The sequence below is a fragment of the Protopterus annectens genome, chromosome 2.part1 (genome assembly GCF_019279795.1).
Source record: "Protopterus annectens isolate FY-2018-M chromosome 2.part1, PAN1.0, whole genome shotgun sequence".
Lineage (NCBI taxonomy): Eukaryota > Metazoa > Chordata > Ceratodontiformes > Protopteridae > Protopterus > Protopterus annectens.
Window position 1 is genome coordinate 529,303,625 of NC_056729.1, and position 72,089 is coordinate 529,375,713.

Genomic DNA, 72,089 nt, shown 5'->3' on the forward strand with positions numbered 1-72,089 from the left:
CACAACTAAAAAGACACCTCCATCAAAAATCTGACTGCAGGTGTTATTCCACTGGAAATATCACCTAACTCCCTCCTCACTTGCATCAATTCTACTTCAAGCTCTGTTCTCAACTGTTGATTCCCTCTCATATTTACTACTAAAATTAATTCACATTTATTTTTTTAATCTCTTAACAATATTTATATATTGTTTCAATTGTCCATAGGATTATCTTCCTTCTGTGATTAATCCATGTTTGTGAATTTATTCTGTTTTATGTTTTTGGGAATTTCTTCACCTGTGCTGTGCCTTCAAATGGTGCATTATGATCATTGTTCTACCCTGGTAAACTAAGTAAGTAAAAATCCAAATTCCCCTTGTTATATAGGGAGGATTAGTTTATCCCACTTAACTCTTGCCTCTTCTACTCCTAAATAAATTCCTCCAACTCTTTATTAACTATCATCCACAACTTCTCCTCTGATTGACAAACATATGCCTGACCCATGTATAAAACTCTTTCTTTCGGCTTTTTCCGGTTAGGGGTCGCCACAGCGGAACTCTGATATGCTAATTATTGGCAGTGGAATTTTTACAGTGCCAAGTTGCCAGCCCTACACCCAACCTTCAAAGAAGGCACACTCATTCACACATGCACCTACCTGCATGTCTTTAAACACCACTCGATTGTGGGGTTGGACATGCAGACTCCACAAAGAAGGCGCTCCAGCCGAGAATCGAACGGGAGAACCTCTTGCTGTGAGGGGAAAATGCTAACCGCTGCACCACCGCGGCTTTGACCCATGTATAAAACTAATAGATATTGGTAATAAACTGCAAGCACTGAAAATGTTTTAGTCTCTTTAGTTTTGACCCGTGTATAAACCTAGAGACTAAAACATTTTCAGTGCTTGCAGTTTATTATTAATATCTATAATCAGTAGCTGTCAGTTTTTAATTTTTTTGATATTTTTTTCTTTTTCCACATATTCTTAGCTTTCCTTACATAATTATTTTTAATCAATACACCTAAATACTTAACCTTATCACACCCCAAAAACATTGGTATTACTTAACCAATTCATGTATGGGAACGTACTTGACCTCTACAGCCTTTGTTTTATCTTTATTAATTTTATAACCCCAAAAGACTTAAACCTGTCGTAAATTGTGCCATAACACTGAAGTGTCCTTTCCTGAATTTTTCAAGTACAAAATAACATCATCTGCAAGTATGCTAATTTTCTTGATTACCATACCGGTTATCCTTGCATTTGTGAGTCTTTAAAAATATGAATATAAATGTATGAATCTAAATCATATATATATATATATATATATATATATATATATATATATATATATATATATATATAGTCACTTCATAATCTCGAAATACTGAAACATTGAATTTCAGTATTTCGAAACTATGAAACTGAATCCACAAAACACCAAAACTACAAAACCCCGAACCCAAAACCATGAAATTCAAAACACCGAACAAACCGCATACACCACACCATACATACAGCACAACACCCACATCACAACATAAACAAACAAAAACTACACACATACACAACTCATACACACATAAGCAGGGGGGCAAGCCCCCCTGCACCCCCCCCCACTCTCACCTACTTAAATATACTAACTCTCAATATCGCACAAACAAGAAACAAAAGCAAACTCACACACACACATTCTCCAATCCCTCACACACACACAGCAAACATTTCAGCACACTCAAACACACTCTAACCCCCACTCAAATCCCTTATAAAACACTCACTTACTTGACAAAACACCTAGATCCACACACGGCACCACGCACCATAAACACACAATCCCCAACATCACGTAGTGTAAGGCCATAACTGCGAATTTGAGATATTCAAATTCACGATTATGAACTTTTACTATTTTAAACATTTGGGTTTATAGTCTTGAAATACTGAAATTCGACATTTCAGTATTTCGAGATTATAAACGACTCCTATATATATATATATATATATATATATATATATATATATATATATATATATACACACACACACACACACACACACACACACACACACACACACACACACTTGTATATTTTTGAATTATTACTATATGAAAGTTTTTATTAAATTCAAATGTGTTCAATCTTATTGAAAACAAAATATGAAATTTCATTTTTACCTCCCTCCCATGACCTTAACCTGACCCCACACAACCTTAAGCTATTCTCCCCAGTGTCTGTTGGTCCCAGAATCCCTGAAGTGTTTACATTCCGGTGCTCCTTCAATGGGTGTGCTCCTGACTTCTCAAGAAGCTAACCTAAATTATACACTTTTTTTAAGAACAGGGAGTATTAGATCTGACAGGGAACAGTGAGTGTGGAACCTGAGAGCTGTCATTCTTAAGGAAGCCAGCCAATTACACTAGTAGTAGTGGTAGCATTATAATGATCTCAGGATGCCATTGTCTATTAAATATGAAATGCCCAGTAAGGCCCTTCATCTTCACCAGACATGTGTTTTTCCTTCAGTCTCCCACATTATAGGAGAGCTGGCCATCTGCTGCTTCTTCCTATTCCTCTAGTCAGCCCATTATCAAACTTAGGTTGTCAGATGGACCACCTGTCTCTGCACTATTGTACCATCTATAAAATGTGAAATTTTAACCATAAAAACATCAATTTAGATACAAAACTTACTCCCTTTTTTGTGAGAGCTGAAGTCAGATAAATAGAATCTTTTCTATATTTTAATTTAATTAAGTGTTTTAGACTGGTGTATTTGCTTTTGCAGTTTTTTCAGTTGTTTGTACTTTTTTAAGGAGGACATTCTAAAGTTTAATTACTTTTGAGGCCATTAGAAATAGCACCTTTTCTATATTTTTTGGTTATTGAAGTATAGTTGGTGCATTTGTTTTGGTAGTTTTTGAATTCATTCCTGCTATTTCTTGTATTGGTGGTTAATAGAAACTGTTAACGATTTTAGATTTTTCTGAGTTCTTAGAAAACAGTAATAGCACATGTTCTTCATGTTTCACTGTTGCAGTCATCACATTTCGGCTATCTGCTTGCAGTAGCCCTCAGTCTGCCTGATTAACAAAGTCTTGTGTGCTGCATCAGTTGCTGTCCCTTCTTCCATGACATCAGGTCGTCAGGGGTATAAAACATGCAGCCGACGCCATTACATCAGTATTTCTTGCCATGTTGTGCCCGAAGCAGAAACAGTTCGCAAGTGCTGGTCGGCCGACTCCTGAAATTTTAATTTTCGAGTTTCAGAACCGAACTCTTTAACTAAAAGTTAAGTACCCCTTTGGGGAAACTTTTTCTTGCTCTAAACCGATGTCAGTAAAAGTAAATAATTGCATTACTTGTGGAAAGCAAATATTTCATAAAGATTTTCATTCGTACTGTATTCCTTGCCTAGGCCCTGACCACGACGTACTTCGCTGTTGGTTTTGTGCCTTATTTAAACCACAAACTATCTGTCTTCGGTATATTTTCACTTCTAAATATTTTGGTGATCAGTTCAATTATCCTGATATGTCTTCGGTAAGCCATCTGAATACCGAAATTCCAAAAAAAAAAGATAAAGACAAAGACAGGCCACCTAGGTCCAAAGCTGTCGACGACGCTTCTCCTAAGCCAGTCACTAGTTCGCCAGTACTCAGTGAGGCACTTTCACAGCCCTGATACCCACTACTTCATATTCGCAGGCCTCTACTGAGACCCATTCAGAGTCCGGTATGGTGCAAGATGCTTCAATTGTGGAACCCGCGGATGTCTCTACCTTAGATAGGTCCAGAGCCGCTGTGCAGGCACCGGCTTCTGAGGGTGTATTCAGGCCTACTGACTTGCGTATTAAACCGACGCCATCTTCTTCTTCAAGGCCTAAAACTCATACCATGCCTAGAAAACTGATGCCCAGACTGCATGGTCAGGCATCTATGCCTAAAAAGCTAATGATAAGAATGGCTGAAGACCTTATTACTTTAATCAGGGAAGCAGCCCTAAGAGACCTAGGACTGAGTTTGCTTATGATACTTCTGACCAGGATTCTGAATTTTCTGCTTCCTCTGATGACCAGGATTTACCCTTATCTACCTATGAGGATTCTGATGCTGAGGACTCTATTCCCTCTGCTTCTCCCCCAGAGGATTTCTCTTTTGGTGAAACCTTGCATACTCTCAGGGAGCATTTTCATTGGGAAGGTCAGGATTTCTCAGATTCTAAAAAGAGGCTTAGGGATTTCTTACTACTGTATCTTCTAAAACCAAGAAAGGAACTTTCCAAGCACTTTAAAATCAATTTATTTAGCGCTTTCATCAGCATCAATCTGCTGACTTCATCAGAATAGCAATACATTGTTACTAGAAGCCATTTTATATAAAAATTTCAAGTCACATGACAATCCAATTGAACAATAAACAAATCTTGAAATTACATCTAAAACAGTGCACCGCCAGTTATATAAACTGTTTTTGTAAACCAAAATACCCTTCCTAATACTAAATAAAATTAAAAACAAGTAACCACATTATATATATATATATATATATATATATATATATATATATATATATATATATATATATATATGTGTGTGTGTGTATAAATATGAGAATTATATAAAAATATAGCAGCAACCTCCTACAAGCCTAATATAACCACCAGAAATGTCAATAATAAAACTGCTTGTTACTAGTAAAAAAACACCCTCTATTTTATTCTCTCTCCTTAATCCATATCTAGTTCCAATAAGCTTTTACTTTCAAAAAACTACTGAGACTCAATGCATCATTTAGTCCCGGAAACTTGGTTGCATTTAACTTAATTTACCAAACCAATTCCCTGAACTCTAAGTAATCTTCCCAATGACCCCCAAGTATTTCTTGTGTAACTTTTTCAAGGACCAAAAATCTAAAAACATGTCCAGGAAACTGTTGAACATGTTTGAACAAGGCATTGTTGTTGTTACAATTTCTAATGTCTCTAACATGCTCATAAATCCTGTCTTTAAAACATCTTTTGGTTTTTCCAACATAAAATCCTTGACAGTTACTACACAGGGCTACATAAACTACTCCCCTACTGGTACAACTATGCTTGCCCAAAGGTCTAACATAAATGTTGTTGATTTTAATGTTAATGTCAGTACAAATCATACAACATTGTGCACAAAATCTGCACTTTTTGGTGCCACCGTGCTCCATAGATTTCACCAAGTTACCCTGTTCCAATAAATTCTTGATGGTAACACCTCTCCTAAATAATATGAGGTGTAGACCCTGCCTTGTCTACCACGTCCATCTGGGAAAAAATGTACCAGTTTTTCTTAAGAATATCATATATTTGTTGGTGATCTAGTGAAAACCTAGTTACATAGGAAAGATGGAAGGCATTAGGTGAGTCACCCTCTCTTTTACCTTGCTCATCCCTGTTGATGTTTGAGGAAACATCCCCAAATTCCCTACCTAAACTGTAGAGGGGTTTAAATATTCCTTCTCTTTTCCTCTTCACTTCTAAATAAATAGGGGCAATAAGACTTAAAGGGCAACCTCATGCTAAAAGCATCTGTTTCATTGTATTACTCTGCAATACAAAATCATCGTCCCTTGTCACCATACGGGAAATCCGGACATACTGTCCTTTTACTAACCCTCTTTTTACATGTTCATGATGACTACTTTGATAGTGCAATAAACTGTTTGAATAAGTTGGTTTTCTATAAAGGTCACAAATAAAACACTGCTTAACCACATATTTCTTATGTTGAACATCTAAGTAATTAATTTAATTCTCCTTGTACAAGTGTGTAAATCTAAGAAACGATGTGGTGTTGTCGATATAAAATAAAAATTCCTCAACACTTTTTGCATTGCCCTTCCAAATAAAAAACAAATATAACGAAAATAAAAAAGCCATTGTTCCTTAAAGATAGAATCCAACAAAAATGTCCACTCCCACATCAACATGATGATGTTGGCGAACTCAGGAGCACAGCATGCCCCCATGGCCACCCCAGATTTTTGTAAAAAAAATGTCCTTCAAAAAAAAAAAAGATTGTGTTTAAGAACTAACTCCATAAGACAAACTAATACAGAAACTTCATTATTGCTAAACAATTTTCTGTCAAACAAAAACTCTTCAAACCAATCTAAACCCGTTGAATATGGAATAACATTAAACAAATTAGTAACATCAACCGTAAGAAAACCTGCTTGAGAATCAAAGCATACTTGATTTAAACTTTTCAAAAAGTGCCAAGAGTCAACCCCTATGTTCTGCTCATCCTTCAGGAGATTTTTCAATATTAAATCAATGTATTTCCCAATGAAGAATGTTTTTGAACTATCCACACTCACAATGGGCCTCATAGGAGGGTCATACAAATCTTTGTGTATTTTCAGGATGCCAGAAATACTCGGCACCCTAGGATGTTTAACACTCAAAAATTCGTGTACATCATACTCTATTTGGCCCTGTTCAACCAAATCTTTCAAGGCCAAATCAATTCTGTAGTGAGAAATATTAACATAATTCAGTGAAACTTTCTCATAGGTAATACCGTCTAACAGTAGTACATTCATTCTGTTGTTGCAATCTGTCTTTGACATTATCACTACCCTCCCCCTTTGTCGGGTTTCATAACCCACACAGATTTATCAAGTGTTAACTTTTTTAACAATAATGCTTCACTTTGGTTTAAGTTGTGCATTACCAAGTTCTCCTTACCTTTTAACATATTTCTAAATTCAAATTCGCACAACGACTCAAAAAGCTCCAAAATGCTAGCTAAAGGGGGATTAAAGGTACTACACGTACGTACTAATCTGTTATTTTCAAGAGATAAACTGTTATCAAAAAGTAACTTGAAGTTCAATTTCCACACAAAATACTTCAAGTCCAAAATTAATTCTACCAACTTAGCTCACTGTGCTGGAACAAAATTAAAATCCTTGCTGAACAAGTCAGCTATACTAGGGTCAAAGTCGGTAGAAGAAAAATTGTGTACAACAAAGTCCCCTTGTCTGTTAATGTATGAGGTGTAAATCACATCACCTCCAATCCCATTAGTTGATACAGTCTCACCGCTAGAATTAAAGACGTCAATGAAAATGTTACCTGAGTTTGTATAAAGTTCGGATTGTGTGCCCGATACTAGTTCCATCTGGGTTGGTGTTGGCGCTCATTCCAGTGAGGGGAATTGACTTGTCTTCCCCTCGGTTGATTCCGATACTGTGGATGACTCGTTTGATTTCATATTCTTTCGGAGCACCTGGGAAGGTCCTGCCCTAAAGAGACATAATTGGTTGGCTGCTGTTCAGCTCTGCCTAATCTAATTTCCTGGTTGTTGTTAGTTGGACCAACAGATCTATTGGTGCCATTCCCTTGGGGTGGTTTTGGATACGCTTCACCCGCCTGATAGGCTTTGATATCTCGCTCTAATTTTTTAACTTTTCGCAACTGGTCATCACCAGCTAACTTATCAACCTTGTCCAAAACACTCTTATTGCCAAGACTAGAATGCTCAAACAAAAGATGCCTTTTTGGAATCTAGCTTGGCCTTTGACTCTTTACCTCCTGATCCCAGAAAACCTGACAGATATTACAGGGTCCCTGACTCTCACAAGTTCCTTTTTAAAAATCCTACTGTGGACCCTGAGACCATTTCACAGGCACACAAGGGTATTAAAGCTACTACTGCCAAAAATCCTACCCCCTCTGATAGAGGCTCCAGGGTGCTGGATAGATGAGATAAGAAGGTATACACTTCTGCAACTTTGGTCATTAGGGCTTTAAACTGCCAGTTTCATATGTTAAAGTATCAGCAGCATATTATTGGATTGCTTAAACAGAAAATGATGTTGATTCCTGATTGTGCTGAAAATAAGGATTTACAGGATTTACTGCACTCAGCTGAACAAGTTGGAAAACACACTTTGCAATGTCGTTTTGATTCACTAGAGGCATCTTGCAGGGCTGCTGTAACTGGGTCTGTACTTAGAAGGCATGCTTGGCTTAAGGAGCAGTCCTTGCCGGATCATGTTAAAGTGAAATTACTGGATGCTCCCTTAAACCAGAACCGCCTGTTTGGCAACAAGGCAGAAGAAGTTCTTAAAAAGATGGAGGAAAAAGTAAAATCTATGCAAACTGTTAGAGAATTTTTACAAATACAACCTCCAAGGTTTAGTAGGCATTGGCCTTCCAAGAATTAGTCTTTCCTGCCTCTTTCAGACCTTTTCAGTCCAAACCCAGATCCAGTAGAGCTCACGCACTTCAGTCCCAGGGTACGCACAGGACTAAGCAGTGGGGGGCCTCCACTTCCAAATCTGGGAGTAATAAAACTCCCCCCTATGGTAAACTGTCTCAATGATTTTTTTTTTCAAACTTCCAAGCACTTCTCAACTAACAGCCCCTTTGGTGGGAAAGATTGCTCTTCATGCAAAGAACTGGGAACTCATTACCCAGGACAAATGGGTTCTAAATATAGTGTCCCAGGGATACAGATTTCACTTCCACACATTACCAACACCAAGCAGATGGCCAGAGCTATCCCCAAATCAGTGGGTAGAGGCCCAAAAGCAAGTACTTTCTCTTTTAAGCATGGGGGCTATTCAATTGGTACCAGAAGAGGAAAAGGGACAAGGTTTCTACTCAAGACTTTTCCTGGTACCCAGAAAAGACAGTTCATGGCATCCTATCCTGGACCTGTCTACTCTAAACACCTTTTTGGTGATTCCAAAATTCAAGATGCTGACTCTTCACCAATTTCTCCCTATGTTAGGCAAAGAAGCCTGGTTGGCAACAATAGATTTAAAGGAAGCATACCTGCACATCCCAATCAGGGAATCTTGCAGAAGATACCTATGCTTCAAAGCATGTTACATGCACTATCAGTTCTCTGCACTGCCCTTTGGCTTATCTACTGCACCCAGGATATTCACAAAGTGCCTAGCTCCAGTCATTGCATTTTGCACGTAAAGAAATATTCAAATATACCCATACCTGGACAATTGTTTAATTCAGACAGAAAGCCAGGACATACTTTTGAATCATCTGGCATTTGTACAAAAGATGCTAACTTGTCTGGGGTACACCATAAATGAAAAGAAATCACACCTGATACCCTGTCAACAAATTATATTCCTAGGAGCAAGCTTGAATACAACTTCTCAGATGGCTTTCCTCACGCCAGAGAAACAAATTCATTTGACAACCTACTTCAAACAAGTGGCCCCAAAAACCCTGCTATCTGCAAGGCAAATACTACAAGCCTTGGGGTTCATGGCCTCCTGCATTCTTCTAATTCCATATGCAAGACTGCATATGAGGAAACTACAATGGTATCTAAAAAGCCTATCATGTCAACATTCTCAGGATCTAGAAGCAATGATTCCTATCATACCTTGCCTACGCCTAGAGTTTCTTTGGTGGGCAGAGGCCTGCCACCAAAACAAGGGACTACCATTCACACTACCCCCTGCAGCCCAAACCCTAACAACAGACGCATCAGACTATACATGGGGGTGGCTCACCTGGCAGAGAAGTGCATTCAGAGCAAATGGAACCCAAATCAAATGCACCTGCATATCAATCAAAAAGAAATGTTAGCTGTACAGAATGCTCTGACAGCCTTCAAGGGCCACATTCTTCCAGGACAATTGATGTTAAAGACGGACAACACCACTGTTATATGGTACATAAACAAGCAGGGAGGTACACATTCTTACCCCCTCTGCAGACTATCAACAAAATAAGGCAAGCCCGTGTAGCGTTGACTTGTTTAATATAATAACCTTCTTTCAAACAGAATGAAAAGTAAAGCAGACTCGAAGCAAATATGACATAACAACGATACTAAGCGCTTTCACCCCTACACACCTGGGGTATCATCAGAGTATCATATATAGACCTGCTTGCCTCCCCCCAGAACTATCAGTTGGACACATTTTGAACAAGGACTCCCCACAAACAATCTTGGAAAGTGGATGTTCTGTTCTTCAGCTGGAAAAACCTATCAGTTTATGCCTTTCCTTCTCTGCCTCTGCTCTCCAAAGTACTACTAAAGATCAAACAAGACAAACCAAGGATGATTTTGATTGCACCAGACTGGCCACACCAGCACTAGTACCCCCTCTTGCAAAGTGTGTCATTGTTGGCCCCATGGCACCTGCCCCAGACTCCTACCCTATTGTCTCAGCAGGAGAACCAGATCCTGCACCCCCAGCTTCAAACACTGAACCTAGCAACCTGGCTAATTACCTAATCTCTCCTTTACCATCCCTCAGTAAACTAGTGATGGATATCATTTTCGAGGCAAGGAGGCCTAGTACAAGAAAATCTTATGCTGAAAAATGGAAAAGATTCTGTGCCTGGAACCAATCTCAAGGATTGAGCACAGCAGTACCCAATTTACCTCAGATTTTACAATACTTAACTGAGATGCTTCACAAGGGCCTGTCTTTCTCCTCCATCAAAATTCACGCCTCAGCCATTTCAGCTCATTATAGCACAGAACCTCCCCTCTTCTCACATCCACTGCTCAAGCAGTTCCTCAGAGGGGCCAAAAATTTACGACCTCCCAGGAGAGCTCCAACTCCAGCATGGGACCTTAACTTTGTATTGGAAAAACTCACTCTTCCTCCTTTTGAGACAGCTGCTACTGCAGACTTAAAATTTGTTTCTTGGAAAACAACTTTCCTTTTAGCAATCACTTCAGCAAGAAGGGTACCTGAATTACAGGCCCTCATGGCAGTGGAGCCTTTCATCATCTTTCATGTGTACAGGGTGTTTCTCAGGATCAATCCCTCCTTCATGCCCAAGGTGGTATCCAGTGTGGCCCTCAATCAGTCCATTCATTTGCCAACCTTCTTTCCTAATCCACAGAACAAAGGGGAACGGATACTACACTCCTTAGATGTGCACAGACAACTTAGATTCTACTTGGACAGGACTAAACCTCAAAGGAAATATGACCAACTGCTGGTGGCATTTGCTGCAGGGGCAGAGGGGAAGACTATTTCAAAGCAAACCATTTCCAAATGGATAGGTCATTGCATTCATTTCTGCTACAAGCACCATGGAAACATATCCCATAGGGGATTAGACCCCACTCAACCAGGGCTGCATCTACCTCTACAGCCTTTCTCAGAGGCGTCCCTACCAGGGACATCCTAGAAGCTGCTACCTAGAGTTCTGTACATACTTTCACCAAGCATTATCATCTGCCAATTTTCTCTAAATCTAGAGCTGGCTTTGCCACTGCAGTCATGCAGGGTCTTATAGCTGGTCCTAATGCTATCTAAATTCCTCCTCCCATCCTTAGGTTTGGGAATCTACTGAAATGTGATGACTGCAACAGTGAAACACGAAGAACATAGTACAGTTGTGTACACTTACCATAAATGTAGATGTTCGAGTGTATTCACTGTTTCAGTCCTGGTTACCCTCCCTCCAGCCCCTTTACTTCTTTTGGCTATACCTGTACTCTCCTTTATTATGCGCAAAAGCTTTTTGGTGTATTTGCTTTTTTGTTGGAGGTATAACCTTGTATATTTATAGATTTAATTGCTTCCCATTAAGGGGGCACCTGACATCTAGGGTAAGAAAAACTGATGTAATGGCATCAGCTGCATGTTTTAAACCCCTGACGACCTGACGTCACGGAAGAAGGGACAGCAACCGATGCAAGACTTTGTTAATCAGGCTGACTGAGGGCTACTGCAAGCAGATAACCCAAATGTGATGACTGCAACAGTGAATACACTTGAACATCTACATTTATGGTAAGTGTACACAACTGTACTTTCCTGGTATGTATCACTATTATTTTTGCAGGTCACTGTTGCAATGAATGTTATACACTTTCATTCTTGCAGAGCAATGGTGTTTCTGCATTTTGTCTGTATTAATGCTTTATTATTATTGCTCCATGGGCATGCAGTTTTATGTAATTTCTATTTTTTATTGTTATAGTGTGTTGATGTTTTGTGTATGGCCTTTTGGCTAGCTCTGGTGTATTCAGTTATTGTTTTATATTACATTGCCATTTTCATAGCTTGTTAAATTAAAGCTCTGTTATTTCTTCATCACTGTTGGACTGTGTGTCTATAGTTTTATATAATTTCTGTTTTATTTTTAGTTTATTGACATCTTATTGAGTTGGGCAAGCTGTCTTGTGTGCTGGCTTCTTACTGCTTCATACTGCATTCAGGGTTCCAGAATTTTACATGTGCTGAAAAAGCTGAAAGAGTTTATTTTAGTAGGGTAACCACCTCACATTCTTTAACTGTCTCTTGTGAAGTGGGAATCCAGAAATTAATTTGGCACTTATGTTTTGGGAAATTGAGGATTGTTTCTTTGCAAGGTCTACTACAAGTGCTTGCATGCTAGTAGCTTACAACATACTTTCTCATTGACAATTGCTCTACATTGTAAGCATCCCATCACCAAATAACCTAATTGTAGTTAATTTCCTGGTCCTCCCACTAACCATCTCTGCTGAACTGCAAAACCCATCTGGAACCCTAACTCTAACCATAAAACTCCTACCTGGTCCCTAATCATAGCACTCACCTCTAACCATAAAGTGTCCAATTGCTCCCTAAACATGAAACTCCACTCCTCTAAACCTAGCATCTCTGATAGGTCATTAAACCTTAAACAACACTTCCACTCACCCCTAAACTGTTCTCAAAACCTAAATCTCCCTTCTTTTTCCCTAAACCTAAAATCCTTGATTATCCCCTATTCCCTAAAGTCCACTTCCACTCCCTAAACCTAAAACTCCCTTTTCACTGTCCAAACCTAAAATCTTAGAATGCTCCTTAACCCTAAAATCCCCTCCCCCTCTCTAAAGCTAAATCCCCCTCCTGATCACTGCCTGTAACCTGACCTGCTCTCCCACATTCCCACATTCCTTCCGTACAACTGCTGGACTTACTTTGCTCGAACTTGGCTACTGTTTTCGGATGAGGTGCAGCAGCTCCCCCTCTCTCCACATGGCTGCTGTTCTTTACCTAAACATACGGTTAAGTTTTCATACAAGTAGTTGTCTAAGCTACAAGGTGCCTGAATGTCTGTCTGAGAAACAGAGAGAGAGAGATAGAGAGACAGAGAGAGAGAGAGAGAGAGAGAGAGAGGTCTTCAAGTGCCTGGGATTTGGATGCTTGTAGCGGATCCTTTTTTGCAGTATTGTTAAAATGGTAAAACAGGAGGCTTCATTTTATACAGTGTATTTTATGTTGTAATCAGCATAATTTGTCTGAATTAATTTTTTAGGGAGTACCAGTTGCCATTTGTTTTTACCCTAATTGTTGGTTACCATTTTATGTTATCACCAAACCACTAGGTGCATGGTATATTTTATTTTAAAACTTGATATGTATTTATGTTTGTGGTGGTGTTATAACATTTTGTGCTGGAAATGTACTATGCTCACTGTTTATTTTCTATTATATAATAGCTGTGTGTATGTTACAGCCAATAATCTGTGTTTGTTTCAGGTTTGTGCTTCATAGTAGAACTTATGCTACAGGAAACCTTATATCAAAAGTTTCAAAATAGCAATGGAGTCAAGAAGCAAGCTAATGGGACTGTTTAGATGCTGATATAGGCTGAGGCATGAAATTAGGGTTTTGTAAAGCAGACAAGGAAATAATTTCTAGAGTTCAAGCATTTCGTCTTTAATATCTAGCTGTAGGACAAACCTTAATTTTTCAAATGAATATCCTTACATTTAATGTAGGCTTATAACATATACATATTAAATGTCAACATTATGATACCATTGTGTTGAGAAGTTCCATACTAAGCTATAGTATCACACCTGCATCTATCTAGTAAGAATTTTTGGACATTCCTCTCTCACTTTTACATATTGTGCCCATCTTTGAGTCTTTGTCCCCATTTCAAGGAGTAATACCTTGGTTGAGAAAAACCCACACATTTATTTTCATAATTGTAGTTCCTTTAATGATATTTTGCAAACCATGTCTGTTGAGACATGTCTTGGTTGAGAAAAATCCACACATTTATTTCCATAATTTTAGTTCCTTTAATGATATTTTGCAAACCATGTCTGTACCATATCTTGCTGGTACACCAAATACCACAACCCCTTAATTTTAGTTCCAAGTCTATCACAGAAAATCACCACTGCTACAGCTGTTTTCTCCATCACTCACCACCTAACACAAAATGGTAAACTGAATGGCTTCAGACATGAATAATAATAATAATAATAATAATAATAATAATAATCTAGGGAGCATTTTACATTAAAATGAAGACTTATGGGAGGCTGATTTAAAAACAACTTACTATACTTAAACAGTGACAAGGATAGATGAGGATGACCATGAATGGGCTGGCAGTCACACACTCGAAGCATCAATGTCCAAGTCAGAGTTTGTCAATCACAATATCTCAAGCTGGCACTTGCTTGTGTTTTCTGTCTCACTTTCCAGTGGACTGAGATCATAGTACTCACATGTTATCAAGTTCAGGGTGGTCTGAGAAAGAAATAGGTATTAAATTGTCTGCCAAGGATTTCTTTTTCTCTGAGCTGCAGTGATCTCAGAATGGGAATAATAAAGTAAGGGAGTAAGGTCTTTGGGAATGCCTGGGATCTTCTATAAGCAATATTATTAAATAATTGAAAAAGGTTAAAATAATACCTCTAGAGGGATCCAGATTGTATTCTGGCCATACTAACTAATAAGTTATCATTTACAATTTTGCTTATCTTGTATATCGTTTTCAACAAACGTTTTTATAAATGGGACTGTGCTGCAATTGTGGAAAATATCTAACTTTACACCAATATTAAAAAAGGTAAATCTACTGATGTCTCAAATTACAGTCCTGTTAGTTTACCATCAATACTCTGTAAATGCTTGGGAGGTGCTTAATGGAGCTTATTTTTAATGAAACAAACTGTACATCACCATGGTTTTATTAAGTGGAGATTTGTCCTTACTAATCTTAATGAATTTTATGAACTAGTAACTGTGGCCATGGATTTGGGTCTTTCTTGTAGTATAACTTATTTATTTTTTGCATTTGGTTAAAGTCTTTGATTAAATTTCTCACCATTCTAACTGTAAAGTCCTATTGGATTTAGGATATAATTCCTATATTATCAACTGGATAAGGAATTGGCTCTATAACCGGAGGCAGACAGAGGTTATCAATGGTTGTATTTTAAAAGTAAGCTATGTAACTAAGGGAGTAACATACGGCTCTGTGCTTGGCCTAATGTTATTTGAATTATGTTCTTCATTTATTCTGATCCATAATTCTTTTTGCGTGAACAAATATGCAGATGACTGCAAGACAGACTTTGCTGTGGCAAATGAGAATGACTATCAGGAAATTAATGATTACTTAAGGAAAGTTTCCTCTTGGGTGTCTCAGATTGGATTTTAGTTCAGCAATAATAAATGTAAAGTTTTGTAGTTTGGGAAGCCAATAATAAGACAGAATATTTGCTTACAAGACTTACTTTTGAATGACGTGTCTTACTATAAGGGTATGTTTATTTCTAATAAGTTATCATTTTCTAAATATTTGGACTGGATTATTAAAATGCTTTCACACAAGTAGGTTAGCTTTTAAAGAATGTATCTATTAGCAACACATTGATAATTTGATAAATCTATATAGAGTCTTCATTAGACCACTTATGGAATACATGTATACAGCTAGGAGTATGAACATATTAGAAGCTGTGAAAAGAACATTTACAGAGAAAATTTGTGGCCTCTCTAATTTAAACTATTAAGAGGAATGCAGGGTAATTGACTCATATTCAGTGCACTACAGCTACTATAGAGGTTGGATGATTTTAGCATCTAAGGCCGTAAGTAATGAGGAATTAAGACTATTAATAAATCTTGATATTTACAGGGATAATAAAACTTTAAAATATGAGATGCTGAATTTTAATGTTAGTTTAAACAGAACAAAGAAAGGCAATCATATATTCAGATGATACCTATCTTCTGAATTCACTTGCCAATTACTGTACATAGTTCAAATAGCTTAGAAACATTTAAAAGGAATTTGGATAGTTGGATTGGTCAGATGTGTATATTTCATCTTTTGTGACATCTGTGTTCCTAGAAGGTTTTATGACTAGAACACAACGGACCATCTTACAAACTTATACAACTTAAACAGTTCTGGAATGCTTTTAAGGCAATCCAATTGCCTTTGTGCCAGTTAAAGATTTGTAATCTCAGCTGTTATACTATGTGCTAAAGGTCAAGAAGGCTGTCATAAGAAGGAATCCTTAATTTGGTTATTTATGTTTTGGAAAACTTGGAATGTTAGATGTAATAACATACTGTACAATAAAATTTGAGATGCACATGTTTTATTTACACAGATACTTAATTTTTTAAGTAATTTAATTGATATTAATATGCTGTATTGAATGTTTTGAAGGTCAAAGTAAAATTAATTTAATCCCTAAGTGTCATGGGACGTTTTACATCTCCCTGAACTACCACAGTCTCAGGGAGACGGGATTTCAGTTTTACATCTCATCTAAAGGGCAGGACACTCACGAGTGCTGAACCTGTTTATACTGCACTAAAGTGCCAGTTGCGGTAACTCAGTCCAAGGAAGTGGGGAAGGAACAAAACTCATAGCCTTCTGACTTTCCAGTATTTAAAACAAGTGGGTTACCTGATGCTAAGGTGAATGTGTGAGATTCAGAATTGTTTTTTAGATCTCGGTATATATAACAGAATTTATAATGTAAACGACAGAGTATACACATTTGAAATGTTTTCTCTGAATAGTAAATAAATCTTTAAACCACAAGGTGTCTTTTACTAGATATAGTAATTCCAAGAAATGCCTGAGGAAATAAAAATTAAGCTATACTTATTGTAAAGAGCTGACAATGACAGCCTACAACATTGTTGGCTGAGGTAACACAAACTTGAAGAATATGTTTACTAACTGAAGTTCAGACTGGAAAAATAACGTTTTGCAGATGTTACTTTTAGGTCTCTCCCAGTGGTGGGACAGTTTTACCTGTACCTATGAAAATAGAAATACATACATCTCAGACATAATCTTTTTGAGAATGGGTAGAAAATCTACAAATATTAACTACATTGATTAACAAAAGGAACAAAGGTAATGTTCATAAACTGTTTTTTTCTAATGTCCTTTTTACACACACCAGTATAAGAGTGAGAGCACTATCCTTGTAAGTGCATCAGCACCAAACCTATTCTTGTTAGATACTACAAATGAAAACTACAGTCCTTTGTACATGTATACACACAGACATATGAGAATGTAATCAGATTGGGGAATTTTTACAGTTAAAATGGTAACATGAAATGGATGTCTTTATAGATATTAGATTAGGCCAGTTGCATTCTATTTAATTATGCAAATATACTAGGGCATGCTTTTACATTTTTTACAAACATGGTACTAACAGTTAAAACTCACAGTGGTAAGTGATACAAAAATGTCCCATTAGAAGTGTTTCCTCTAGTTATTAGTCTTATTGAGAAACAAAGTAAAGTTGAATGAAGTTTATGGAAGAAATAAATGAAAACTACTGTGAAATTAGTGTAAGTACAAATTGTGGAACATATAGTGAATCTGTGTAATAGTCTTGTGTGGCTTTTTCTTAGAACAAGCAGATGTTGAGAAACTATGGAGAACAAAATATTAAATCAAAGGGCAGTTTCTGTGGTGGCTGACTCATCAATATCTGTAGAACTGTTTTGGTAAGCAATTTTGCAGCTATCCACTGATCCAGAGAAAAATTAAGATTTTACCTATAAAATAAAATGATAATCAGCACTCAGAAAAAAATGATTATTAACGTTACGACTCAGCTAGATTTATTTCTAGTCGCTGGATATACTTCTTTCGTTGCATCTTACTCAAACTGAAGCGCATGTTAAAAATAATGGAAAAGAAAAGAAACTTGCTCAGTGGACAACGTGCTGCATTGAGGCTGAGAAAGTGAGTCAGATGAAGTATCAGGACCCACAAATAAATACAATGTTTAAAAATAATGTAAGTAGGCACTGAAGAAGTATGTCAAAAAAACAATGCTATATGAAAGGAATACATGGGCAACAAATGATGGCGAGGTAATGTTTGTCTACAGCCTGTTTCTAACACACTTGTGGTCTATGCTGCAACCACCCATAATGAGAAGAAGATGGCAAAACACACACATGGAAAGTGAAACAGAAGTCTGCTTTTGAGTACGTGAAAATAAATCTTGCAAAAATGTTAGAGTAGCCAAGCATGAAGGAGCAATACCAGAAAGCCTATGACACAAATACATGGGAAGAGATAACCCTAATGAGTATCCGAAACAAGATGACTGACAGGAAAGACAGGAAAAACAAAGCAGTAGCCTATTGCCAGATACTGCATGTGTTATATCCTGAGATAAAAACTAGGAGTAACTAAAGACATTGTATTCAATTATCCAGTATCAAATGTGTATAAAAATGTAAAATTGTAATTTGTAATTTTGTAATTGTAATTGTATTTTATTTTAATTGTATTCTGCCTGACATTGTTATATAACTTAAAAGATTTTATTTGCACTGCACGTACAGGAGTTTTCCACCCATGGGCCTTCACTGAAAAGAGGCCTTTGTGGCCAGAAAGACTTCCCTGGTTAACAAATGTAAAATAAATAAATACATTTGCCCCGGGATTCATGAAGCTTGCACCAGCCGCATGCATAGCGTAGGCGTTATAACGCCAAATATGGCCGTCGAGCGATTCAGGTACGATCCAATTCCATGTGCACTACCAGTGTACACCAGATCTGCGCAGCCCCCAGTGTAGGTATGCTAATCACCTCATGTGCAGTTTCGCACCATGCAAATGAAGGCATATAGTGATTCATGAAGTAGTGCAGGCGTAGCGTAAGCCCACGGAAATGTAAACCAAAAAACACGGTTTACATTTTCCCAAACAGAACATCAGAGCTATGGAAGAGGGCCAGACCCAGGTATCACAACGTTAACATATGCCAATGGTGAAATACACAGCCAATGGCATAAGAAAAGATTCACAACATGTAAATAACAACATTTAATGTCATGTCCATAGTAACGCACAGCACAACCGCAGGGCATGTGTGCGGAAGCTGTAACATAAAGAAATAATATAAAAATGTCATAAAATCACAACGTAATAGAAATCAGGTTTACAGCATAATACACAATGGTAGGCATGGAACACCACAACCAAGGTGCAAGGGTTGCTAAGGGCTTGCGAAAGTGTTCGGCGCGGTAACTATGAATTAGTAGTCAATGCCATGCAAATGAGGCAGATAATACTGAATCGCAAATGTCCCACCGGATGAAGGTTGTACCATACGGCATAGCGGTATAACACCGAGGAGTGGCTCAGAGGAGATACATGACATCAGCAGAGGGGTGTGCCACCGTAGCAGTAAGCACATTGGAACATTGCAAATCTGGCCTGTCCGTTGCTAAGCAAAGCTGCAGGACAGGGGTGGGGAGGAATCGTTTAGCTGAGAGCACACATGGTGCCCAAAAGCGCATGTGTACAAGGATGAAAATGTGCCTGAAACCCAGTAATCAGACGCACGCGCCGCAAACAATAGCAGAAACAGGATGGTCAGGGGAAAAAAAGAAGGAAATGCAGAAGTAGGATAATTGGAGTACTAATGAGCAATCAACACCAATCAACCCACGAAGGCCAATCGATGGTAGCTGACAAGTCTGCTTGCAGAAACCTGCAAAACAGGATAGGGGAGGCATTTGAATGCAAAGAAAGGGGGGGAGGTATTGGATTGCAAAGATAGGAGACTTGACACAGCAGAGCAAAGCAAACCAACAGCAGACTGGCAGTAGCATACATAATGCAAGATACGCCAGGTCCAGGAAAGTACAAATGAAAGTAGGCTGCAGGATGCACGCCAGAAAATGGTAGGTGCAACATGCAGAAATGTAAAGGGAAGGTCAAGAGGTAATCCACGGCAGGCAAATGTAATTCAACACCAAAGGCATCACAATAGTAGTTCCGGCAGTAAAACACATAACATAACCTGTAGCTACGATCGTACATACACACCCTATGACATCATCGGTGTTCACAGCACAATAGTATAAAGTGTGAAAGCACCCAACACACACCTGTGTATTCCCAAACACCGCACCATAGGTGTAAACACACAAGGAAGTTTTAAAATGTACATGTTGGGAGCTGCCATAGCTGTGATTTATCAGCATGTGTTAGAGACTGTCGGTGTTGTGGAGGATGATGCTGACAACCACCGCAGGCCTCGGAGGAGAAGGAGAGTGTTCAGACCAAGGGTAACCTACCAGGGGCTACATGACCTGGAGATAGTAGAGCGTTACAGGGTGGACAGCTACATCTTACAGCAAATAGTGGAGCTGTGCCGGCCACGCCTGAGAACCAGAAACAACAGAGGGGAACCCATCCCAGTGGACAGGAAGGTATGTGTAAGCCTGTGAATACTGGCCACAGGTACCTTTCAAAGGCCAACTGGAGATATAATGGGTATCTCACAGGCATCAGCATCCAGGGTACTACATCAGTTCCTGGATGCCATGTTACCACATGCCAATGAGCAGATATACTTCCCCAGAACTCAGGAGGAGTTGGCCAGCAATATGCGCCACTTCCACTGTGTGGCACAATACCCGGAGGTACTGGGTGCGATAGACTGCATGCACATACAAATCAAGTCACCACCCGGTGAGCAGGGTAGGCGCTACATAAACCACAAGGGATTCCATCAACTGCCAGGTCATGTGCAATGCCCAGGGCATTATCATGGATGTGTGTGCCTGCAGCCCTGGAAGCTACCATGACTCCAATATCTGGCATGCCTCACAGCTGTATCAGGTATTTGTCAGGGGGGACATCCCACATGGCCATCTCATAGGGGATGTTGGCTATGCAATGGAGATGTGGATGATGACTCCTATCAGAAATGCACACACACCCATGCAAGAACGCCATAATGAGGCACACACTCAAACCATAATCATCATAGAGTGTGTGTTCGGGATGCTGAAATCACGGTTCTGGTGCTTGGATACATCTGGTGGAGCCTTGCAGTACTCTCCAGGCATGTGTGCCCACATCGTCATAGTATGTACCATGCTACATAATATGATCCTGCGGAAGCAGCTGCAGCAGGGACAAAATGGTGAAGGCCCTCATAGCCCACCACAATTGCCAAGGCCATTACAGGCACAGAGGGATTCAGACCATGAGCACACTGTGCCAGCCCCAGTAGGCAGATGGAGGCGTGCCCAATATGCCTAAGCCTTGGCAAAGAGGGAACGTATAGCACATACTCTGACATTGTAGGCCCCTATGGACTGACACCTCTCCACCTGCACACACAGTAAAATGGATGGCACGCAAACATGACCACCTGTAAATGTTAATGTATAGGTGGCCCAATGTGTGACTCCTACATAGGCAGCCCTCAAACATTGTAAACACAACAGCCACTGGAACACGGAATGCCAACTCCTGAACAGTACATGAGTCTTACAGCATATGGTGGTGCTGTGTGCCTGTCACGTTCCCCGCCAGATATATATATATATATATATATATATATATATATATATATATAGATAGATAGATATATAGATATATATATGTACACTTATGCATATATATAATACAGATAGAAAGGGCAATAGAGGGATATATGGTGATATAGATAGAGTCAGCGATATCTGCAAATATAATAGATAGTTCAACAACATTCATAACATCTTGTAGGTACAAATAAATAGGATACCGCCAACCATGGAATGTGTAACATACCGACATGCGTAACCACGAGGCTGAAAGACCGATAGAACACAGTACCGGAACAGTACATCCGCGAGTAATAGTATGATGATATGAAGGGACAGTTAGTCACTGCTGCCGGTGTCATGGTCCACATAGGTACTGTGTTCAACTGTGTCTGTGAGTGCCGTACTCTGTGTAAGTGTGCGTTGAGGGTGCCGTGTGTGTCTCTGTGTGACTGTAATGTGTGTGTGTGTCCACAACATGTGTTTGTTAGTGCCAAGTCAGAGGCAGATCAATACGGTAGGTGTGGGTATAGCTAGCCGTAGGCATACGGTTACTACCTGTCCCACAGTAGGAGGGACAGCCCCACCCTGTGCAGGTGTGTCCTGACATAAAACTGTACAAAGGGCAAATGCCCAAGATGGTAGGACATAAATATGTCCCATATATAATGTAACAGTCATATTTAATAGTTATGCCTGTATGTAAGAAACTTAAATGTTACATGCAATATGATAAGTAGCCAAAGTCACACAACAATAGGGATGTAGTGAGGATAAAAGTATGTGCTAACCTGTGTACTGACCATGGCTACGTGTTGGCCTGTAAACACCGCTTTGTGTCTCGCAAGTGACCAACAATGACCATATGAAAAGGTGGCAACCCATGGCAAACAGGCTCTTTTAACAACACAACCACAATGACTGCAAATATCTGGGACAGAAATACAAGGGATAGCTGTCACTTACACATATCCTGTGATATATTGCTGCAATTACAAGTAGCAAGCTCACCTGCAGACGATATAGAAACCAATTAACAACGGCCCAACGTACAATCCCATAACATAAGTCTACTAACTGTTAGCTCTCTAATTAGGGACGGAGCCCACACACACATATATATGGATTATGTAAAAATGCAAGGCCCACAAACCTGTATATGTTACGTACAACCACCGACATCCTCCACACTAGAAACTAAAGCAATACAGACTGTAATAGCAGCACAAACATCCAGTCAGTCAATTACATCTGCAGAACCCTCAACATACCGTGTGAGAGACACAATTAAAGGCGTCATGCAAAATTGCAGGGATAGTATAATGGAACAAACAGCCATGTTACAGGTTTTGATTGCAATACTCTGTTATCAGACGTTGGGATGACAGGTACACCCACATGTTTAACCAAATACTCTACCTGTCACACACAATCCATGGGGGACATGAATCCAAACTATACTTGTCTCCATGCATAGCAGTTGCAGTTACACATAGCAAAACACAATACAGACCGTCTCCCCGAAGGTAGGGCAAATAGGCAACGCCCAAGTGGAGAATCCAATTATACCCCACTGTCACCACGTAATTGGCGAATGGAGTAGCTGCACAGCTGATATGCAAGTAATTAGTCACTCAGGAACACCAGTTGGCAGGATGAATCCACATGTTTCAGGTATCGACGTATATAAGGATGACTTGCCAGACATTCAAACCGTATGCTCATACCGAATACCAGTTGAAACACTGTGAGAGAGATAGACACGAAATGCCATAACGACAACAAGGTATGCAGAACGCCCGATATGTAAGGTTATGTATAGCATGATCTGTATTAATTAGTTTTACTGTATGTATAGCCTGGTTTGCATTAATTAAACGTGTCCGCAATGCATAAAGTGGGGAAAGGTATTTATGTAGTGATGTCTTGCTGAGCATACTAACGCTTGTAGAAACTGTGCGTTCAGCAGTGGGACACAAGGTACACAGCACAGACATCACAAGGGATGCTACATGAGGGCGTTAAACAGAACAATGCCATACAACCCTCCGTCAGTGGTAGGGTATGTCCAACAAGGACATGCCGTAGCAGGGAATAGTATATGTTGATATACTGTCACAGCACGCATGTGTATGGGCATATAACGTTAATGACATATGTAAGGTGGTCCCGCTGTGCAAGTATGCTTTGCATTATGGGATACTATGTGAAATATGTGTAATGTATAGTATTATAGGTAGATATGACAGATAGTCTACACAGCATAACAGGCATATCATGCATACCACAGGTATCGTCTATTGGTATGTACAATAACAGGATTACATATGGCCTGTAGGTATGGGACATAGTAATAGCATGATAGCTAATCTAAATGGAAGAGCTACCAAGTAACCATGCACAAAGGACATGTAATAGCTTCACAGGTGCATAGTAGGGTACTATGCAGTCTGGCAAGTCCATGTGTAAGCACAACTAAAGTGTTCACACTAGTGGCACCTCTCTAGGGTAGTGTCCTGTGAACAGCAGAGCCAGGTGTCACCTGCACCTCTGCACAGTACAGCCACTGCAATGATCCCAGGCCTACATGTGTCTCCCAACCACCAAGGGAGGTATCACATAAACAGTGCTACTGAGTGTCCCTGCGTGATGTACATAGGACTTATGTTCCACAGCATGGTGAGTGTCCAGTTTGGGAATGTAACCCACAAGCACATCCCACTCATTGTGGCATGTGTGCACATATCCATGAGCATGTTGCTCACAGTGGCCTCTGCTTATGTCACGTATGAGGAGTATATCCATCAATAATGTTGTGGACATGGGCCCTGTCTGATCAGCAGAGGTCACCCCTGAGTATGTAGTATGCAAATGTGTACAGATGTGGTGTCCATAGTGCAGCCGCATATTTAAACTGTCAGAGCTCAGTAAACGTCATGGCGTGTTAATGTTGTGGCATGTAAAGCTGTAGCTGTTGTGTAAGGTACACCCTAAATGGGGTGGTGTACCCTTGAATGTGTGTAGATGTCTTGAGTTCAGAGGTACAATGGGTGCCTATGTACCAGCTGCACACCCAGTACAGACAGGTGTGGCCACGTAGAAGGATATCCATGCCACAGTGGCAATATCGTAACCACAGGAGTGGGTGCAACATATGTGTGTACTGCAAACATGTACAATGTGATATGTATGTAGGGGACTACCATCCATGTGATATTCAGTGGGTGAATGTTGTAATGCAAAGGTTATGTGCATGCACCTTGTGTCATGCAGCTTGATGCCATGATAGTCATATTATGTATCTGTTACAGTGATACCCATATGGTTGGAGTCAGTATCAGCTGGTAGAGCAATCATGGCACTTGGTATGTAGGGGTTTGAAAGCTAGGCAGGGAAAGTCCACTGTGCTAGCCTGTTCCACAGGGAAGCATATACTCAACATGAGAGGCCCTATGACTGAGGACCGTGGTATGCCAAATGTACCTGACATGTACTAGGTACTATGGTATGTTGGTCTCACTGTGTGTCCTGTCCATGAGCCACATAGCATAACATCCTGAGACACAGGGTATGATGTGCAGGTGGATGTGTATGTTGTCAATACCAGAATGGGAAATGGTGCTGAAAGGCAATGAGAGGACAATGTAGGATGTGTGGACTCCCGTACCATCAGCAACTGCCCTGCTAACTGTATGAAAGGAGTCCACCATGTGTAGGGGCCATGCTCTGGCCTTAACAAGCCCAACCCGGGTGGCAGCAAAGGACGGGAGCCCAACAATGTCTCTGTGAATGACGTCCTTGATGATGTGCCCCATAGCCATGCAGAACAGTCCAGTCAGGTGTGTAGGACTATAGTTCCACTCGTGCAATGCGGTGCCACCTGTGTGTAGTGTGATAAATGCTGCTGTGTGCCATTCAGGGGATACAATGTCTGAAACAAGGCTATTACTGAATATGGTGGCCGAGTGGGGAGACATGTACTGCAGAGGTTGGTGGACATCACAGCCTGGGACGTTGGAAGGTGACAAAGGGCCAGTGTCCCAGGACATATAGAGTGTAGGTCAGTACAGTGTAGGTGTGACCACAGGGACACCACAATGTTCATGTATGGATTGCGGCCCTGCAGTGAGTGAGAGGGTGTAATGTCAGCATTGAATCCATCCTCCAGCATGTTGCCAACAACACCTGGGTCTGCTATGTTCCTGAGTGACTGTTGTATGTGACAGCAGATGTGGGTGTTGCCATCGAATACTGACATACCACCATAATGCCTGGTGGTACACCCCAGAATGTGTGGCAGTCATGTTTACGGAGCTAGTCTTGGAGTATGTGATGAGGGACCCTGTGACCCCACCACGGCTGACCAGTGAGCCACCCCACACATGGGAATGTACACCACTGTGCAACAGCCTACACCTGTTGTTGTACATCATATGTCCATGGAACATGACCACCAGAGTGGCTTCTGTTATCTGGTGTGTACCATCATGGCTCTGTGTGGAATAGCATGATCCATGCAGTTGTGTACATGCTAATGAAGTGCACTGGGGTATGTGTCAGCATTTGTATGTGCATTGTCCATCTGCATGGGTGTCATGATGTTAACAACCACTGTCAGCAGACGTCTGTAGTAGGTGTTGTAGTACATATGTACTGTGTATGCTGTGATGGGTGTGTTGCCGGGATGTGGCAAACAAGGTCGATTAGCATACGTTGGGAATCCACCAATGAGGGGATAACCCCAGGTGTGTAACACCAGTCACATGGTGGTAGTGTTCATGCCAAGGGTAATGTAGGTCTTGGAGGTGGTGTGTATGGGTTGATCCAGCAGAGCGGAGGGTATGACTCATGGATGTGTTGGTACATAAGTGGCTATCCCAGTGAAGTGTGGGGTAGTGTCAGTCACACATCAGTAGTAGCTGTCTGAGGCCCACTGTCCACTATACCAACATAGAAGGTATGTTACCCGTGGGGTATGATGTTGACTCTGTCGCTTGTTACAATGTGTATAGCGGTCCCGGACACAGTTACTTGCACATGGAGCACCTCTGATGCATTGTGCTAAGTAACTTGCCAGGATGTGTGCAAAACATAGTGGAATATGGGAACCCCTCAGCTGTGGGTGTGCCGGTCCAGGTATGTGCCTGAAAGGTATGGGCTGTCTATAACCTGTCATTGCAGGTGTGCTCTGCAGAGCCTAGAGGCAGGTCCCAGTCACTGCAGAGATGTTTGAGTGGTGCATTATAAGGTTTGCCTTGCCTGCGTGCGTCACAGAAGAAGATGCAAGCATTGTGTCACATGACCCCATGTCGTGCCTGCCAGTTACCGCCCTGCCGGTGACAGTTATTGGAAACTGTGCAAGACAGGCAGTATAGAAGCAGCAAGAGCCTTACATGTGAGCTGTACTCCCAGGGCTGACAGGTGCAAGCCATCTGTGCCACAGCATTGTGTTTGACCAGGACAGTCATAGCGGACAGATACCACATGCCTGTGGAATGACAATAGGAGCATAGGAACTGTTGAAGTGACACAGTCGGTCATTGTACAGTGGTATCGTGTCTGGACGAATGCAAAATGCTCCCCAGGGCTAGGCCCACACCCTCAGGGCTATAAGACTGGTGAGCTATTGCATGTCCTTGCACACGTAGTCTGTGAAGTGGCATCACAGGGCGGTCACACTAACGTGGAGAATGACAGTCATTATCGTACCTGGTGAGATGTGGCATGGGTGCATAGGTTATGTTGCAGAAGCAGTTACCCGACAGCAAGATGTAAGCGACTAACGCCTCATGTAGCCTGCTGTGTGGAGCTGCAGTGTGACTCCCTACAGAGTCAGCTATGACTGGTGTGTTGTGAATGTTATAACTCACTATTGGCTGTATGTGATGGGCACACATGAGTCTGTGGGCTATAAGCTGGTGATGTTGTCTTCCATGATGGGGGCTACCTCTAGTGCCTACATTGAGTATGGAGACGTACTGCACAAGTTGTCCTCGTAGGTGTGGCCAGTGGTGTAGATCATGTGAGACTATGTGATGGGTGGGGTGTGTTGTGAATGTTACACATCCCCAAATCACTGTCAGGTGCAGTCAGGGTTGGTGACAGCATTACCCCCAGCCATAGCTGTCAACCACCTGTCCCCAAACTGAGGAACATTAGCCCTCATACTGCGTGACAAATGGGCAAAACGTGGAACACTTACAACTGGCTTACTAACAGCTTCAACTAGGAAGGGCATATGTTGGCTAAAATAGGCTGGTCTTATGTATAAAAAGAGATATTCCAATGAATTAATACGATTCCCATCTATTTAGCCATGGCTAGCAGGTAAACAATTTGCAACAATGAATGTATGACAGACCCTTCCAATGTGGAACCTTGAGGAACATGCACCTTTTAGAACCCCAAATGAGGTAGGTTCCTCGTAATGAGGTACACCTGAGAGCTATGCCCCCAGCACGGCTGCAGAAGTGCATTCCCCATAGGCTGTAGTGCCGTATGTTGGGAGGTGAGCATTGAATGTGTACATGAGACAATTGCTCTATTGCCACATGTATGACATATCCCTCATATAGACAGGCAGTAGCACTGGTACGTGACAGTTGGACATGCCTGTATATACAACCATGTCCCACAGGATATGTGCATTACGTGTGTACACAGCTGTTGTACCTTAAGCAAGCTGGGAAGTGTAGGACAGCCAGTGTACCTGTGGGACATGGCGTGGAATGGGTGCTATAGTAATCAGTAGCTCATGACATGCTCACATGTTCTGAACAAGTGCCTAGCATGACCATACAATACAGATAGGGTGTTGGATAATATCAACCCACAAGTGGTGATGACAGTCATTTAGGGTGGCACCGCACTATAACCCTGCTGAGTATGGTGTGCATGTCCATGAACCATTAGCACTGTAGATGTTAGCAGTATAGATGTACAAGACAGCACGGATATTTGATTACAAATACCTTTGCATGTCACAGGAGTGTTCCACCAGTGGCCTGTTGACAGACTCACACCTACAAAAGGTGCAAGAGTGACATGTGCACAGCACACCAGTGCCAGCTACAGTAGAACAGGGTTAATGTGTTGTACCCCACCCTCATTGTAGCCCATACCGCACAGACAAATGTTAGGCATCTGTGTATGTAAAGCTGTGAATGGCCATGACCTATCAGTATAGCTGTGTCAGTGTTGTGAACAACATACAGAATGGGCTGTGTGGGTGAGGTGTGTGACATATGTGCACAGTCTGATGGATGATACCAGCAGTGTCACCGCTAGGTGAACATCCCTGTACCCATAAACTACTACCTAGGCTGTGGTCAGCATTATGGACACTGTGTAAGGGATGGTGCTGTGCAGTGCATCTCCCGACATGGTGACGTCTCCAGGCCCCTTAGGTAGTCATATGAGGTACCCATGTCATGTCAGGGTGCCATCCATGAGCACCGAGATCACTGGACAGGCATATACAGCACTGTGGTGACCAATATTGGATCACATACCACCTGTAAGGGGTAATGGCTATGCATGGATGTGCGATACCAGCCTTCACAATCCTCACCTCCACTATGCAGCATGCTGTCTACCTTGCAGAAGGACATTTGCTACACCATGATGATGGACATGCTACATGTCCATATCCTGATCTATAAGACATATGTCATGGACAGCCACCATCCTAATACTAGGATCGCCACAGGCTGGACAGATCCCTGTGCCATATATGTGACATACTCCCACCATACCATGCAACCCTGTCCATCAAAGCTGCACATGTCATCCCAGTCATACATGATGTGATGGCCGCATGGTAGATGTACTATCAACTGACTGGATCAGTAATGTGGCACTGATGCACCTTGTGGTGGCACAATGGCTATCTTTTACAGCTTGGAAACTGTGCCCACACATGCTATGGTTGATAACCATCCCTGAGATTGTCATCTGACTAGCCATTGTCCCATGTCTATCACATGTGCAATACAGGCGATCAGTGGCAGGATGTTGAACAGTTGTACAGTGCTGTGTAGATGTATATGGCAAAACACAGCATTGTACAATGCTGTGTTTTGCCATATACATCTACACAGCACTGTACAGTGCTGTGTAGTGCTGTGTAGATGTATATGGCAAAACACATGCATGTACAGGTGTCCATGCATATGTGTGCATTGTCACTGCTCAAGTCCATTACGGCTGTGTCTGTGTTGATATGTGCAATATACACAGCATCCAGGTCAACAGTAGTACCGTGGACACATCCAGGCATGTGCAGATAGGTAAGAACACAAGTGCAGGCAAATAGACATGCCCACAGCAAGACAGCATTTACATGGAGTATGAACACTGTAATGAGGTGACACACATATATGGTGATGATATCCACTGTATAATGGGTGTGACATGTGTGACACAAACATGTCAGTCGTGTCAGTGTCATGATGCTTTGCAAAGATAACTGTGCAGATGTATTAGATGTCATAGAAATGTATGTGCAGCAGTATCCCTGTACATCTCTGAAACTGTGACCTGTCACCATCATTATGTCTTACAGATAATGCCCCGTACTCGCCTCCCAGCATACACCCGCCAGGAGGATGATGTCCTCATCCCACAGCTCCATGACAACTATGACTTGTTGTTCAGCCATGTGCTGCAGCATGCCCAGCAGCGGGATTACCTGTGGCAGGATCTACGCAGGAGGGTGAACGATGTGGGTGGCCATAACCACACCTACCAGCAAGTGCGCAGACACTTCACGGACCTGATACGACATGCAAAACAGCGTGCCACTGCAATCGCCAGGGAACAAGGTGGAACAGGTGGTGGGCCACCAACCCACCCCCAACTCACACACACCGAGGAGCTACTGGCCAGTCTGGGGACACCCAGGAAACAGCATCCAGAAACACTAGCTGCCATCGTGGAGGTGGGTGTCTCCCAACCAATGAGCCTGGAGTTGCCTGGTAAGTCAGTACTGCACATATGGCTATTATATCCCATGTAGTTGCATGTGTCACTGTACATTATGCAAAGTAACACGTAAACGAGCACACCAAGCCAACGGAGCTCAAACCCTGATAAATAAAAAAGAAAAACGATGTATACCAAGGAGTACAGGGTTAAATGGTGGAAAATGTCCAGTATGCAGCTAGATTCCAAGGATAAATTCTTCCAAAAGCAACCGTAGAAGTAACTCAATAAAAATAGATACTGTAGGACATATCTGATAAAATTTTATTACACAAACGTTAGCGCTTTCACCCAAATGGCTTCATCAGACGTACAAATACAATAAAGTGCAATGGTATATATACTGACACAATCAATCCTATTGGATGATGACACTACGTGAAAAATTTTGGAAAATGCAACTAGCATTGCAATGAATGCTTAATTAAAAACACATAAAAACATAATAATGCCTTAAAAAATAAATGGAATGAAATATATAGCCTGCAATCAACACGCAAAAAATATATTTGCTATAATAACCATACTATATATAAAAAATGTAATTGATATGGAAGATGAAAAAGGGGTTATATAAAGGCCATCTAGCTCTAAGCATAAGAACATATAAACAGTGTTCTAAAGAGCTATGTATGTATATAATTTAAATATATATATAAAATCTGAAGGTATAAACCAAAGACAAAAGTCTATGAAATGTGCATGAATATAAACAGAAAATAGACAAGCCTAACATCTATATACTGACCGACAATAAAATAATGTGTATGAAAGAGGACTAGTCTGGGAATGACTACAAATATACAAAAGTAAAGGGGTGGAAAGGCAAATGTAGGGTTAAACCCAGGGGATGACCTAGAATGTCCAAATGTGGGCAAAGGACAATAAGATGGCAAAACTAAGGACCACCATATGAATCACACCATGAGGTGTATAAAGGTGTGATGTATCTCTCTCAAATCATACCTTGGGCCTAAAACATCTCCTTTTCCTCAAAATGGGTCTTATGTTAACCCTCTCATTGAGGCCAGGTGGTCGATCTGCCTTACACCTTATTATCCACCTCATCTCACATTCTAAAGTATAATTAACCAAATCACCACCTTTATTGCTCTCAAACACCTCTTGTATCACTAGAAACAAAAAAGTATGATGGGCTCCTGAATGTTTAACATGCTTAGCCAAGGCATTAGTATCAGAACCAATTCTAATGTGATACAAATGCTCCCTTATCCTTTCATTAAGGGTCCTGTTCATTCTGCCTATATAATAAGAAGTAAAGGCCTGACATTTAGCTAGATATATAACATTTTTGCTCATACAATTGGTCCCTGTGTTGAAATTATACACAAAATTATTGTCAGGATTTATAAAGGTGGTACTAGTATCGATAGCCACACATTGATTACATCTACCACAGGGTCTCGTATTGTAATCAAAAACACTGCGTTTAACCCTTGCATCAAAGATGTTCCTATGACATAACATATTCTTAAGGTTTGATTTGTTCTTATATACGACCTTAGGCTCAGGGCCCACTAATTCACTTAAATCTTGATCTAGTTTGAGTACCTGCCAATACTTATTCAAAAAATCTCTAAAATGTATAGCATCCTTAGTGTAAAACAAAGGGGCTCTCAATACTTGTGGAACATCAGTCCTAATAGCATTCCCTAACTCAACACCTTCAGAAAAATATGGTTTAGCAATGGTGTGCCTCAAGTTGTTAACTTCTCGTGCCGTTTTATCAAATGCTTCGCTAGAGTATCCTCTCTCACGGAACATTACCCTTAGTTTAGCTGACTCTCCATGATAACCATCATTACTGGGGTTCAGTCTAGAGGCTCTCATTAGCTGACCTTTCAATACATTGTCGAAAATGTACTTGGGATGCATACTCTGGCGGTGGAGGAAAGTATTCTTGTAACAAAGCTTCCTATGTATGCACGTGTTCAACAACCCATTATTCAGTTTATATATACACACATCCAAAAAGTTAATAGATTCTAAGGAATAGCATAAAGTAAACTTCAGAAAACTAGTAGAGTCATTAATCCTATCAACAAACGACAGCAAATGTTCTACGTTCCAATGCCAAATAAAAAAGAGGTCATCCACAAACCTCTTATAACAGCCCACATAGTCTTTATAGTCACTAGTCTGAAAAAGGAATTCCTCCTCCCATTGGGCCATCACTATATTGGCGTAGCTATTGGCACAGGGTGTGCCCATAGCTACGCCATCTTTTTGTATATATGTGGATTCACCAAAAATAAAGACATTATTCTTTAAGATAGTCTCCATAAATAGGCATATCATGTCTATTTTCTCATCAGAGAACGTAGAGCAAGCATGCAAAAAACGTTGCAAATACATGACCCCTGTTTCATTGGGAATCACAGTAAAGAGACTCACCACGTCAAGGGTGACCAATAAGTATTCACTAGAGTCAGTCATCTGTTTTAAATAAGTGTACAGTTCTAATAAAAATTGCTTGCTGTCCTTAAGGATGTGAGGGACCATATCTACCAAGGGCCGTACAAAATGTTCTATATATACTGACATTGGTTCTGTTAGCCAACCCTGACCTGCAACTATAGGTCTCATGGGTGGTTTAATGTGTGACTTATGCACCTTAGGAAGGCCTTGTATCATAGGTATTCTGGGGTTGTTGACCTTCAAATAATCATAAAGGTCTTTGGATATCAAGCTAGATGCAATCAAGTCATCTAGCATAAAATACACACTAAAGACCATTTCTGTGATTCTGGTCATATCAACTTGTTGATAAAATGCATCTTCCTTTAAAAGTTCTTCCATGGTGTCAATGTACATACTGGTGTCCATCACCACTATAGAACCGCCCTTATCAGCTGGTCTGATAGCTATAGTGGTATCTGCTATCAACGTGTTTAAAGCTTGTCTTTGTCTATAACTCAAATTGGACGTATATCTAGGTCTATTACCTTCTTCATAATATAAATAAATCTCATTCTCAACTAACTTAGAGAACACATCCAGCAAGGGATGCAATTGAGGTACATATGAACTATTCCAACGAAAACCACTATTGGTACTCAATGCATTTCCTTTTCTGAAATCTAACTTTAATTGTATATTCCTAACAAATGTCTTGATATCAATAATGGAATCAACCATATCTGCATTACTAGTCGGAATAAAGCTTAGTCCTTTGTTAAGGACTTGTTCTTCATATGTGGTTAATGACCTACTAGAAATATTAATTATCAATTTGTCACTGTTCTTTCCCACATTTTCTTTAGGGTCGGGCCGTGTGTTTCGTTGCCCGAACCCTTCCTCTTCTGACGGCCCCTGCTCATGGACCTGTTCCTCCCTGCACATTGTTGTTGTGCTATGGGGAAAGGGGTATAAGTGGTCTGACCATTGGGATGGGGTGGAGTATCATCTGTCATATGTGTCTTCCTTCTCACCACCATTTCATTACTAACAGCTCGCCCTATATTGTTACTGTTGGGAACTACTAGACCCTTACTGATAGAATTGGATTCATCCATAACAGGTGGCACTATAGGGCTAGTAACAGTATCTGGTGAATATACTGTATCGCTAACATTGTTATTAGTAGTACTTGCATTACTATCTAAAACATTCACATTAATCACAGTACTAGTTCCAAAGTCAAGTCCATTAGCCGATATAATTGGTGTTTTCTCATGTCTGCCAGCAGAACCAGCATTATTCATTCTGTCCCTACATTTGCCTTTCCACCCCTTTACTTTTGTATATTTGTAGTCATTCCCAGACTAGTCCTCTTTCATACACATTATTTTATTGACGGTCAGTATATAGATGTTAGGCTTGTCTATTTTCTGTTTATATTCATGCACATTTCATAGACTTTTGTCTTTGGTTTATACCTTCAGATTTTATATATATTTTTAAATTATATACATACATAGCTCTTTAGAACACTGTTTATATGTTCTTATGCTTAGAGCTAGATGGCCTTTATATACCCCCTTTGTCATCTTCCATATCAATTACATTTTTTATATATAGTATGGTTATTATAGCAAATATATTTTTTGCGTGTTGATTGCAGGCTATGTATTTCATTCCATTTATTTTTTAAGGCATTATTATGTTTTTATGTGTTTTTAATTAAGCATTCATTGCAATGCTAGTTGCATTTTCAAAAATTTTTCACGTAGTGTCATCATCCAATAGGATTGATTGTGTCAGTATATATACCATTGCACTTTATTGTATTTGTACGTCTGATGAAGCCGTTTGGGTGAAAGCGCTAACGTTTGTGTAATAAAATTTTATCAGATCTGTCCTACAGTATCTATTTTTATTGAGTTACTTCTACGGTTGCTTTTGGAAGAATTTATCCTTGGAATCTAGCTGCATACTGGACATTTTCCGCCATTTAACCCTGTACTCCTTGGTATACATCGTTTTTCTTTTTTATTTATCAGGGTTTGAGCTCCGTTGGCTTGGTGTGCTCGTTTACTTGTTCTTTGGTTGTTTATTTTTTCTGCACCAGCCCAGGAGGATGGCGGATAAACTAGATGGAAATGTTGAACTACCTTATGTTCCGGTTACTGCTGAGATGACAAACCGGAAAGGAGAAAGTTTCAGGAACTGTGTAATGGGGACTGACAATCTATTGATGCTGTATGAACCAATGCTGGAACCGCACGAAGATGGATGCAGCGATGCTAATTTGACTGAGGATTTGAACCGTTTAGAAGTGGACTTTCTAAAATTGAAAAAGTTGCAGTTACAGCGCCAGCATTTCGAAGTCTGCCTGGTGAAGCAGATTGTGCCTCGTGGGCTGCGTGTGCTCAAAATGCCCACTTCAGGTAACGCACATCCAGAGTTGCTGTATAAGTGGCAGAGACTCAACATTGAGTTGAGTTTTAATTATATGCATCTGCTGAATGATTTTTACTCATCCGAAGAAGATGCACTGCGTAAGTCTGTGAATGATTTGCATGAACGAGTTAGGCAGAGGTACGATAATGCTACTATGGACATTAGACTTGATAGAGTGCTCGATAACGTTTCTCTTTTTGAGAAATGGTTATTAGAGCAAAAGAAAAGCAAAATATTGAGAGACACTTATGACTTCAAAAATAACAATGTTTTTACTTGGCCGAGATTTCAAGACAGCAGGGACAGAATGAATAATGCTGGTTCTGCCGGCAGACATGAGAGAACACCGATTATATCGGCTAATGGACTTGACTTTGGAACTAGTACTGTGATTAATGTGAATGTTTTAGATAGTAATGCAAGTACTACTAATAACAATGTTAGCGATGCAGTATATTCACCAGATACTGTTACTAGCCCTATAGTGCCACCTGTTATGGATGAATCCAATTCTATCAGTAAGGGTCTAGTAGTTCCCAACAGTAACAATATAGGGCGAGCTGTTAGTAATGAAATGGTGGTGAGAAGGAAGACACATATGACAGATGATACTCCACCCCATCCCAATGGTCAGACCACTTATACCCCTTTCCCCATAGCACAACAACAACGTGCAGGGAGGAACAGGTCAATGAGCAGGGGCCGTCAGAAGAGGAAGGGTTCGGGCAACGAAACACACGGCCCGACCCTAAAGAAAATGTGGGAAAGAACAGTGACTCGTTGATAATTAATATTTCTAGTAGGTCATTAACCACATATGAAGAACAAGTCCTTAAGAAAGGACTAAGCTTTATTCCAACTAGTAATGCAGATATGGTTGATTCCATTATTGATATCAAGACATTTGTTAGGAATATACAATTAAAGTTAGATTTCGGAAAAGGAAATGCATTGAGTACCAATAGTGGTTTTTGTTTGAATAGTTCATATGTACCTCAATTGCATCCCTTGCTGGATGTGTTCTCTAAGTTAGTTGAGAATGAGATTTATTTATATTATGAAGAAGGTAATAGACCTAGATATACGTCCAATTTGAGTTATAGACAAAGACAAGCTTTAAACACGTTGATAGCAGATACCACTATAGCTATCAGACCAGCTGATAAGGGCGGTTCTATAGTTGTGATGGACACCAGTATGTACATTGACACCATGGAAGAACTTTTAAAGGAAGATGCATTTTATCAACAAGTTGATATGACCAGAATGACAGAAATGGTCTTTAGTGTGTATTTTATGCTAGATGACTTGATTGCATCTAGCTTGATATCCAAAGACCTTTATGATTATTTGAAGGTCAACAACCCCAGAATACCTATGATACAAGGCCTTCCTAAGGTGCATAAGTCACACATTAAACCACCCATGAGACCTATAGTTGCAGGTTAGGGTTGGCTAACAGAACCAATGTCAGTATATATAGAACATTTTGTACGGCCCTTGGTAGATATGGTCCCTCACATCCTTAAGGACAGCAAGCAATTTTTATTAGAACTGTACACTTATTTAAAACAGATGACTGACTCTAGTGAATACTTATTGGTCACCCTTGACGTGGTGAGTCTCTTTACTGTGATTCCCAATGAAACAGGGGTCATGTATTTGCAACGTTTTTTGCATGCTTGCTCTACGTTCTCTGATGAGAAAATAGACATGCTATGCCTATTTATGGAGACTATCTTACAGAATAATGTCTTTATTTTTGGTGAATCCACATATATACAAAAAGATGGCGTAGCTATGGGCACACCCTGTGCCAATAGCTACGCCAATATAGTGATGGCCCAATGGGAGGAGGAATTCCTTTTTCAGACTAGTGACTATAAAGACTATGTGGGCTGTTATAAGAGGTTTGTGGATGACCTCTTTTTTATTTGGCATGGGAACGTAGAACATTTGCTGTCGTTTGTTGATAGGATTAATGACTCTACTAGTTTTCTGAAGTTTACTTTATGCTATTCCTTAGAATCTATTAACTTTTTGGATGTGTGTATATATAAACTGAATAATGGGTTGTTGAACACGTGCATACATAGGAAGCTTTGTTACAAGAATACTTTCCTCCACCGCCAGAGTATGCATCCCAAATGTTTCGACAATGTATTGAAAGGTCAGCTAATGAGAGCCTCTAGACTGAACCCCAGTAATGATGGTTATCATGGAGAGTCAGCTAAACTAAGGGTAATGTTCCGTGAGAGAGGATACTCTAGCAAAGCATTTGATAAAACGGCACGAGAAGTTAACAACTTGAGGCACACCATTGCTAAACCATATTTTTCTGAAGGTGTTGAGTTAGGGAATGCTATTAGGACTGATGTTCCACAAGTATTGAGAGCCCCTTTGTTTTACACTAAGGATGCTATACATTTTAGAGATTTTTTGAATAAGTATTGGCAGGTACTCAAACTAGATCAAGATTTAAGTGAATTAGTGGGCCCTGAGCCTAAGGTCGTATATAAGAACAAATCAAACCTTAAGAATATGTTATGTCATAGGAACATCTTTGATGCAAGGGTTAAACGCAGTGTTTTTGATTACAATACAAGACCCTGTGGTAGATGTAATCAATGTGTGGCTATCGATACTAGTACCACCTTTATAAATCCTGACAATAATTTTGTGTATAATTTCAACACAGGGACCAATTGTCTGAGCAAAAATGTCATATATCTAGCTAAATGTCAGGCCTGTACTTCTTATTATATAGGCAAAATGAACAGGACCCTTAAGGAAAGGATAAGGGAGCATTTGTATCACATTAGAATTGGTTCTGATACTAATGCCTTGGCTAAGCATGTTAAACATTCAGGAGCCCATCATACTTTTTTGTTTCTAGTGATACAAGAGGTGTTTGAGAGCAATAGAGGTGGTGATTTGGTTAATTATACTTTAGAATGTGAGATGAGGTGGATAATAAGGTGTAAGGCAGATCGACCACCTGGCCTCAATGAGAGGGTTAACATAAGACCCATTTTGAGGAAAAGGAGATGTTTTAGGCCCAAGGTATGATTTGAGAGAGATACATCACACCTTTATACACCTCATGGTGTGATTCATATGGTGGTCCTTAGTTTTGCCATCTTATTGTCCTTTGCCCACATTTGGACATTCTAGGTCATCCCCTGGGTTTAACCCTACATTTGCCTTTCCACCCCTTTACTTTTGCATATTTGTAGTCATTCCCAGACTAGTCCTCTTTCATACACATTATTTTATTGTCGGTCAGTATATAGATGTTAGGCTTGTCTTTTTTCTGTTTATATTCATGCACATTTCATAGACTTTTGTCTTTGGTTTATACCTTCAGATTTTACATATATATTTAAATTATATACATACATAGCTCTTTAGAACACTGTTTATATGTTCTTATGCTTAGAGCTAGATGGCCTTTATATAACCCCTTTTTCATCTTCCATATCAATTACATTTTTTATATATAGTATGGTTATTATAGCAAATATATTTTTTGCGTGTTGATTGCAGGCTATGTATTTCATTCCATTTATTTTTTAAGGCATTATTATGTTTTTATGTGTTTTTAATTAAGCATTCATTGCAATGCTAGTTGCATTTTCCAAAATTTTTCACGTAGTGTCATCATCCAATAGGATTGATTGTGTCAGTATATATACCATTGCACTTTATTGTATTTGTACGTCTGATTAAGCCGTTTGGGTGAAAGCGCTAACGTTTGTGTAATAAAATTTTATCAGATCTGTCCTACAGTATCTATTTTTATTGAGTTACTTCTACGGTTGCTTTTGGAAGAATTTATCCTTGGAATCTAGCTGCATACTGGACATTTTCTGCCATTTAACCCTGTACTCCTTGGTATACATCATTATGCAAAGTAACAACATATGCAAGGTATGTGGACACACATGCTGCATACTACAGTATGCTACGTTGTGTATGCACACATGTGCATACTATATGCCATTACACAGGTGAATGTGTTCACATGCACAGTGCAACCTGTGGCTGTCATACAGTCATGGATAATGTTCATACTGGTGTTTCACCCCTATACAGGTACCTCTGGCATGCCGCACAGACATGGGTCTGTTGCAGGCGAGACTGTCATCAGTATCAGGCATGTTACAGTGTAGATCTATTTGCCATGTGGCCAGTTAACACTTGCACACCTGATGTTTGTTCCAGTCATGATATGCAGGTTGCACCACCCTTCATTCACACACGCCACCCATGTGCAATATATACAAACATAATGATACACCGACTTGAAACCACAGTACTTGTCATTGCGACATGTGTGGTCAGCTGTGCATACAACTGTGGAGGTATATGTAGTATGCATTGGAACAACATGTGTGGTACGCACACAGTACCACACAGTGAGCTGTGATATGGGCAGCCCACAGGTGTCACCATTGTGTCATATGCCCCTGCATTGGGTGCACACATTGTCATGTGCCACCTGACATGTCCCAGACATGTAGTGTTCTGTCTACAATATTGTCACACTATTGCATGACCTTTACCCCACATACCAAACATCCAACCCGTTGTCTGCATAGCCCTGTGGATTGTGACATATCTGACATCTATGGGTGTATGTCATATGGGACAACACAGACATGTGGAAAAGATGCCCATCACACACAATTGGCCAACATGTGCACACATGGCCATGGGGATGGCCAGTGACATGTAGCCACACAGTACTTGGGATGTGTATACACCCTGTTGCACATTGTCCACACATGGTCCAATTATAGCCTTAGTTGACCGATTATACAGTTGATGTGGTACACTGGACAACCTAAAGGCCTGTGCACAGCTACTAGAGGTGTCACTGAAGTCTACCATATACGATCTGGTGAGCATCACGACTGTGTTGCAGTTATGGCTATGCAATGTGTACATATTATGCATTCTACAGCAACATAGATGCCTCATGTTGCCATGCAATGGCACAGTGTCTGTACTTCACACTGTATAGCAATGTAGATGGCTCACACTTCCCTCCCATGCTCATGCACATTTGCTAAACATGCATTCTGTCTGTAGGGCATACACACAACACTGCAATGTGAAGCCCATTATGATGCTGTACATGTGTCAGGACACCATTGTGTCAAACATGTATGCATGTTAATGCACATGTCAGCAGATTACATGTCAAGGTCACGTCAGCCATGTGTACTGTTATCCTGTTCCGGGCCACATGGTGTATCACGGGGATGCATGCATACTACCATGATTGTGTGAACTGCATGGTTACTGATATGACACCAGCTTGCTGTAGTGTGCACCCCATGGAGGTATGCTTACTAACACTATTAATATCTGAGCTGAATGCCCTCTGCTATATCGCAGGCATGCTGCATGCCATCTGACAAATCACATGCATGGTGTGTCTGTGTGTGTCTGTTTTTGTATGTGTGTGTCTGTGTTTGTGTGTGTCTGTGTTTGTGTGTGTGTCTGTGTGTGTGTGTCTGTGTGTGTGTCTGTGTGTGTGTCTGTGTGTCTGTGTGTGTGTGTGTGTGTGTGTGTGTGTGTGTGTGTGTGTGTGTGTGTGTGTGTGTGTGTGTGTGTGTGTGTGTGTGTGTGTGTGTGTGTGTGTGTGTGTGTGTGTGTGTGTGTGTGTGTGTGTGTGTGTGTGTGTGTGTGTGTGTGTGTGTGTGTCTGTGTCTATTGTACTTTACAGTATTTCTTTGCATTCACAGGTGATGTAGGTGCGTTACCCTCCTGCTGTCCATCTGATGTTAGTGTCCCCACAGATACTAGCGGTGATGAACATATGCATGAGGTACCGGCAGGGTTCTCAGGGGCTGAATCTGTGCCAATGGTTACCATCCCAGCTATGTCCCCCTCTTCTCTGCACACAGTTCTGCTGCCAACACATACCGCATCACCAGTGGCCATAGAGGAAGGACAGTCAGCATCTGTTAGCATGGAACAGGAACGTGTGGTGGCTACAGAAGGTGTGTCTACACACCATGGTGTCAGTGTAATGACTGCAGATGTGCCACACAGGCATGTGGCCGGTGCTGCTCGTTGGAAGACCTCTGGCAGACATGCACCTGCAGGACAGAGCGCAGCAGCTGGTATCACCAGACGCATGTTCCAGACTGTAATGGCAGCACAGGCACGTGCTGAATGGCAGAACAGACAAGGGCAGAGGCTGCAGAGTGCTGCTATCCATACCCTAAATGACAACATCCAGGCATTGGCAAATGCTCAACAGCAGATTGCTAATGTTCTGGATAGGCGATTAGGTGAAATGGTCGGAATCCTTGACCGAGGCATGGCAATCCACGAGTGGGAGCTGTCTGTGCTGGAACACCTGGTAGGAGTGAGGAGTAGGCCACATGGACATAGGCCAGCAACACCACCTAGTGTAGGTCGACGTGAGCATGCCACCTCACATGCCCGCTCCCATAGTGCCGGCAGCAGTAGCAGTGCAGCTGGTGCTGCACTGTCAACACCAGGATACAGCAGGCCACATGGACGTGGCCCTGGACGGTCTCAGCGGGGACACGGTTCCAGCGGACATGTGTCGTTGGACAGTAGCCACTCTGTACCTCCACCTGGTAGTGTCCGTGCAATCCCAGGCATGCACAGGTCACGTGACCGTGGACGGACAAAGTGAGTTGTACAACCTGCTCTGTACAATCTGGGGCTGTCAGTTATACCCTGTGTAGGCATCACAAATGGCAGAACTGTGTACACACATACACGCACACAGCAAACACAACTGTAGGGCTCGACAACATCCACATGCATTCTGCACAGACATGTCCAGTCAACTCACCGGCCCTTACACACACACATGATGTTATCCATTGGTGCAGCCTATGGCCCTGGCAAACATATCACCCTGTGCATATGATGAAGCCTGTGCTGCATCCCTGTCATCCACTCCATCGGTGCAGGGTTATGCACAAATATTCTGATGCACAGGGTGAACAGCATAGTGAGATGTGTATGTAATATTACCAGTGTATGCATAGTGAGGGATGTGTATGTTGCAGTGGTTGTGTGTGAATACTGAGAGATGTGTATGTGACATAGGTTGTGTACTGTCGACATGCACCAGTCATACCATGTAGTGCAGGTGCTGCATGCATTGTGATGTGTTCACGGTATGTGTCTCGGTTACATCTGTAGCACCATGTTGGTTGTGATACCCTGGTTCCCTCCTATGGTGTACTTGCATGTGCCTACATGTAGCAGTGTTTGCAGTCCCCCATGTGTAACTGTGGATTACTCACAGGCACGTCTGGCAATATCAGCATGCTACATGTACCCTCAACCTGACTGTTGGACACACCAACATGACACAGATGTCCGCACATATACTGCACCTGACACATGTGGTCAGTGCCACAGGCTACACTGGACAGAGACGTGACATACATAGCAGGACACATTACAGGTATGGTGACATGGTGCAGGGGTGGTACACAGCAGCCTGGCCAATGATGATGTGAGGTGTCACTTGGTAGCTGGAGGCCACACTGTGCAGCAGTAGGACCCTGTAACAGTACGGGAACATGGCTGCATTCACTGGGTGTACACCACTATAACGCACACCCCATAGTGTGCAGGTGAGGACCCTTGCCTGTGTGGTCATCACCCTCACAGTACTATGCACCCACATGACGTGTCACAGAGAAGGGACATGCACAGGTAGCCAGTATGGCTGGGACCTATGGCATCAACAGGGTTGTGCAATGCATCACCATTACGGGTTAGTCACCACGTGGGGTTAGTGATCATTTCCCACCGTATATTAGCATACACCCTCACACCAAGCACCAGAAATACATACAGACACACACACACACTGTGGTGGCCACACATGTGTATACGGACAGCCGACGTGTGATGCACCACACCGGCTGACGTCATGCTTCCCACACTGACGTATGTACAGATCTCTACAATGGTGTACAGGGATGTGTAGCAACTGGGACATATTCCCCGTGATATGTGGCATCCCTGGTCACACATTCGGACACACATGGCAGTGCTGGGGAATGATACACCTGCCATATGATGACACGTTTGATAGACATGCAGCGGTATAAATTGCATTATGTGTACCAACGCTATATCTGGCAAAAGTGTTGCTATATGCACACAGGGGGGTTGTAGGTGTTACAGGTGCCATGTGACATATAGTTGTTAATACCTGATCGCTGTGTATGCATTATGTCAGCACCGTCACGTAACAGCGACATAGCGTACTGTTTGCACATGGCATGATAGGATGGTGTGTGACACAACTGTGAGCCACCCCCTGCACACATACATCTAGACAGGTGGTTCACCACGTTATGTACACACATCCCTCCATACGTGCTGTTTGTATGTCACCGTATACAGGTGTCAATGATGGGTCTGTATTGCGTCTGCATGTCGTAGGTAGGTGCAACTATGTTACGGACATTGGCCACTGCACATGCATGGTTGCTGCATGCACAGTACAGATGTCACATGTGTCTCCTGTTGCCATGTTTGTATGCAATGCTATTGATGGACATGTGTGTTGACATACATAACACATGGACTGCGGTATGATATCATGGGTGTCACAGGTGACCAGTACAAGGGTATGTGTCCCGGTCAACACTGCTACCCCCTGTAGTGTGAACATTCAACAGACATGGGTCCACCTTCCATTCGCGTGTGTAGCATTGATTAGGCCAGTGTTATGCACGAGGTACATCAAAGGCTATGTATGCATGTGTTGTGTGTGCAGTCCATGCACACATCCACACAATCACATGTATGACATATCCAGACATGTGTTCATTGGTGTACAGCAACAGTCAGGTGTCACAGCTGTGTAAGGGCCGTGGTATGTGTTGAGCCGACCTGTTTATGTATACTGGTATCATTGCAATGCATAACACCTGTTTGATCCCTGTTGGTACATGTGTACTCTGCACAGCTGGTGTACACCGCTGTATAGCCCAGTGGTCATGTGTCACATGGTGTTGTGGGACCATAAGGCTGTGTAGTGCTGCACCGACGACATGGTGCTGACTTGACAGCTACAGTGTACACTGCAGTGTGTACGTGTGTGACCTGCACCTGTGACAGCTGTGATGGCAGCTGTGTGTGTACAGGTCACTGCATGTGTGACTGCCCTGTGCGTGAGGACAGTTATACCTTACTGTGCCCTTCTGTACTGTGCCCTTCTGTGTGTACACTCCATCTGCATGCAAGACGGCCCTTTGCAACAGCTAAGTGTGTGAGCATGCCCAGTATGCTGTTATGTAGCTGGACACACAGTACATTTCACACTGCGCCCTTCCGTGATTAGACTCTGTGTGCATGCAAGTTGGCCCTTTGCAACTGCTAAGTGTGTGAGCATGCCCAGTACACTGTTGCGTAGATGGACACACAGTACATTCCACACTGCGCCCTTCCATGATTAGACTCTATGTGCATGCAAGATGGCCCTTTGCAACTGCTAAGTGTGTAAGCATGCCCAGTATGCCATTGTGTAGATGGACACACAGTACATTCCACACTGCACCCTTCCGTGATTAGACTCCGTGTGCATGCAAGATGGCACTTTGCAACTGCTAAGTGTGTGAGCATGCCCAGTACGCCGTTGTGTAGATGGACACACAGTACATTCCAAACAGATGTCTGATACTAAGCATGTGGGCATGGCCATTGACATCCTGTAAAGCCATGGTGGTCATCCAGGCAACCGATGTCCATTTTCAATGTCATGATGGTGCCTACATTGAACACACTGTTTGCTCTCGAAGGGTGTACTGTCTGTGGTGCATCCCGTATCTATTTAGTGTTATAGTGCTCCGTAGATATTTAGTTGGCCTGATGACAGCACTGCCGTGTTTGTGTACGTCTACCTTGGGACAGTAATATGCTTTCAGACTGCTCACTCTCTAAACATTCCCTATCGGCATCTTTGCCTTTGCGGATGATGTCACCCACCTAGAAGTATGCCTCTGGGAGTGCTGTGTTCAGTAATCTCGGTAGCGCGTTCTGTGAATGCGTAATGCTGTAGTGTGATAAGGTAGTTAGGTGTATGTTCAACTCCTGGCCCTGCCAAGTGTGTGTGTGTGTGTGTGTGTGTGTGTGTGTGTGTGTGTGTGTGTGTGTGTGTGTGTGTGTGTGTGTGTGTGTTTCCAGCTGCCTGGGGACACAGTAATACTTTTACATGCCACACAACACATACATTCCCTATCAGTGTCTTTGCCTTTGCGGATGATGTCACCCACCTAGAAGTATGCCTCTGGGACTGCTGTGTTCAGTAATCTCGGTAGCGCGTTCTGTAAATGCTTAATGCTGTAGTGTGTTAAAGTAGTTAGGTGTATGTTCAACTCCCGGCCCTTCCAAGTGTGTGTGTGTGTGTGTGTGTGTGTGTGTGTGTGTGTTTCCAGCTGCCTGGGGACACAGTAATGCTTTTACATGCCTCACAACACATACATTCCCTATCGGCGTCTTTGCTTTTGCAGATGATGTCACCCACCTAGAAGTATGCCTCTGGGAGTGCTGTGTTCAGTAATCTCGGTAGCGCGTTCTGTAAATGCATAATGCTGTAGTGTGTTAAAGTAGTTAAGTGTATGTTCAACTCCCAGCCCTTTCAAGTGTGTGTGTGTGTGTTTCCAGCTGCCTGGGGACACAGTAATGCTTTTAGATGCCTCACAACACATACATTCCCTATCGGCGTCTTTGCCTTTCCGGATGATGTCACCTACCTAGAAGTATGCCTCTGGGAGTGCTGTGTTCAGTAATCTCGGTAGCGTGTCCTTTAAATGCATAATGCTGTAGTGTGATAAGGTAGTTAGGTGTATGTTCAACTCCCAGCCCTGCCAAGTGTGTGTGTGTGTGTGTGTGTGTGTGTGTGTGTGTGTGTGTGTGTGTGTGTGTGTTTCTAGCTGCCTGGGGACACAGTAATGCTTTTAGTTGCCTCACAACACATACATTCCCTATCGGCGTCTTTGCCTTTGCGGATGATGTCACCCACCTAGAAGTATGCCTCTGGGTGTGATGTGTTCAGTAATTTCGGTAGCATGTTCTGTAAATGCGTCATGCTGTAGTGTGATAGGGTGGTTAGGTGTAAGTTCAATTCCCAGGCCTGCCAGATGTGTGTGTGTGTGTGTGTGTGTGCATGCTCCCGTCCGCCTGGGAACTCAGGTTATGCTTTTAGACGCTTCGCAACACAGATATATCCTGCTGACATCTTTGTCTTTGCGGATGTTGACACGCACCTAGTAGAATGCCTGTGTGTCTGCTGTGTTTAGTAATCTCGGTAGCACATTCTGTAAATGTGTCATGCTGTAGTGTGATAGGGTAGTAATGTGTAAGTTCAATTACCAGCCCTGCCACGTGTGTGTGTGTGTGTGTGTGTGTGTGTGTGTGTGTGTGTGTGTGTGTGTGTGTGTATGTCTGTATCTCTCTCTCTCTCTATATGTATATATAATATATATGTATATATATATATATATATATATATATATATATATATATATATATATATATAAAATCTATTTTCTGCCCATAACTCTGCTCTTGCATGGACAGCTGACTGTTTCATGTATCGCATATTTGCATAGCTTTCACATACCAATGGGGTATGTTGCAAATCCCAACATTGTCCATGCAACGTCCGTGTTACGGGCAGTGTTACACACCCTTACAGGCGTTTGCTGTATATCTTGGCAGACATCTATCCTTGCTGTACTCTCACTGTACTCTTACATGCCGGAGGCTTTATGTATCATGGCCTAGTTTTGCTGTGTGTATGTCTATTTGTGCTGTGTGCATGGCTGTGGGTATGTCCCACTATCATCATTTGTAAAGGTGACAGCCCTATAGGTACTTCATGTAGACTGCTGTGTCATTTGACATGTCAGCACATACCTGCGGACAGTACTGAACATCCTACTGCAGCGCATTTCATACCTTCTGCGTTATCTTTCAGTCGATGTTGCTGTTTCCTCACACATGTATCTGAGTCTGATCATACCACTCCACCTCCTAGAGCAAATTTCTGGACAAGACCTTATCTGATAGTGGGACACATAGGGGCAGTATTGACATGTTGCTCTTACAAACGTAGATAGTTGACACAATAATAGGTTTTGCATTAGTATGACTTTTCTGTCAGATTTGGTGTCTTAATCACGTTTGTCATTATTTCATGACTTCAGTTATCAGGAATGTGCCAGAATGTTACTGATGTTACGTGGAACACACCAAACATATGAGGCAGAACTCTGCACATTCTGCGTAAATCTGTACAGTTGCGGAGTATGTGTCTGATACAAGATATCAACTTTCTGACACCAATACACACACATCACAGGCCACATACCATTACATTTATATTGCAGAAAACACCCACCCAGACAGTTGTATTCCTCACACAGGCCAACAGCTGCTTATCCACACTAATTGGTTTATCATGTACCGTATGTGTGCGCCGGTATTTGCGCTTTCCGTCAGTGGCAGAACTCACGTACAAGTATGGGGGACTGGACATTGTTACGGTGACACTGCATGACACCCTGAGGGACACATTACTTTTGTGTCTATTAACCTTCCACATTGACATTCACAGGGCATACATTGTCATTCACATTTGTCGGAGTACATGCGTGTGACTTGTACATGTTTTCTCATTTGTCCTGATGTCTTTCTTCTCACCTGTCCACCTAGTATCACTAGTTCTGTACATGTATTTTGGACAGGTTACCTTCATACCCCTAACCTTTACACATTATGGGTAAACGCCCTGACATTTGACCTTTGCCTTTGTTACATTTGTCATAGTAATGTGCCTTTCTGGTAAATTGCTGGCAAGGCATTATGAACTGTGCGGTTAGATAATAGTGACTGACATTTCCATTACATGATTAGTAACACTCATAACATATGTATTCCTGGCTATGCCAGTATTCTCACAATGTTCTGACTTTGTCTGGGATATATCTAATATAGTCCCTATTTGTATTTCATGTACTATGCCTTAGTGCAGCTGTGTTATTCTGACAGTTTGCCAGTTATGGGTACTATCTTGATCGTACGCATGTCCATCCATGATAATCGCCTACATGACACTGATATAGGGCCCTACATATTGCCAAAATGGTTTACGCAATATCCAGTGGATGGTTTGCCCCATTATTGAGAATATAGGCGTGTGCTATGCCCACATCACTCCCACGGGGCGGGCCTACGAAATCTCTGCCAAACAACACCTAGGCCCATTTCTGCATACCCATGATTCCCATACCCAACAACCCTCTACAGTATCCATTACACATGTTTAATGTGTACGGTACTGAAGTGTGGAGACACTTATATGCACTCCCCACTCTCCGGATATCAGTTCGTACGTCATACATTCTATCGACACATGTGTCATCACCCTTGCACCTGCTACTGTTGCATGTACAGCTATATCGTATTTGCTGAGGTCACTTATTTTGCGTCAATGTCGGTTGACACTATGTATGGATCAATTTTTGGGGTCCTGCAATGAACACCTGTCTGCATGTTTAAAGTGTAGAACTTGCTGGACTGTCACTTTCTGGCCAATGGTTTGGAATGCAGCGGTTTATTCACCTTTCGTGCATGTCTGTTTGTCTACCCATATTAGCTATAACGTGGCCTATTTATGTACATATGTCATATCTACGGGACATATGTCTGTTGTGTATACACATATACATGTACAATCCTCATTTCATAACTTGCTTTGGTTTACGTCTGTGGATTATGTGTATACACATATATCTATATCCATACCATACCTTTCCACTGTACAGATTGTAGCAGAGTGTACAGCTGGTTGCCTCTTTATCTTTGGTGTGTTTTACATAAACCTGTGTCTATCTGGCAATGTAGTGGCATTTCATTTGAGACTTATGGTGGGGATGACTGGCAAGCAGTTCAGGTTATGACTGCATACCCTTCAGAGGATCCATGCTACTGACACACCCATTATTCTATCCACTTCCTATGTTTGTTCTGGCACATATCTGGGGTTTGTCCCTATTTCTACCGGTAGTTTGCATGCCTTTGTCCGGTTTCATACTTTACGGGGTTAACAGGTTTGAGCCATGTATATCTAACGTGGGGGAAACAGCATTCATTTACTATGCTGTGAGCGGATCACACACGCACAGGCACACTTGCATTTCCTTATTGTGGGTTACGTGCAGGTGCACATGCATATCCTTATTGTGGGTTACATATGTTTACTAAGTCTTTGTGCTTACGTGGGCTTTATTACTTGTGACAGTACCAGTAAATTATCTGTAATCTGGTTAATGGACGTATGCGAGACACATGTTCACCTTTACATATTTAACTGTCTGTACAGCACAGACGCATTCATTACACTTTCACATTATATGTGCTGTAGTCGTAGTTGAACCGGGACTGCATTCATGTTGGCCGGATGCTGTAACCACTATACTTTTGGTGTTCTGACTCATTTATATGCATACCCATAGTACATAGCTACATTAACATATGCCTCACCGCTTCACTTACGACACAGGCATCCATTCTCCTGCTGGGAAAAATGCGGTACTACATGTTACACATTCCCTATTCCCTACTGCTCTGGACCCAAGCTGCATATTTAATCACTGCAGGGATATTCAGAACCCCTAGGCTTATAGTCCTGACACATACAGGTCTTTAATTGTCAGGGTGTTCATGCGGTGATCTGGGTTTAGGCTTGTCCACCTGGTGAACGGAACTGCCCTGACCGTGTTCAAATGTCAGACAAAGCACATGGACAGGGTTTGTCTATTTTAAACATTTTATCTGTGTTTACAGACACAGGTGTTTGGGCACCTGTCAGCAGCTTATAATGTTGGCAATACATAATATGGGTGGGGGAGGTTACAATACATAATCCACGGTGAGTGGTGTTCCCATTCACATTTGACTATTTCCTGTATTCATTCTTACGAGGGTTATTATTTTGCACATGACTTAACTATGAATTAACTACAGGTATGCAGTAGTACAGTCAACATATGTGACAGTTTGTTACAGTATAAATGCACGGACCTCTGTAATACTGGGGACTACCCCACATCCTTCACAACATTTCATGCTTATATACATACTATTATTCTGTGAACTTTCGAAGTTTGTGAGAGCAGTAATTACATTTGTCCCTATTTGTCCATCCATCCTTTTAGGCTTTGTCCAGATTTTGTTGCTGTAATAGGTTGAGAGGTGGTGTCGGTATGTGATTGAGTTGAATATATACTGTCGATAATAGGGAGTAGGGTTACCACCTGTTCCTCTTTGCGAGGGGAAGTCCCACTTTGGACAGTTGTGTCCTGCGATGAAACCTAAGACATGGCAAATGTCCTGTGATTTTAAGACAAAAATATATTTCTTATTTTCTTTACTAGTTGCATGATACAGGTATTTTGTATCTGGAACACATAACTATTATTTGGGATAGCATAAGCTATTCAAATGCTATGGAATAAGCTTTTATCTTGGCATACAAGTGTAATTCTGTCCTTTGCACTGGCCGGGGGTATGTTTTATCCTGCAAATTCTCACATTTCTTCAAGGGATGTCCCACCTTGGGCATCTGAACAGGTGGCAACCCTAGTGGGGAGACCTGCATGGTGGACAGGTGTTCCATCCTGCGTAGTATGTTTTGCATGTCTGTGCAGAAACTGAACAGTACCGTGACTACACAATACATGTTTTGTCCAGATGTGTACAGTACTGGACACCGTGGCGTGTATACAACTCTGAGGTTTCAACAGGTTACTTATCCCAGGCGTGATGTACACACATTTTGCCGAAACATGAACGCGCGGGCATTTGGATTTACGCAACTGTGATGGGATGTTTACAAACGTGGGATACATATTTGCAATCCTGACACTGCCTAGGATGATACTTCCTACTACATATGGGGAATACTCGCTATGTGTAGGTGTACGGCTGCGCAAGGCTGGTAGCTGGATTTGGTGGACATTCGGACATGGGTGCGGGTTATGTGCTATACAGGGGTTGTTGCGTATTGCATTTGCATGCATGGGTTCTGCTTTTGGATATCCCGGTTCCACATATAGCATCCTATGTGTATGTGCCGGTTACATTCCTGTTCATGTGTATAGCACATTTTAATATACATATGTTTGTGTGTGTTTGGTATACAATTTGGACTGTCAGGTTTTTTTACGGTTGTTATATAGTCACAACTGCCCAGCTGTGTACTATCACTACCACTGTGGGACTGCTGGTGACCATGCCCATGGGGCTAGACATGTGTATTGGCAGAGCGCTGACATGATGTGCTTCACTTCCACTGGGTATGACTACTGACAGTGCAGTACATTACGGACACACGATTTTAAATATCATTTGTTCCATGGACGGAAACTCATATTGTGTTGCGTGCATTTCTGTTTGGTTCTCCATTTTGTGTGGCCAGGAACTGTCTTGCATGCTTTGCATACGTTTAATTATCCACGGACACTGATAGGTGCGATTTCTATTGCAGGCAGGCTATAATATTCAACAGTTTAGGTTGCTCATTGCCAGCTGACATTGACACGTCTCCGGGCGCAGCTTAGTAATGCCCCATGCACTTGCGCACATGTCCTATGCATGTGGATGTGTTGGCAGCACACCTTCATTAATATGCATATGGCGCTACTACACCATATATGCGCCACACGGCCGGCGCAGGCCTTACACCGGCCTTACGCCGAGCTTCATGAATCCGGGGGTTAATTTATGAAAAGTAAGCTGAACTGACACAAAGCAAGAACCTGGAGAAGATGACTGAGACCTTCAAGCTGAGAACCAGGCATGAAAGTTACATAAGTGTCCAGAAGGGCTAATGACTTTCAAAGACCCTTCAAAGCAGCAGGAGCTGGTGTCAATAAACAGATAAAAAACAAACATCAAAACACACAAACAAAAATTATTCATGCAAATTTAACAAAGGAATAAAAGCAACTGTCACAGTCTTTCATGCTTATTAACAGCCCATGGATTTTTTTTTTGTCTTTGCTATAGTTACTAAATAAAAGAGACACAGACATTGTCCTTCAATTTATTTGTATTACATCTTACAGGCAATTATGTCACCCAATGGTAGAAAAACAGATTGGTGTGATGAAGCAATGTATTACACAGAAAATAATATAACTTCTATTACCTAGTAATATACAGAAGCACACAAATGAGTGAACACAGAAAGACAGACACACACAGACGCATACAAGCGCATGTGTGCGTGCCCACACTCGCACACACACAGACACACACACACACACACACACACACACACACACACACACACACACACACACACACACACACACACACACACACACACGCACACACACACACACACACACACACACACACACACACACACACATGTGCACACACACTCAGTCCAAAAAAGATTACAGATATCTGCATAATATGAACTTGTCGTATGGAAATTACACCTTGATTAAGGTTTAGCACTTCCTAATTATAAGCTATGCATTTGGAAGTAAGTTGATTCAACATTTATTTATCCCTTTTTCAAAGGGGCAAAGGTGTAGGTGCAAATCAATTTAAAATGGAAAAAAACAGCTCACATGCACCAGGTTGGATTTATTTAAACATAATTTATTATAATATTAAAAATAAAGCCAGACTTAATGCTTGAGAAGGCATTAATCAAATGTTTTGATAAACAGTAATAAATCAGAAAACAAAATCATTTACATCAATGTAGTGGCTGAAATGCATCCCAGTAAAACACAATTTGTAAGTCCCAGATACAAAAGAATAGTTCCTTTTTCCATTCAAAAGTCCTTTGTTAGCAGGTTGTTTAATGGACTATGGTCTGTGATGACTGTGGGGAAAAAGTAGTCCTGAATTTTTTGTTTACTCCCTGGGGGAATTCAGAAAAATGAAGATAATTCCATGCACATCAGCATTGGTTCCTGTTTAGTCAAAATTCCAGTTAATTACATGTATGGCTAGATACTTTTCCAGGCAAACTACTGTCTGGATGGCCAGTCCCCGAATAAGCAAGAAGCAGTATCACAATCTTTTGTTTTGTTTTTGTCAGTGTGGCTATATAACAGTCTTTGGTTACGTACTCCCAACAAATTTCTAATAAATTCTGTCTGTAGCTGTGTTATATTGGCAGCAAAGATGACTGAATGGCCAAGTATGACCATTCAAGTATCACATAAAAAAGAAGACAAAATATCTGAATGACTGAATGCACAGCTTTCACTGCAGTATAAATCTCTTACAAAACAGGAAGAAAAGTTTTGTTCTAACTCTGATGTACACTGACTCCAACTGTTGATATACAATTCTTTTCCATTATCGGCCTTTGGATCAGCTTATTTTTCTCTCCCCCAAGGTTATTCTCTTTGACAAAAATATAGATATAGCTCTATATATATATATATATATATATATATATATATATATATATATATATGTTTGTGTGTATGTATGTATATATTGTGTGTATGCATGTATACACACACACACACACACACACACACATATATATATATATATATATATATATATATATATATATATAGATACTGATCTACTTCAATAGATCAAACTTTTACAAATTCGAACCATCTGATATGTTCGAACATGTAAAAGTTCGAACACTGAAGAAAAAGGTAAAAAACAACAAAAATAAACGTCTGTAGTGTGTGGGGGGGGTCTATGTCCCCATACCCCCCCTTACTTAAATATACCAACTCCGAGATCGCACTACATTGCAGAAAAGGGAAATCTTCCTGTTCCGCACTGTACTGAGATCTCCATTCAGTCCTATTGAACTTTAACAAGTTCGAATATATGTACATATACACACACACACCGTACACACATACACCTTTATTTTCTATTTTAATCAAAGACTTTTTCTGTACAGGAGTTTTGTGAAAACCACACTGTCATGACTAGTCAGTCCAGTAAAACAGAAACATAGAAACTGTTTGGCACAGGAGAATTGAAAAAAATGTCTTGAATCATCTATGTATGATAAAAAAAATGAACATTATTCAATAGCTCAAGAAAATACCTTATTTAGCCAGTGCTGGAAGTGGTGTACTTCTGTACATGATGGGAGAGGGTCCAAGAAACGAAATTATCAGGTATTATAAAGAACTGTTCTGCTTGTTTGTTTGCTGATTTATGTATTTATTTCTCCATTTATTTTGTAATTTGTTCATGAATGTATGTCATTTACTTAACTTATTTACTTTTGTTAACTGGAATAGCCTGACTAGGAAGGAGCCTACTAGATCAAATAGCTATGGCTGGCCTAGTTAGAATTAAATCTCTGGTTCTTAGATGCAAACCTGAGTTAAATATTACACTTTCAATGCTCCAAGATCCTGTTAATGTCATTTAACAGCTGCAGCAAGTGAACATTTTTGCTGTATACTAGTAAAAGCTGCAATGAGCAGTATACCACAGGGTGAAACATCACGGTAGACATTATGGAATTTTAGGCAATGCTCTCTGTTATGGCAAAGATGTTAGAAACTGATTGAGGGTATGAGAGACATTCAACAAGCACAACAAATACAAGGACAACATTAAGAAACTGCATCGGTTAATGAAGTCACTTCAGTTGAAAACTGTGGAACAGCTTGACCAATTCATGGCTTTGGTTCAATGTGTTGCAGTCCTTGAAAACAAATTTGAGGGCCTCTAAAATAAACAAAAAGATAAAACTTAAAAATATAGCACCTAAAAATCGAAGATGACTCCACACATTAAGACTTTGGAAGTTAAAAGAAGGAGAGATGGTTAGTCATCCAGTTAAGTTTGCTATGGATTTGTTTACTGTGAGGCTGAATGCTCATAATCCATTAAAAATGATAAACCTCAGTACAGCACAGGGAGACAGATCAGATTTGCAAATGCTCCTAGGCAGCTTATAATATGCATTTGTCCATAATAATAAGTTTACTGTTTTTTTAACTAGGGAGACAGACAAAAACGTTTAGTGGTAGAAGATGTTAAATGATGTTGAGCTAATATTATTTGTATAACTGTGTCATTGCTTCCTCAACCTCAACACTTTTCTCACTTCAGCCTTTTTCTACAAGTACAGTTAAGAGGCTCCTCCTCAAGCTCAAAGCCTGCGCTAACTCTCCTGACAAACATTTTGCAGAATATCTCAAAATGACAGCTGATACCATTGCATACCCTATATCCATCCTCATTAACAGATCGATCCTAGAAGCTTACATTCCAATGCGCTGGAAAAAAATCATTCATTATACCATTACACAAAGGTGGCAACTTCATTGAAATGCCCAACTATTGACCTCTTGCCTTACTATCTCCAATCTCGAAACTCCTCAAAAAATGCATTCACTTACCACTACTCTACTACCTACTTAACAATCAACTCCTCACTCCTACATAACATGGCTTTAGACCAGGACACAGTACCAGCATAGCTCTAGTGTCCATCACATACACAGTAAACAAAGCTCACAACACTGGCAAACTTGTTTCCTCTCTGTTCTCTGACCTATCTAAGGACTTTGATACTGTATCTTATCGTCTTCTTATACAACAGCTCAATGACGTAGGAGTATCCACTCCTACCTCCAGGTGGTTCACTAGTTACCTCTCTAAAAGACAACTGGCAGTTAAATGGCTAAGGTCTATATTATATGCTTGAAGAGACTTTTCTTCGAACATATAATCAACGACACCTAAAGAGCATCCGCAAATTTTTTCCTTGGGAAAAAATTCATGGGGCCATACACAAAAAACACAAACTTCAAAACCCTAATCAAGTGAAGGGCTTCGCTCCCCACACCCCCCTAACTAAATATACCAACTCCAAGATCACTCTATGTTGGGGAAAAGGACAATTCCCGATAACGGCCAACCGAAAATTTTCCCAAGGAAAAAATTTGCGGACGTGGCCATTAGCACTTTAGAGCACTCACTCTTTACGTGTAGATGATTATATGTTCAAAGAAAAGTCTCTTTGAGCATATAATATAGATTCCAATGGCTAGACTCCCTCTCCACATTCCAGAACACCCCTACTAGAGTTCACCAAGGCTCTTTCCTTGGCCCCCTCTTATTCAACATCTTTATTAATGACCTATATACCTCTTCCCAACAGAGTACACTCATAGAATATGCTGATGACTCTACAGTCATCTGTTCATCCGATTCTATATCACATCTCCAACAAATCACCCAAACTGTTTTTACATCCATTGAGAGCTGCCTTACTAATAATCAACTACTGCTTAACCTGACCAAAACTAAGCTTATACTTTTTGCCCCAAAACACTCTCCATAAGCAAAATTGAATTTACTTTTCTCTCACAGAGCAACACAATAATTGAATGTATTCCCCACACAAAATTATTAGGTATCACCATTGATGAACACCTTAAGTTTGAACTTCATATTCAAAATAGTGTTAATAAAACATACCAGAAACATGGAATTCTCTACCAACACGAATGTTTCATAGACACACAGTAAACACAATCTAGCCACTACTACCTCCTACCCACTTTCTTATATGCAGCCCCAGTTCTCACCAACCTACAAACCTGCCTAAAATCTAAGCTTGAAACCTACTACAATAAAATTGCTGAATTTGTCACAATGCAAAATATTCCTCCCAGTACTGTATAACCCCTCCGCATTCTCAATTGGTTTGAATTTCCACATTACCTTACCTTCATTCAACTTGATATGATCCATAAAAATCATTCATATACCCACCCAGCTTTAAATACAATCGTCCATTCCTACATACCAAACAGATCACTCAGATCAGAAAACAAGCAACTTATACAAGAGCGTTGCCCCAAGAAATCGGTTGGACATCCCGTATACTCCTTCTCCATAGCTAAAATCTGGAATACTCTTCCCTTATCCAACCAGATACATACAGCCTTTAAACTCACACTTAAGGAACATCTCTCTAAATCTTGTATCTGGTCCTGCTCAACCCCAGGCTGATAACTTTAGCCTCATCATCACACTTCCACCTCTGTTACTCACAACTCTATCCTCTTCATCTCCCTTACTGTTCCTTTTTCATTCTACCTCTCTCCTCCCCTGTTTATACTACTATGCCTTTTCCCTTTTCTTCCAAGCAAGCATCTTGGCCACTTTATATCTTCCTAATATCTAGCCCTATAGGTAATGCTGAGATTAGTCTAGGCATTAAATGGAGAACGCAATGGATCTGTCTTGTTTTTGTACCCAATTGTTATAATGTTATATTAGTGCTATTGTACATGAATATTTCAGCTATTGTTAAATGAATGTTATGTTTATGCTAATCTGTCTAATATTATAGACATATAAACATATTGTCGTATAGAGGTTTTCTCCCAGGGCCTCTACTGAAATTGTTTTTTTATGGCCCATTTGGACTTTTCTGGTAAACAAATGTCAAATAAAAAATAAAATAAAATAAAAAAAAATGCAGATTGAACATACTTTTATGGATGCATAGCTGCAAAATGTGATATCTAAATGAAAATTGCTTTACTGTGCAGTCCTGTTGGTATAGTGGCAAGGTAAGGAAGCTTGTATTAGAGAAGGGGAGAATGCGACAGAATCCATAAACAGTTTTCTAGTTTACACTACTCATCTTGCAGCTGGCTTAATTGGTAAACCCTGAATCATTAAGAAAGCACAGTTCTGAGGCCTTCTACAGTTTTGGTAGCTGTTTGGCAAATCAGGCTCTAGGCCAACAAACCACCAGGTTTGAACTCCTTACTATCGATCATCAGTGTGCTTAACCTCTGGAGAATACACTACCATGCCTACTATTGAATCTTGGACAGAACTGCTTCTATGTTATTTGTTATTTTTATCTATATGATCTTTATCATCTTCTGATTATTGTAAATGTTTTCCCTAACTGGCAGATCTGATGAAGCTCTAAGCGAAAGCGCTTCGCCATGTGGTGGTAACCTCCCGGGCCAACAACCCAAGTGTTTTTGGACTTATTTTTGATTTTCTATTTTTGATTTATTTACTCAGCTTTGTATCATTGAAATATGTTAATTCATTTTTTTCCAATGTTTCAGTAAATTTGCATTTTATTCTTTATTCTTAATATAGCATTTTGGTGGGTAATACCTACTGGGGCTCACTGGTCCCATGTATCATGTGGGACTTTTTGCACAAAACTTGGTGCTACTGTATTTCATCTTCATATCAAACATAACACAATATATATGGTTAAAAAATTAGTTTTATCGGAAAATGATTTAATATTACAACATTCCTGCAGGTATTAGACGGTAAGTCTTATAGTCTCTATGCTTTCTATCTCAACCTGATTCGATCTCGCTAAAAAGCCTCCAGCCAGCATTGATTTACAGATGAATCTCGTGGGCCTCTTAGCACCAAGGGGAGAGAGGTTACTGGTTGGGAAAGACTACCTATTTTTTCTATAAAAAAAGTATCAAGATTTTTCTAATAAGAAATCCCTACGGGATTTTAATTTCAAGGTAGATGGTATTCAGGCTCGGTGGAACTAGGATGAGCCTTAGGTAGCCATGTATGAGATAAGAAGCATTGTTATGATAGACTGGTTTAATTATTATATTTCATGATTCTAAGCCCGCATACACAAGCTTAAATAAGCCTGTGCTTTTATGCCTGTGTACATTTATGATCAATCTACTGCATTAACCACTTAATCAATGAAATAATAATAAAAATCCTCTAACACTGATTGAATTAGATTCAATGAGGTTGGCGTACTACAAATTGTTTTTTCTCTGCCTTTTTCTACCTGGTAGATGAACAGGCAAAAGTGAGCAAAACATGAACATATTTGGTGAGCACCACACATTACGCTTGTCATACAGCGGGTTTCAACTTTGTCTATGACTATGAGTGTTATTTTTAATTTCTGAAGGATTTTTTAAAACATATATAGGAGAAAATATATATTTAAAGAATGTTCATTTGGACAGTGTTTGTGGGTTTGAACAGTTTACTTCCTGGGCCGTAGTGAAATGTTCACCGCATTTGGAGATAAAAAAGATAATAATAAGAAAAAACTTTGGATAAAGACTAGTATGCCCACATTTCTTCAAATATCAATGGCAACATTTCCCCACCCTCAAAAATCACTATTTTTATAACCACTCCTTTTGGCATACCTCCTCCAATCTTTTGCTCTCATTCCTAGCCTGCCAAAACCCATCAGACCAACCAGACACACAGATATCTAACCTGGCCTATTGGCTGATAGCCGAATACTCAAACCAATCACAGCTTTCTTATGAAACCTGCGCCAAACGGCACCTTATCCAATCATTCTCACTTAGACCAATCCTCCAGACCAACCAAATACCTAGACGCAATTTTCCATTAATTGGCTATCCACCTGCGACCTAGTCCAACATTTTTAACCAATATTCGACACTAACCAGCAGTCAGCGGATGGAGCAGCCCCCCTTCCCCCCTCCTCATGTCCCAGTTGCTACTCCGCCTCCACCCATGACTATCCTATCACCCATGTTCCGCTAACTACAGCTAGCCAATTACAGCTGGTGGGTTCTCCTCAGTACATTGGCCATCACTATTGAGGCGTGAGCCTTTCATTCCGCAACACGACTACCATTCCTCCAATCACAATTATCCTCCCAACCTAAGCGTTTCCTCGAGGTTGCACTTGACGAAAGTATCATTAAAACAATTAATAAAATAAAATAAAATAAAATGAATAACTCCTAAGAAGTTTAATGCAATTTCTCTTCATTTTCCCCTGATATTCCCATGTATAGCCCTTGGATAATATGTGAAAAAGAGAATACATTGTATACTTTTTGGTTTAATTTTTGGTTGGTTTTTACATTTACTAATTGTTACAATCAATTAATCAAGATCTGTTTTTTTGTGTGCTTTTCCTTCACTACAATTACATTGTGCAATGTGTGTAAAGGGTAAAATGTAAAATGTAAAATATAAAATGCGAAATGTAAAACGTAAACTAGAGGGGATAAATGTATCACCAAACACCATCATACTAGGTGACTTCAATTACCCAAATATAGACTGGGAACACTACTCAAGCCCAAACAAAGTTCCTGGAACTCATAAACTCAAATGCCATGGAACAACTAGTCACCATTCCCACAAGAGGTGATAACATACTCGATCTCATGATCACGAACATGGGAGCACAATGTTCAACACCTCACTGGTGAGATCAGATCACAACCAATCTCGCTGGAGAGGTCTCCATCCACAAACTATCTCGCTGGAGGTCCTCACCCCACCTGAAATAAAAAGACCACAGTAAAGAACTTCCCAAAGCCGACTTCACACTTCTAAAGACTAGTGTGGTCTCCTTTAAGGCCCCGAAAACAGTACTCAAGCCGCTGAATCACTTACAAATGCCTTGTACCAGCATCTGCTCGACTGCATGGATTAGGCAATCCCAAGCAAAACAAAGACTCTTTGTACCAAAAGCGTCCAGTCTGGTGGACCCCAGCCATAAACAAACTCTACAACAAAGGAGGAAGCTACTACAAGATAGAGCAAAATCCTTAAAAGGTAAGACACCCTTGATCACTATAAGTAAAAACTAAGAGCTCTCATAAAATCATCCAAAGCAAAAGACTCAAAAGACAATCATAAGGCCTTCTTTAGCTATGTTAGAAACCTAGGAGAAAACTCCCAGATATGCTCAGAACTAGTTCAAAATGATGTGAAGATTACTGATCCTACAGACATTGCCAACATACTGGCTGACAGGTTCAGTGCAAACTTAAGGAGATATCTATACCAAATGATTGCAGCCCCCAAACATCTCCAGAAACCCAGCATTCATGGGATTTGATGGTGCTCCCGGCTGTGTGCTCCACGAACTCAATGAGGAATTAAACACACAGCTAGGACAGCTATTTAATCAAAGTCTTACCTCTGGATAACTGTGGTCCCACTTCACAAAGGCGGTGCCTCCACCGACCCTGGTAATTACCGACCATTTAGCTTGACAAGCCTTATCTGCAAAAAAATGGAAGAGATCATAATGGACCTCATAAATAAAGACATTGGGAATTTGCAGACTTTGGATCCAACCCAGTTTGGCTTTGTCAAAGGCAGATCATGCCTTTTAAACTTGGTTGACTTTTGAAACAGTCACCAAAGCCATTGATGAAGGAAAGGCAGTCCATACAGCCTACCTCGATCTGGCTAAGGCCTTCGATACAATACCCCACGTATCATTGAAAAACTCATCAGCTTAAATGTTAACCCATACATCACAAGATGGGTTGCAAACTGGCTGAGTGACAGAACCCACAGGGTCAGAGTTGCTGGCGCCATGTCAGACTCAAAGCCTGTCACAAGTGGTGTCCCACAGGGCTCAGTCCTGGGCTCACTTGTTTTGTTTATCTACTTTTCTGAAGTACAAGCAAACACAGGACAAAGTTTGCAGATGACTGCAAACTGGGTGCCATAGTAGAAAACACATCTGACACAGATATCCTTCAGAAGGGTCTCACAGAAACGGATAACTGGTGCCAGAGCCACGGCCTAAAGTTAAATGAAAATGCATAGTCAAAACAAGGTTACCCTAGCTACCAATTAGGAGGCAATCCACTGAGCACAGAAGAAGTTATCAGGGACCTGGGGACCCAGGTTGATAGTAGTCTGTCATTCGACACCCATGTAGCTAAAGTAGTTAGGAAGACCTTCTACATTGCCCACCTTATCATGAAGGGATTCTCATCTAGATCAAGGGAGGTTAAAGTCTCCCTTTACTCATCACTCATCAGACCAATGATTGAGTACATTCCCCATTTGGAATGTATCTGACCCGACACTTGCAGGTGCTGGAGAGGCCACAAAGTTCCTCACCAAAAGGATAAAGGGTCTCAAAATCTATCCTATGCTGCCCGACTGAAAGAACTCCAGCTCTATTCAGCTCAGAGGTGACCTTTGCCTAACATACAAGGCCATGTCAAACCCAGATTTGATGAATATGCTTCACCTCAAAAATCTAGATCCATCAGAGCCACAAGGCGGGGAGACTTAAACCTCGACACGGCTATTAATAGGACGTGCTGGAGGGATAGATTCATCACCCAAAGACTCCCTATGCTGTGGAACAGAATCCCGGTACATGTGAGGCAGAGCACCTCGCTGGCCTTGTTCAAGAGAAATCTTGACCAATGGATGGGAGATCGCAGATATGATTACCTCAGTGTCACTGCTCGACAGAGGCACAGCAAAATAATGGGTATAGTTCCCCATACTAAAGGGGTGGCATAAGCCACAAAACGATGGGCTAGGCTTGTAAATGCCCTCGGGCAGATAGCCTAGTATGAACCTATGAACCTATAAACTGTAAAAAGAAAAATGTCCTGTATTGAAAAGTTACACGAGACTTTTATTACTGAACGTGATTGTACTTTATTTAATGACTGCTGTACCTCAATGTTCATTACAGTGCTCATCTGCCACGGACGTATTGTGTTATTTATTTATTGCCTTCATCTGCTCCAGACTAGCACTAACTACATGGCTAGCTTATTTGTTTTCTGGGTTTTTAATTATTTTGTGGCTTTATCCATGTGGAATACTCACTCAGCAACCATCACTCCCAATAAATCCTCAGCAGAGGATAAAGAGAATGCAGTTCTTCATATTCTGATGGATCTGTAAAAGTCAGAGGGTTGCAAAGCAGAATAGATTTGCAGAGCTAGGGGTATCATGTGAATCAGTGGACATTACCAGGTCTCCAGATGAGCAGGGGGATTCCTGTACTGCAGAAGAAATTGCTGCAGCTACTTTTCTTGATGATTAAGAGCTGTATTCTATGCACTACAGTCCTCCATCTGAGACTGATTCCCTTATTCCTCTGTTCTTTGGGGGAAGGAGAGCAAAGGTTCAGTTGAGTGTAGTTGGACTTAATACAGTGTTGAAGATTCCCTGATTTTGTCTGAATCCCTTCTGGAACTGTATTCTTACTTGTAATATCATGTATTCCTTTGGGCTGTGGGAGCTTTGTTTGAATGTCATTTATTACTACTGTTATCATGTTCACTTGCAGTTTTCCTCACAAGGCTGCATCAAGTACAATTTCCCTTAAGAGTACACAGGGAACACACTCAGCCTGGGGTCTGGATGTCTCTATATCTGTGTCCCTCCAGATCCCCAGTAAGACTCTCCACAGGTACAGCTGTATGGTTAGTTCCTCAGTTTAGTGTCCATGCCAAGTTCTCCAGCATCCTCTCTGTGGACCCAGTGCTTCATGTCCCTGCCCCAAGTAGCTGACACACACTGTGAGATTTGATTTTTACACACACACACACGCGCGCACACACACACACACACACACACACACACACACACACACACACACACACACACACATACACACACGCACACACACACACACACACACACACACACACACACACACACACACACACACACACACACACACACACACACACACAAAACACACCCCTAGGAAAGGCTAGCACAGATGTATCTGCTGTACCTCCTTCTGTCCAAAGTATAAGATAGTTATCACTGCCACCAGACACTTCACCATCAGCTACTCTAAGGCCCTTAACAAAGGGTGTCCAATTATACTGTGCAGTATCAATACTAATACAAATGGTAGTAGTTGACCAAGATGTCTAGGCCTTCTGGAATGGTCCTCACAGTGTCACCAAATAAATATAAGCCCTCACAAAAGTTAAGTACGTTCTACAAGGATCAGCCACAATAAAAGTTTAAATATATTTAATAATAAATAATAAAACTACATGAAAATACTAAATATATAGTCACAGTAAACTACAGAGTTCAGATCAAAGGAAATATTGAAAAGAACATTGATGGACAGACTCAGACAAATGAAGAAAAACAACATCTAAACTAGGCTTCACTATATTCCTGACTGAATCTAAAAGAATTTTACTGTTCCCTCATCAAGTGACTTACTACTGCAAGGCAAGATGCTGTGGGTGAGGATCTTTCTAGTCAGGCTTCCCAGAGTACTCAATACTCTTGAGACTTCTGTTTTAATATCCAAAATATAATTTCCAAGAGGGCTAGCAGAATAACCTCATCTGGTCAACTGACTCTAGGTTCTCACAGTATTCCCCTTTGAAGCTGAGATAGTAAGTTAGCACACATGGCCACAATCAATACATTCCAAATGTTTATGGCAGTGCCTGGGGCCTCCCCACTTTTCACTGAACTAATGGATAAAGGCTCTTCCCCTGACCCTGGTCCTATTCAGCACTATGGAGGTGCCTTTTAATGGCTTAAGAGCTCATTTATATTTACATGGGGTGACCACTATTGTAGTGATGATAGGAATTAGAGAATGTCTCTTTCCTAAATATACTCGTCAGTTCACCATTTTTCACTGTAAGTTGGACATCCAAGAAATGTGTTGCGTGTAAGTTCTTGCTGTGTGCAAATCTCAAAAAATCTGCAGTACTAGTTAGATATGTTAAAAGTGATTCAATTTCCAGAGGGTTTCCTGTCCAAATAAAAAAAAACATATCATCCAGGTACCTGGTGTAGAAGTCAAAGTCAAAAGTCAAAGTAAACGTTATTGTCATACAGATCAACAAAGAAGGAAAAGTGTGTATCACTCCACAAAATGTTTATACTCAGGCTCATACCATATGAATGACAGTGTACAGAAGGAAGATAGATTAAATTAATAAAAAAAAATAAATTAAATTAAATAAAAAATGATACAAAAAAGCAAATAAAGTAAAACAGATTTGAAAGTTTCAAAGCTTTCTAGCTTGAAAGCTAGAAAGACTCTTCTAACTTGCTACCTGTTGCAGATAATCCCGAGAATGAGAATGATTATGACCATACTGAGTTTGATGCCATCCCTTTAGGGATATGTCAAGGGATCACTTCCCCCTATCTCAGGAGATCAGAGAGAATCAGGAGTCAGAGGGGAAGAGGCCAAACATTTACCCCTACTCACGACAGAACACCAAGAGGCAGGACGAACTTCAGGAGGAGAGGTCATGTACCAAGAACTACCCAGAACAGGTAGCTGTTAACAACACCGACACCATAACATTTAAATAGGACAGTAAGCTACTTGTACAGAAAGGTTTTCACATTTTTAGTTACTCTGATTTAGATATTGGTATTACTCATTTTAATTTGAAAAAGGATTTAAATTTGTTCCAAATTTCAGGGGAAACATACAGGATGTGATTTTAGATTTAAAACTATTTACAAGGAAACTGAACTTGTCTTTTTACAATAGAGACAGCAATATTTTCCTGGTAATACCATCCTTGAAATAAAAGAGTATTTTTAACCCCATACTACATAAGGTCCTGTATACCTTTGAGAAGGTTTGTGAAAGAGACCTTTACTCCTTGTATGGAGAAAGAATTAAGAACTGTCACAACTTGACTCTTGAAGAACATTCTCTGTTAGATGCATTGACCAGGGACAAATCTATCAGAGTCATGAAACCAGATAAGGGTGGGGGAAGTTATGATTACAACACAGATGGACTACATTGGTAAAATTTTTAATATGCTACAGGAAGATACTATTTACCTGATAGCACCTAGAGACAAGATTAACATAGCCTACAGAAATATTGATTTCTTTTTAGAAGACACTGTACTTCATGGTATCATTACACCCAAGATCTATGATTTTTGTACAGTAGGGATCTAATGGACCCTCAGCTTTTGGTATTCAAAAGACACACAAAAACATAGTAGACCCATTGTATATATTAATTGTGGCAGCTCAGGGTCTTAAAACCTACCCACTAGTGGTCTACATTGACAGAAAAGTAAAACTTTTAATTAGCCACAACTTACACATTTTACATGACTCGTGGGATTTTTTAGTCAAATTAAACCCTGATATGTTCAAAGAACAAACATGTTTTCTTACAATAGATGTGGTCAAATTATTTTCATGTATTCCCCATGAAACCGGATTAGAGTTTTTTGAGAAAGTGCTGTTAGAACAATAACTATTTGATATGACTGAGACATGTTTCCTAGTAGATTTGATGGATCTTGTGCTGAGTAATAACTTTTTATATTTTGAAGAGGAACATTACAAACAGGTCAGTGGGGTGATGATAGGGGCAGCTTGCACCCCCAATTTTGCCAACCTAGTGATGTTAACATGGGAGACAAGATTTATCCTTCATTCTTGATTTGGTCCATTATGGTCTTTCTGCATCAGGTATCTGGACAACATGTTTTTTATTTGGAAGGGAACCCTCTAAAAATTGAATCATTTTAACATACCTAACTAGTACTACAGATTTTTTGAGATTTACACACAGCAAGAGCTTACAGACCATATATTTCTTGGACGTCCAATTCACAGTGGAAAATGGTGAATTGACATTGAGTATATTTAGGAAAGAGACATTCTCTAATTCCTGTTTTCACTACAACAGTGGTCACCCCTATGCAATGTAAGAAAAACCTTGCCAAGTGCCAGTTCATTAGGGCAGCCAGAATGATATCCAATGATGACCTTTTTGTGAAGGAAACAGACAACATTACTATGTTTCTAGATAGTGGATACCCACTTGATTTACTGCTGTCACTGAAGAGGGAATGTATGGCAAATAGGGAGTTGAAGTTTCATTGCATTTTAGCTAAACCTGACCTGTTAAAAGAAATTGGCCCAGGTAAACAGCCAAACTTGGAAAATCTTCACCATGGGAAGGCCGTCAGTTACAATGGGTTAAGTAATAGGGTAAAAAATATTATTTCCCACAACTGGGCTATTTTGAAAACTGAAGAAGACCTTTACTGGCATTTGGGTGATAAACCAAGCTTTATTTATAAAGTCCACAGTAACATTAGGGAAGTGTTTAAAGGGTAAACAATTTTTTAGGACAGGCTCCACAAAATGTGGTAGGTGCAATTATTGTCAATGTATGGTTGATATGAAGGAGGTTAACCTAAACAACTATTGTCAAACAACTATTACATTTAGGAGATGTGACTGTAATTCAACAGGGTGGGTACCTTTAGCACTCTGTAACCAATGCTGCTCTTTTTATGTGGGTAAGACAGAGAGGAAACTGACTAAGAGGATTTATAAGCAGTTGTATGATATGAGAAAGGCCAACTCAGAAAATGCCTTATACAGACATTCCATAACATGTGATGGTTTTAAAACATTCATATTTGGCATTTTAGAAATTGTTCCAGTACATACCAGAGGAGGAGCTTGGGAAAACAGACTGGAATACAAGGAACTCCTATTGCAACTTAGGTTGGACGCTACACTTAATCTAGGTCTCAATACAATCAGTGCTAAGAATGAGAGCAGCAAAATTATGATCCATATATTTTATATTTTAATCTGTTTACACTTTCACATTTTAATATTTTTATCAGACTGCAGTATGGATGTGAATATTTCAGTGGGCAAGTTTTTAATTGACAAGTTTTAAAGTGGAACTTGCAGAAACTCTTATTTTACCTTTGATTACATTACCACATTAAGTATTACAGTGTGCCTTCTGCTTTAAATTTTGGGATTGATTAATGAGCCTCATTACTTTTTAATTACCTTTTAATTAATTTCTGGTGTACTATATAATGAGAGAATCACAGTTGTCTTACTGTTCTGAGGAAATCCAACTGGATAGACAAAAGTGCTTAACGTTACTTTATAAGAAACAATAAAATTGTTTTTTTTTTGCTACACTGCCTCGAGCTTTGGACTGTGTGGACTTTGGTTTTTATTTTTTTTGGAGTCACACATATTACACACCTTTACTTTGGTTACCAGTACAGAGTTATTTTATGAACAGGTGGAACTTTTCTGTTTGCATAAGTTGCATCTTGTGTTTGATGAGTGACCATATTAACATGATAGAATGCAAAATGAATAAAGCAGTATGTGGTAGGTAAAGGAGCATTGAAAAAAATATATATATACATATATATATATACAAATATATATATATGTGTGTGTGTGTGTGTGTGTGTGTGTGTGTGTGTGTGTATAGTGGTTCACATGTTCTCAGCTATTATTGTGGGTCTACTTCTAATGAACGAAAAGCCACTTAACAGAAACCTAGTTCACTTGAGGCAACAGCGAGCACTGAATTAACTTAATGTTCACATCACTGGATTTTTTTATAGGGAATGGAGGCACTTGGCCAAAATTCAACCTAAAAACACACCACAGTATGTCAACCCACTCAGGTGGGATCTGATTCCCCACACCCCCCAATGTGAGAGGGCTGCATCGCCCACCTCCCAACTATATTTACTAACTCCAGAGTCACACTATAGTGGGGAAAAGGGCAAATTTCCCCATTTTGGCCAAGTGACTCCATTCCCTATGAAAAATTCCATTGATGTGAATACTCATTTAATTCAACATTCACTGTTGTTGTCTTGCTCAAGTAAATTTTGGTTAAGTGGCTTTTCATTCATTAGAAGTAGACCCATTATTGTATATATCAAATATTTGTTTATGAATTCTGACACTTGCAGAAAAGGACTTTTCACCTTATAAAACTTTCTATTTCAGCATTTCATGACTTATTTATTTCATAGCATAGTATAGCACATTTAGCCCATCTAATAGCGTATAGCTACTGAATTCAAATCTATTCCATTATCATTACTTAGCAGTAGTTTGAGGATGTCTAGAAAACATGAAGGAAATAATATATGCAGCAAAAAAAAACATGGGATAATCACACTACAAATAAATAAAACATGGCATAATCACACTACAAATAAATAAAAAGCAGTATAAGAAATAACCATTGCCAACTTCGGGAAGGGAAATCAGGGCATTACTGACCCCTTGGCACTGTGCCTGTATCAACTTCACTACTTGTCACCTACCTTGTGCTATTTTTTTCTTCCATGTAATGAAGTGGATAATCATTTTCAACAGTCAAAGCATTTTCTCCTACTGCAATTTAACAGTTAAAACGAGCTCCACATCTGATAGCCGAGGCAAGCCTTTGTGGAAACTCTACCATGCTTGTATTTAAACCACTGAATGAGAGCTACATATCAAAGTCATTTTGATTCACACTTGGGGCTGAAGAAAATACCGAAAAAATCAAATAAATCAATAAAAACCTATGTTTGTCACTGGCTTTGACAGAGCTGTCAATATTCATTAAGGTGGCAAAATACAACACATTTGTTTTTCAGAGAATGGCAGAATTCAGTTACGGTTTAGGACTATTCAACTTCCAGAATCATTTTAACTTTGTACTGGTCCCATGGCAAATATTTTTCTCTTATTCATGCCTTTGATGAGAAAGGGACTGCCATGAATGAAACCTCCGTTTACTGAAGGGGATTTTTCAGAAAATGCACATTTATAATACGTTTTTTGGGGCATTATTCATTTTCTTATCCAGAAACTGGACTCTTAAAAAAATTATGTGGGACATAATGTATGTAATTATACAGCGCAGTGGATAAGTTGCTGAGGTGAGTAGCAGAAGTATATAGTTTGAATCCCATCACTCTCAATTTACATTAAATGCAACTCTAAGCAATTAATTTGATTTGTGTGTTACAATTTTGCTATTGAAAAATGACCATCTGGTCAGAGTAGGCCTTTTTTTGCTTTAAAAAAGATGCTTTTTGTTTATGCATAGCTGCTTGACATTCATATTATGTCCTTTAGAGGCATAAGACTAGAGCCATGAGGTGGATTAACCGCTTGAGCTGTAATAATGAAGGCGATAAAATTCAGTTCAATTTTCCTTGTTTGCATACTGCCTTCAGCACATGTTAATATCAGTAAGTATGGGCAGCTAGTATTGCAGGCATTGCTTGTTCCCTTGCTGCATGCATTGGCTGTGTATTTCACAGTAAGGGACACGGTCCCTTGGCAGTAGATACAGGCTATTTAAATGCTCCATTGGAGAGGGATTAAAGTTTATGCAAGGTCAGTAGGGATGTAATAATTATAATCACAGGTTTTTGGCTTCACAATGACAGCCATTTGTTATTCTTGCTCGAGTAATTCTTCTGGCTCTGAGCTGTTGACAAGCGTGCACTGATTTACTGGCCCCCCAGGTCCCAAGGTAGTGTCCGCTCTGAAGCTTGATACCCTGTGCTTCTGCTTCCTTCTATGTCTTTGTACTGTGAACCTCAGTACTAAAGGAACACCATACAAAAAGCATACTTTACTTGATAACAGGATAAGAAAGAAAAATATGGGGTACCAAGGTCAGAATTTCTATACTGACTCTTTTAGAGCTTGCTTTCCCAAATCAGAGTAAAGTTTGAAAGGTTTCTGTATGCATCTAGTGACCATGAAAACTGGTATACTTGTTTCTTCTGAACTGTTTATATACATTAATTTATGTTTATCCATAATATAATAACTTGTATGTATAAATGAATATTCAGCTATGAAAAGTGAATGTGATTTGTTTAATGTCTATTTTTTTTCATTTTATTTTGTGTGTAATGATCATGAAAAATAGACAGGTGAATTGCTATTATTTACAAATGGAAGTTTCTACCCAGGAAATAGCAGTATACTCCTTCTGTGTATGGAAACCATTTTATCAACATGCAATGACTGGTAAAGAAGGAATGAGAGTATGACAGCAAATGACAGCCCATAAGCAATAATGCCAAATGACAGCCCATAAGCAATAATGCCTACCGTGCCCAGTTTTTACTTTAATGTACTGCTTTTTATCCAGTTAATGATATAATTATTTCTGAGTCCATCTTTTCTATTTCCTAGGATCCCCATACTTGTCATTTACATGAACAGTTTTTGAGCCTCACTTTTATTTTGCCTGATTACATTAGACTGAATACTGTTTAAGCTGTGTATTACCCTGTCTGTAAAAAAACAAGTATTTGTTTAGGATTTTCTCCACCTTAGCTACATTCACTTTGTCTTTCTCAGAATAAGGATCCCCATTTAAAGATTATTATTCCTAGTTAAGTTCATGGACATGGACCCCTTTGCCAGCTGCCTTCTGTGCTTTATTGGCCCTCCTAACATATTTTTTGTACAGGTTCTATCATGTTGCTATTCCTCCTGAAAATCATACTTGTGTTCTGATGCTTGCTGAAATGTAGGCTCAAAAATCAATGTGAGATTTTAGCAATGAGGTCTTTACTGACATCACTGTTACTACTAATACTCCTGTCCTATGCATTGAATATCTTACGACTTGGTTATATGATACCTCTATTTTTTAATTATTTTGCCATAACAAATACATAAATAGTATGTGTTGTGCAATGTAACTTCTTAAAAGCATAAGAAGATACATTATCTTTAGTAGTGTTAACAGATTCACAGCTTCCACACTACTTGTATTTAGGTGCAAATTTCTCCTTTTCAGTGTCACAGTACATTTATATGGTTGCTTAAATCATCAGTGAAAAGCAAATTTATTCACCTGACTAAACATTCTTGATCATCACAAATTGTTTCCCCTTCTGCAGCCTTAAGAAAATACTCAACCACAGCAAAATTCTAGCTGCCCACTAGAAAATGTTTTTACGCCTTGCCAATTACTCACATCTCTACAGCTATTTTGATTGAATCACTTATTTCCACATGCCTGCTTT